The sequence below is a fragment of the Aphelocoma coerulescens genome, chromosome 1A, assembly GCF_041296385.1.
Source record: "Aphelocoma coerulescens isolate FSJ_1873_10779 chromosome 1A, UR_Acoe_1.0, whole genome shotgun sequence".
Lineage (NCBI taxonomy): Eukaryota > Metazoa > Chordata > Aves > Passeriformes > Corvidae > Aphelocoma > Aphelocoma coerulescens.
This window is the reverse complement of record NC_091014.1, coordinates 27418892-27490980: the sequence shown is the minus strand read 5'-3', so window position 1 is coordinate 27490980 and position 72089 is coordinate 27418892. Positions and strand designations below refer to the sequence as shown.

The window sequence follows — 72089 nt, the reverse complement described above, 5'->3', positions numbered from 1 at the left end:
ATGTTTAGTAGAAGGTGATGGGACAAAGCCAGGACCATGGCTTCTATCTAATCTTTCAAATTAAAACACTAAAATATTGCAAAACCCTACAGTCTCTGAGTTTTTCAAAGACTGAAAAATTACATTTCATTTTTCTCAGGCTTTTTTATTGCAATAAAGAACAGTTTTCACAGAAGAACATATCTATCCATTCCAATTATCTTTGCTAGCATATATATATAGAAACATGTCATGGTTATTTAAAAAAATTTTTTCTTTGATTCGGCATATTTTAACAATCTGGTGTGTAATGTGCAAGGTTGTTTTGTTTGTTTTGCTAAAGAAAATTCTCCAAATGCCTAGGGAAAAATAAGGAAATACTCCTTATGAATACTGCTTCTACTAAGAATATAAGAAGCTGGGTTACAGTTTAGAGAAATGGATCATCCTTCACAGTTTGAGGAAAGCAGCTTTAGTGCTCACTCAGCCTTGCTTCCCGAGTAGAAATAACGAGATGGTGGGAAATGACAAACTCTCAGTACACCCATCTTAGGTTAAATTGTCTCCGAGCTGGCTTGCAACACCTACCTTGTGTATCCTTACTAATTTTGAAGACAAACTTTTTACTTTCTATGACTCCATGAGAAAACTAATGATCCAGTTTGGAAATTCAGAGCTGGGTCAGTTAAACTGTACCATTTAATGAAATTTAAGCAATTATGCTATTCTGAATTCCAAAGTACCCAAAAACATTCTATGAAAGACTTTACTGAAATTCGCACCAAAAGACTAAAAATAGTTCTATGAGTAGAACTAACTTTGCATAATTTTTGTATTTCCACAAAATTTACTGCTAAAGGAAGTTTTCAGAAATTCTGTTTTAACACTTAAACCTAGATTATTTTGCACTAGGTTCCCAGCCTTACTTAAATTATTCTGTGTTTGTAGTATTACTGGCTAAATGTATGAGTAGTTCAAATTTATAAGTGTCAATTAATAGCAGTATTTTTTGCTACTAACATGCTGCAAGTGATTTCCTGGCATTGATATGCAGCACATATGCTTCTTCTAAGAATAACTAAGAAAAAGTCTGCCTAGAAATTATCTGCCACTGGCTCTATAAAGGACTGTTCATCTATATTACCAAAACTGACAGCTGGTTCTAGCCTATTTACAAAAAACCACAACCCCACTATTTTCATTACTGTTGCTGTTATCATGCAGACACTTAAAAGAATGCAAATTCTATCAAAGAACCAGCTTAGCATAACCATTCCTGTAATGAAATGTTATCCTCCTAAATAATTTTATGCAAACTACGTGATCAAACAGTATAACAAACCCAGTACTTATATCCATTGCTGACTTTATGAATAAGTAACTTGTACTCATCTCTCATATGCATGCTTTACAACAAAAAAGCCATCTGCCATCCATCACAAAAGACTGTTATATATTTTTGGACACATAGTGATACACAGGTGTCCACCCACCATTAAATTGGCTTCCACATTTTGGACCCACATTGTGGGCCTTGTTAAATATTTGCTACCTTATCTAAAGCACCCAATTTTCCACCAGATAACTTCTCTAATGAGTAAATGTCTGACTCTGGATCTGCATATGCACCAATAATATCATCATCATATCAGCCTGCTGTCTGCTAGTAAGTCATAAAAACTGTGGTTTGATAAGGGGGAAAGCAAAACAGCCTGTGGAGACCCAGGCAATTTTATTTCACTAGTTACAATACAAGACAATCCACCTGAATTCCAATTTTGCACTTTCAAAGGAATGAGGCTGAGAAATGTCTTTTCCTTTCTCCCACTTGTACCATAAATAAAACAGCATTTATTGGACCAGGGAGACAAATGGAAAACTTTTACATAACAGAATGCCCATGTCAGATGTAAGTGTCTTGGAAATGAGTCCTAACTCCAGGGATAACTAGTTATACAAAAGGAAACCCCTTCCAAACAGAAGAACAAACAGACATTTACTTTATATATACTCCACTGTTCAGGAGATCGTCTAAAGAGGCAAATTCTAATCTGTTCCCCAAAGCAGGCAAATGAAGATGTGAGCATATGTTTCTGCCACCCTACATAAACATTCAGAGAAGCAGACAAAAAAAGGCAAAAGAAAGGAGCAGGTCTGTGTTGGTCTGTGTTTGACATGAAATGGGACTGACATGGCTTAGCAGGGAGACTTGTTCCTCTTGGCTGTTTAGGGTCAAAGCATGGACTTGGCTATTCTAGATGGCAACTCAGAGCACTTTACAAAGGCACCTGATCTAAATCACGCTCCCTCCTCTTGCTATATAAACCCAAATTAAGCACGTAAGGTAATACTGCCCTTAGCTGGGCAATATTGGGCACACGACAACTTTGGTGAGCAAAGCAGAAAAAAAAGAGAGTGCTTTCACCCATAATATCTATTGTCTTTTTCTCTCACATTTTTTTATAAATCTAAAAATAGGTATTGTTGATAGATATTTAGCCCCTCTCCCCTTCAAATCAATCTCTCTGTGGTAAATCTCACATCACCTGAGGAAATTATTTTTGCATAGATTCTCTTAATAAAGATAATCTTCAAGCCAGCCATATAAAGCACAGAGAGGATCTATTTCTTTGTCTGTGTGAATTGCTTGCATTATTCACAGAAAAAAAAGTTAGTATAAAAGTTGGGACCCAATTTAAGTATCTAAAAGCTACAAACATTCATTTAAGTCATCGTCCTAAGCTCCCTTTCTAGCTCAAGCCCTTCAGAGTGACCACTACATTGGATGCTCAGGGGAAGACTCACTTGTCAGAATCCAGGTGTCTGCTGTCACTTTTAGCACTTCAGATTACCAGGATGCATATCACATGGGAATGGGTGTCCAACCTATCTTGCATCCCATCTGACAAGCACATGAAGGTCTTTGGATATCAAGAGGCTCAAGATAGCTATTTTGGGGAAACCGATCCTTCATTTTTGCTGACAGCAAGATGAATTACCTGATAAAGAGACCTGTTTCCATTGATTATGAAATAAATCTGTGATTATCTGTTTAGAGCCAGATGCCTAACTCTTAAATGTCTCAGTGAGAATAAAAGAATCTCAACTTCATGAAGCTTTGGTATTAAATAATGAGGTCACACGAACATAAAGAAACGCTGCACTGTAATTTTATATGCACTGATAGGACAAAGTATTATGATCAATAAAGGGGGAGAGGGGATAATATTTCATTGAAGATGTGTCTGCTGCATTTTGAGAGGTTGTAAACATCTCTTTTCCCAAGAGCTTCTACAATCATTTTTGAAATGCTAGTATGGTATTCTGTAATGTATTTGACATGACAGCAGTAGATGTAAATGATTTTTTTCCCCGTTATCCCTACTTAAAGTGTAGAAGACGAGGCTACTGTTATACTTTTTGCATTTAAAAGCTACAGAATACTAAAATAATTTATTCATTAACAATTGCAAGCAACAACTTCAGATTTATGGATCTTAAAATTTGTTTCAGGTGACAAAAAATGCTTTTTTGTGTTAGTTTTTTGTCAGTCTCAGGGTTACACATTTCTTAACCTTGGATTGTATCTCAGAAGTATCAACTGCCTTAGTGAATATTTCATTGCCACTTGCATAGATATTCTGTTCATTATGGCATGGTCTCACACTGTAGGTAGGTCAAATAAGTATATATTATATATGCACAGATATTGAGAAATAAAGTTGTCAGCATCATTCAGTATGTCACATAAATATTTCTCTTAGGAATTATCTTCGCTTGGTGGAGTTTTGTATTTGTATTCATGTCTCCTTTCTGATAAAATGCAAGATTATATAAATTCTGGTTTTCCTCCAGTGTCTGCCAAATATTCTAATTCTCTTGCGCTTTTTTACTTCCTCTACCATGTACTTCCTTTACTGTTTTCTGAATCTCATTAATGTTTATCCCCTGTTTTAAATTACTTTTTACCACTCTGATGCATCAACCTGGTCTTGCCGCACACTTTCTGTGGTCTGCTTCTCTTCTTTCAATCTCTGCAGAATTTCAACTTTAATTAAAATATTAGAAATAGCACCAATATTTACAAAAATTATCTGAGTTCTGGAAGTGTTGATTTCAGGATTTACACCACGTTCATTTTTTTAGAGGAAACTAAAAAAAATTTTTAGAAGAAATTAAAAAACTAAAAACTAACATTTTAGTTAATGTGCTGACTCCACATTCTTAAGTATGTAATTCACAGTAATTGCTATGAAAATATCTGATGTTTGCTCATACACAGCGTGGTTAGACTAGAGAGCAAGGATATCTCTCCAATTATGCAATCAATCCTTTAAAAACACCTTTAAAGTTTTCTGCTGTCTTAAATGGCCAGATGAGTTGGATATAATTCAGAGATTCCTTGCAGTTTTTTACCTGGAACATACAATGCTCCTGATGGCATTCTTTGGTCTCCTCTTTTATCTCAGAAGAAGGAGGACAATTTAGCTAAAGTTACCAGAATATTCCTGTATTTTTGTCCTTTTCAGAAAACTAAGTTAGGGTAAAAACATCTGCTCAAGCCCTTGTCCATATCTCAGAGAGAGAAAACCACCCCAAAAAAATACCAAACAAGTGTGTGTACTAGGTAGCAGCTGTCTTCTTATTGACCCACCATTCTTCTCAACCTATAGCACAGTTTCCCCCATTGTATTTTAAATTTGTAAATTAGCCTGACCAGTAAATGAACATGTCTCAATATACTTCAATTTGGTCAAGTTTTATGACATGTTGCTTAAATCAGGAAATGTAAATCTGTAACAAAAACTGTCTCTATTTCCCTGTGTGTTTTCTAGGGAGTAGAAGTTTCAGAAATAACTTTCTGGGCTGGATGAGTCACAAACTCCTTGTTTTTAAATGCTATGTCTTCTAGATACTGAGAGGGAATAACAAACTGGGTAACTGCCAGTGTAAATGCTTGCTTCTTTCTTCTAAATTTACTTGACAGTAAATTTTTAACCATTTCAGAAGTAGATATGTCTACTGGGAAAAATAAAGATTTTGCTGCCTTTTGTTTCTGTGTGATTCTTTTCTTTCATGTTTGCTTGCTTTCTTGCAGAAATTACTTCCCAGTATTTCAGGAACTTTGATAGATGAAGAAATAATGCCACGGAGACACCCTTTTAATGGAAGACTTCAATTTTTTGCTGGTTTTGCAGACTACCATTCCAGACAAGGCTAATGTCTACAGGTGGCTGTGTCACATAGTTTGTCCCTATCCTTTAGAAACAGAAAAAAAATGTGTGGCAATTCCTGCATCAGATATATTAATAGAGAACTGAAGCTAAAAGGTAAGTTGCATTGCTGCAGCAATAAGACTTGAACATTGGAAGGCTAAACTGTTCCCAAACTTTCCTGTGGCAGGATAGATAATGGTTCTTGAACGAGGATGCTTAAAAATTAAATACCCTATAGCTCAAGTAAAAGAAAGGAAAACAAAAAGGCAGATTGGGAAAAGATGGTAAACTGTCTCTGGGATGCTGTGTCTCATCAGTCATATTTACACCACTTCAAGACCCACTGTCACACAACGAGGTCATACTGACAACTTAACCAAAATGCACTCTTTTGTAAAATAATTTTATTATCTGTAAAACAGTGAGATTATGGTGTCCAGCCAACCTAATGCCCCCAAATACTCATGTCACTGGCTGTTCCCAACCACTCTCATCAGAAAAGACTGAATTTGTTGGAAAGTAGAAAGGGCACAGCTGAATATACCAGCTACTGGCTGAATATTAATTATATTAATAAACGAGTGCTAGGCAATCTAGGCAGCATAAAGGGCAGTGCTGGAACAATTCTGATATGGCAGATGGATAGACCTTCATGGAATCACAGAATAAGCTGAGCTGGAAGGGATCCACAAGGATCATTGAGTCCAGCTCTCAGCCCTGCAGAGCACCATCCACAAAAGCCACACCAAGTGCCTGAGAGCTTCTTGAACCCTGTCAGGTTTTGTGCTGTGACCACTTCCCTGGGGAGCTCAAGCACCAGTTCCAGTGCCCAACCACTCTGGGTGAAGAAGCTTTCTCTAATATTCAGCCTAAACTGCCCCTGACACAACTTCAGGCCATTCCCTTGGGTCCTGTCACTGGTCACCACAGAGCAGAGATCAGTGTCTGCCCCTCCTCTTCCCCTCATGAGGAAGTTGTAACTGCAATGAGGTTTCCCCTCAGTCTCCTCTTCTCCAGCCTGAACAGACCAAGTGACCTCAGTGTTCCTCATACGGCTTCCCCTCAAGGCCCCTCACCATCTCTGTTGGCCTCCTTTGGATGCTCTCTCATAGCTTTATATCTTTCTTATATTGTGGTGCCCAAAACTGTCCCCAGCACTCGAGGTGAGGCTGCCTCAGCACAGAGCAGAGCAGGACAATCCCCTCCCTTGCCCGGCTGGCGATGCTGTGCCTGATGCACCCAGGACATGGGTGGCCCTCCTGGCTGCCAGGGCACTGCTGACCCGTGTTCAACTTGCCATTGACTGGGATCCCAAGGTCCTTTTCACCAGCACTGCTTTCCAGTACCTCATTCCCCAGTCTGTCTGTACATTCAGGGTTGTCCCATCCCAGGTACAGAATCCGGCCCTTTCCCTTGTTTAGCTTCATACTGTTGGTGACTGCCCTGTTCTCTAATTTGTCGATGTCTCTCTGCAGGGCCTCCCCAACTTCAAGAGAGTCAACAGCTTCTCCCAGTTTTGTACTGTCTGTGAACTTGCCCTGTGTCCCTTCCAGTCCTGCATCCGAGTCATTTATGAATTGATGAAGACCACAGGGACAAGGATGGAGCCCTGTGGAGCCCCACTAGTGACAGGTCCCCAGTCTGATGTCACCACATTCACTATAACCCTTTGTGCCCCACCCATGAGGCAGTTGCTCACTCATCACATTATGTGTTTATCCAGCTGTAATAATAATCCAAAAGCATTACATCTACTGTCTTCCCATGGTCAGCTGGGTGGGTTACCTTGTTGTAAAAGGAAATCAGGTTTGATAAGCAGGACTTTCCTCTCATGGAGCTGTGCTGGCTGTGACCGATGACTGTGCTGTCTTTCAGGTGTTTTTCAATACCCCCCAGAATAATCTTCTCCATAACTTTGCCAGGCACTGAAGTGAGACTGACAGGCCTCTAGTCTGGGGTTCTCCTTTTTGTCCTTCTTGAAAACCGGGACAATGTTTATGTGTTTCCAGTCAGCTGGGACTTCTCTGGATTCCCTAGACTGCTTAAAAATCTTTGAAAGAGGTTTTACAATGACATCAGCAGCTCTTTGAGGGTTCTTGGATGAATCCTATCAGACCCCATAGATTAGTAGGGATCCAACTGGAGCAGCAGATCCTGCACAATTTCAGGGTTAACTGAGAGCTGATCATTCTCACAGTCATGGTCCTCCAGCTCAGGGCACTGAGACCCCCTTGGTCCATCACCCCTGGTGAAAACTGAGGTAAAGAATGTGTTAAACACCTCTGACTTGTCCATGTCCCTATTTGTGAGGTGACCATCCTCATCCTGTAATGGGCTGAGTTTCATTAGGTTACTCTTGGGTTTTCCTCTAACAGTTCTTGCTTAGACCATAGGTATATGCTACCTCTGAGAACAACAAGTTATGACTCTAATAGGTAAATCTGGCGGTATAATTTTAAGACCTTCAGACTGAAATACTCACTTGTGTTCTGAGGCACTTCGCTTTATTTACAAAATGGGAATCAGGCACCTTAGAAAAGCATAAGCAGCAGGGATTCCCTAAAGCATTGCATGGTACTTCTAGCAGTGTGCTTTGAAAACACATTTCTCTCTAGAGCCAAAGTTCTCTGGAGAAAAAAAAGTGCTGAAAGAAACTAGATTTGGGATTTAGAAGACAAAAATATATTGTTTTTCAATAGCCTATTTATAGCATTTTTCTTTCAAAAAGCCTAAGCAGGTGGTCTCTTTTGTTAAAGGGGGTGTCATCCACTACTTACAATAACCTTGTGTTTGGACCTAGGGAAGTTTGATTTCCTCCTCCGTTTTTCTGAAAAAAAACTTAGCCACAGTAGGTTCTTCTATATTCAGAGTAAAAGGTATGCAATTCTGGCATTTAAAAGATTAATGATTAAATGGCCCCACATGTACCTCTTGCGAATGTTAGAACATCACTGTGGTTGTAAGAGAGCAAAAGGGAAAGTGATGGCCCCAGATTGGCACAGAATCCTATTTTTTTGCCTAACAGTATCAAATTACAAGTCCAAGAGGCTTAATAAACTGGCACTGATATCTAATTTTTTTTTTCAAATTTGTTTCACTGGATACAGAAAGATATACATTTTATCAAAAAATATCCAGAAATAGCTGAAATACTTTTCGGTATGAGGAAACATTATTAGAACCCACATGTTAGAAAGAATCACAGAAGGAATAGACATTAAAACTGCTGATTATAAAAGGCTAGAAAAACCAGTCATAAGACTCCATGTTTCAGAACTGGTTTGAAACATTTGTGAAGCCATTGAGAAGATTTAGGTCCCTGAAATTTATTTTTCCCTTCCTCTTGAATACATGTAAGGCCTTTCTCAAACCATATGTTTATTTTTTAACGACAGTGTAATCCCTTAAAACCATGATCTCTGTGCAGTTTCTTGTTAATAGCAACACTGTGATGTCTAAAAGTCCAGATTGCAAGAGGTTGTACAAAGAATACGAGAAACATAAATAACACAGTGGGAAAAGGCTGAATATTCAAAAGCCAGAAAAGATGCTGGCCACCTCCTGGCTCCTTGGCCCCTAAAAATCACTGAAGTCAGAGTCCCCAGGGTGGAACATCTCCCTGAATCAATAGCACAGGCATAGAGGATATCCTGTAGTCCTTCTCTTGAGTCCTCACAGCACACCATACGTCACATTAATTCAATTTTAAGCATGATACCTGCCAAGACTAAAGGAACACATTCTCTGAAGTTCTAAGATTTAATTGATGAACTAGTTAACATTAATGAACTAAAAGCAGTGAACAACTTTTTGCAATCAAATTTTTATTATAAAAAAATCTATATCTACCCAGGATATCCCATTAATCTTTTGTTAGAGTAAATTAACAGTATAGAGCTGCAGGTATGTGACTGCATATTCCTTGACAACAGCATCTGTCTAAACATCTGCAAGTACAAACATAAGAAAATATAAAAATGAAAAGCAGAAGAGTGGTTGGTAGTCAATAAGAAAGTGAAAAAAAATAAAATCAATGTTCAAATCAATATTTTTTATTCTAATGTAATCTGCATTATTGAATAGCAATATGGACTTGCAGAAAGTAACCCAATGTCCTTATCAATTATAAATAAGGATTTACTTTTTTCCCTAAACCCCCATAGCATATTCTTAAGTAGCTTCTAAGAAAACTCTAAATAGTTTGAAAAATCATGGTAAGACACTCATTTTGTAACTGAAATCACTTGAAGCACACAATCATTTAAATCACAATACGAGACATCTTATCTACATGTAAATGTAGGTAAGCAAAGGAATCCTCAAATTTCTCAGGGTCAATGACACCTGTCCTGCAATATCTCCATCCTTGAAGCTGACAAAGAAAGCAGTCAGAGGAAAAGAGTATGGATCAGAAAATCTTCAGAAGAGCACAAGGGGTCAGACAGCTGGCTAAAGTTAGAGCAGCCCTCGAACAACTTTGTATAGTATTTTACTTTTGGTCCAGTGATAGAAACCTTCACTGATTACAAGATCTTTTGGCTTTTTACTCTTCTCTCTGCTGGAATCATGAACATTTGTGTAAGTCTAAGATTGATAATGAATATATTCCCTTCCATTATCAGAACTGGCTGAGAAAAGCATCTTTGATTAGCTTGCTGGGTTGGACAATGAACTCTCTATGAGAATCATTAGTGGCCAGGTAAGTGGAGGCTTTCCCTGAGCCGTCTGCCAAGCAAAGAGAGTAAGCATTTCAATTTTCCAAATTGGAACATTTTTAATTAAAAATTATAAAACTGAGAATCTGGTCTTTTTCTCAACCATAATCTCTAAAGCAGAATGTGCTTTTCAGTCATGCTTTTAATGTATGGCATAGTTCAGAGATGGATTTGAATCAAAGCAAAGACAAACTGCAGTTGGTTTTAGACAGATGAAAAAAGGGATGAGGCAGCCCCTGGGACTTGTCTGTCTTCATGTCATGAATAACACACTGTAATATGGCTTACAATTATGATTATCAAAATGATCACATCATTCAAATAGCCAGAACTTCCCTGAGACTTCCTATGGGACTCAGCCCTTTTTATATCATCCACATTCTTGCCTTCAGCACAGTTTTATGGTTTTAAAGGAAGTGCCAGCTTGCCCTTATAGTCTGTATGCATTTCTGTTGTCCCTGCATGGAGAGTGAAAGAAGTAAATAACAAACAAAAGAGAATGGCTGAATAATTTCAGTGCTACACCCTTCAAGCCATTTTGTTGTCTGAGAAACTCTTTCCAATCTAAATATTTTTACAACTCACAAAATCTGAAGAGGTTGTGCAGGTGCTGCTAGCTGATAACTGTTTATAGAAATCTAACTAAATGTGGTATTTCACACCAATGAAATCCAGTTTAGTTTAGCAGAGCCCAGATATAGAAAGAAAATGTTCCCAGAAGAAGAATATGTGGGCTGACTGAGAGATGATCTTTATTTATGGCTTCTCCATTTCTCATCTGAGTCACAGAGGGAGAGGCTATAGTATAATGACTGCACAACAATTTGGAGTAGCACCACCTTTGAATACATGTCTGTGTGTGATTGATACATGTAGTTCTTACTCACATCAAGCATGAGCACACTGATAATTAATAATGTTTAATCAAATGAGGATCACTGACTCATGAAGTTTGCGCTTTATAGTACACATTAGAATACATTTATCTTGTAGTGATAATTTTGAACCCATCACCATTTATCATTTCAATTAATTGAGGTAAAAATAATAATGTTTTTATTAATTTCTAACAGCCCAATTGTATCAGTAATTCAAATATTTGTTCAGTTAAAACATTACAAATTTTTTTAATTGAATTAACCATAAATCTGTTGAATTCAGAACGATAATTAATTTCAATATTTGTATTTTTTCATTTTGTCATCTTGGACACTCCTTTGCTTGTTTTTATATTTTTTAACATAGTCCACTGCATGCTTGCATTTTGGAATTATCCTTGAAAATTCAATACTGCAAAAATAATTCCTTTAGAGAGGCTTTACACAGAGTCAGACTGTCCCTGGCCAGAAAAAAAAAACCTGGGTTCCCTGGTGTGGTGCTGGAACCAGAGTGAAGCTAGGTCATGTTTTCATAGCTGAGCGAGTGAGTGTGTGCCTGGATGTGTGGGTGGGTATGCTATTCCCTGCCTACATTACTGAAGGTCATTTCTCACTGCATAAAAAAGGACAAATTTCCATATTAGGCACTGTATAGGACCCATTTTTCTTCTAGACAGTAAAACTTAAAGAATCAGGGATTTTCATTAGAAAAAAAAATCCTTTGATACTAAAATCATTTCACCTGGAAATTTCCATATGTCTATTTTTAAAAATTTTGATAGGATCATGCTAGAAATTAAAAATTAGAAATAAAATTTAAAAATAACTGGTTTTTAGTTGAACCTTCCAGAGCTGACTCTGGAATAAAGTAAGAAAAGGAGTATTTCCCAATATTACAGTTTGATTATTTAATTTTCTAGTCTATTCCTGTGAATTGTGTATACATATCAAGCACCAAAGTATTTTGTATCAATATTACTGATCTCAATAAATATGAACATTTACCTATTATGAAGACCTGAGAAGATGAAGCAGAAACTTAAATATATCTGCAAAACCATTTCTTTTCTTGTGGTAGAGGTGTTGTGGAGGTCTATTTTTGTATTCCATAGTAAAGTGGATTTCTGATTCTTTTGCTGCTTTTAGCCACAAACATCAAAAGATTTTTTTCAGCGTGTGCATGGAGCCAGATGTGAGTAAAGTGACAATATTGCAATGATGAGACTGAAGTTAGAGCAAAGAATTACACAATACTGCAAAATTACTGGCAGGAAGGAAAAAATTACTTCCTAAGAGCTGGAAGTCATGGTATCTTTACCCTGTTTTGACCAAACAGCCTCCCATTTGCCCAGGTGATGTAAAAACACGTGTTCTATTGGATTTAGGTCTCTGCATAGTTTCTCAACCAATAAGGTTAATTAAAGGCTTCTTGAAGAAGGCTTCTTTTACTATGTGATATCTAATATATTTTTACTAATATATTTACATTAGTACGTTTAATACTTGCATGTTAATGCCACTTGAAAGCAGAGATTCTATTCTGGTATTGCACCTTTTATTTCAGCTTTGACACAGGTTTATCATCTGACAACATCCACTGTGAAACATTTTCCTGATGTGATCTTCACATGCTCTTGCCCTCTCTTTCTCTTCAAGTATTGATTTTTGTTCCTGTCCTGGAAGCACAGATTGACAGGTAATTCTTCCAAATCCTGGTACTGCAGCACTGAGGATATGTTTTTGGCAGTGGCAAGGGAACACGAGATACAAATTCTGACAGGACAGAGAGATGTTAAAGAGCCTTTTGAAGCATGGTACTGAGGTCCTAAAATAGAGTACATCCAGTGCATTAATTTCTGAAAGAACACTTGAAGCAAATTAGTCACAAATTCCTTAGCCCATACAGTTTCCAGGTTAGCACCCTCACTCTGGGAGGGAGGTTTGGAAACCTAATATTTATTAGTATCTAATTAAAAATTTTCACTTGCAGGTCAAAGGCACCTGACACCAGCAGCTTACAGAAATTTCAGTGAGAAAGAAATAGTCCTAAATATCAGCATTTTGTCTTCATCCAAGTTGAAATACAATGAAGTGCCTATACAGTAGTCCTCAATAATCTCTTCAGATCCCAGCTATTGTTAGAATCTGCAGTTTATAATACATTAAATATCCTATTTTTTCATATAAATAAAATAGAGATATAATATAGAATAGATTATATATTTATATATAGGACCATGTCCCATTATAAAATCATATATATCATTGATTTCACTATATAATAGATAACATATAGTATATGTGATGTAATGTGATGTAATGTAATGTAATGTAATGTAATATAGAATCTGAGGTGACATGGGTTTATCTCCTCTGCCACTTTTGGAGAATGGTGAGTTCAAATTTTTAAATGAAAAGGATGTTGAAATCATCATCAGCCCTTCACATCCACCTGCTCTAGGTATTTCTTTTTCAGTTGTCCTTTAGTAATTTTATAAAAATAGAAATACTCCTCATCTATGTCTGAAGGAAGCCCTACCAGTAACAGTGATCAAGAAGCAAGACTAACATCTGCCACCTACTATGGTTTCAGTTCCCAGAGAAACAGCATTTAAAGTGTGAAGTGCTCTATCATGTACTGCTAAGCCAAGGCAGGGAAATAAGAACCTGCCATCTTCCAGTCCAGTCTGTTTTCCATCCTTTCCAGATGTCAGTTTACTATTTGCTGATTCTGCTTGCTTAATTGAAATTCAATTCAATGGCTTTCACAGGCTTATGCAGTTCCCAGCATTACATAGAAGGCTGAGGAATAATACACAAATGAAGGCTTAGAGGATAAGCTCCAGAGTACAGCAATGATAGGAGAATGCAGGGGTGTTACTTTTATTAATCTCAAACTTGCCAAGAACTTTAGCTGTACACAACAATAAATGATACAGTCTTGATAGGCAGTGTGATTTGTTGGATCACAAAGATCAAAGATTCAGAAAGAAATCAGTCTATTTTTGAGCCATCAAAACAATGACAACTGCAACTGCAAAATTTTAAGGGAGCTAAAGCTTGATTTACTTTACTGTTTTTACCTGAAATGGGATTGCTTGTATAGTCACATACAGTGACTGCCACAAGTGTACATATTTCACAATCAAAAATACACTCTTTGTTTTCTAAGCCTGATTGCATTAAAATGAGTGCTCCTTTGTGAGAAATTACTGGCTGATTTTCTGCCACTTCTTTCAATTCCAAACAAGGCAATTATTTTTCCTGAAGAAGAAATAAAAGTTTATTTATGGTCTTTAGATCCATGATATTCTCCCTAGTGGCATATTAAGTGACAGCCTAAAAGATTTTAGCGGAGTCTTTGTAAGACTCCATTCTTTCGCGTATTTGTGAAAAAGGCGCTCTTGAAACAGATCTCTGAATACATCTTTGAGTCTTTGAAAGTATTATATCTCCAAGGATGCATAAAAAAGCATTCAGAGTATTTAATATGAACAAATGCCTGGCAAGATCTTACATAACACAAGCACAATACGCAAATCCGTTAAAGGATGAAATGGAACTAGTTAGATACAAGTCAAAGCACTTGAATAAATCCCAGCAAATCAAATATAATAAAAATAGGTACTGAATTTTAAAACAAGATTGGGTTGATTAGAATGGGATCATTCCATATCATTCAGGAGCAGCAATTTTATGCAAGGTGAGCAAACATCAGTAGTTTCCATTATTCTTTGTTTTTTTAAAAGTTTACTTGTGTGGGGGTTCAAATTTTTCTTTCTTGTTATTATTGCTGCATTAAAGAGACAGAATATGACAAACTGAAAAACATTGATTGCACTAAAATGATTTTAAATATAGTTTTGAATATAGAAATGAAGACTTTTTATTAGATATGAGACTGGAAGCAGCCATTAATAAATGGAAAGGCAATGCAGAACAAAATTCAGTCACTATTTCCTTGTGATTGGGAAAAGTTTCCTCATCTTTCTTGCTAAACCTTCTATTTGACATCACGCCTTTAGTGGAAAACAAGGGCAAGAAGAATTTTCTCTATGGAAGTCAACCTGTGTTTCAGACATCTCTTCAGTTTCCTGGCTTTGAATGCTCTGCCTACAGAAAGAGCTCTCAGCACACTCTCTAGGATGTAGAAAGGTTCATTCCAAGCCTTTAAATTTTCTGCATATGACAGAAAAATTCAGTTTGAATAGAGGGTTAGCCTTCACATTTTTTGGAAGTAAAGCTATTTCTTACTGTGTTTGCCTAATCCAAAACACATTAAAAGCCAGTGATTTGCCTTGGTCAATGCACATGTGGATGGTGTAATTAGAATTTAATAAACCAAAATGCAACCCAGACAGAACAAAATTTTTGTTTCCAAAAGTGTATGTGCTCCAATTTGTCAGTAATTTGTAACTCTGGTTTTTAAATTAAAGCTGTCAGAAAATATGTGCCAAAAATGCCAGTGAGAGATGACAATTAATCCTAGATTGCAAAATCAGTTGGGAAAATGGCTCAGCAGGCCCTCCAAGACCTGCATTATCTTTTTTTTCTGTTATTTCCACAATTGATGCTACTGTTAGACTCCTGTTTGGACACATGTCCAGGGTTTTTTTCTCCACCCAAACTAAGGTGACAGGGGTTGTTGTCTTGTGAGTGCAAACGGGACACATTCTTGGACTTTGCTTCTCAGGGGTGATCCTGATGCTGTGTGTTGTACATGGTCTTTCAGACAAGGAAAACATAACACTTGTTAAGCTCTTAGCAATGTGGATCATCCCTCATTAGTCAAGATCTAAAAGACATACCTCAGTTGAAAGGGAAAAAGTTCTCTTCTTCAAAGAGGTGCATTTTGGGTAGCTGTTATTAACATCCTCAGCTGCCACCAGAACGGATGTTACACAGAGGCTTAGAACTATGCATTTTGAAGCATAGCAGTATGAGACAAAATACAGCCAGCCCTTCAAGCCCTATTTATAAAGCTTTGAGAAAGACTGAGTTTGGTCCTTTGGCCTGACGGACTGAATGGGTCATGAGGGACCAGTGCTGGCAGTGAACAAAAGACACCGAAGCTTCCCAGGATCCCTAAACATCTCAAACACCAATTTTAATGTAATTGTTAAATCTTTGCCATTATGGAAGTGTCGAATAAGATGACAAAAACATATTTGATAATGATTTTGTCACCTCTTTTTCTAATTGCACCTTACGAGCCTATTAAAAATTGCCTCTCATTCCAAGGGTACCTCGATGAGCTGGTACATTTTGTGTTCTGAATAGCTGATAAATATCTTGGGCATAAGAAGTGTTTGATCATCATGAATTCACATGCCATTCATTGTAATATACTGATGAAAGGAATTCATCTTATGTTCATGCAGCTGTCATGTGTACTGCCAGGGGTGTTATGTTCTAATTTAGTGCTAGTCAATGGGCACAGTAAAGGTGTTACTCATCAAATCTTGAGCATGCTATATTTTTGTATCCTGTACTGCAACCAAAGCATGGGGTAGATGTAAATAGCTTCACACTGATATTGATACACTATAATTTCTTGGCATCTCCAATGTCTATGCATCATGAAGATAAACTGGTAGATCAGCTAGAATAAGTAATTAAATTGCATTTTGTTTTTAACAGAAACTGAGGTTGGCTTACACTGTCACATAAGCTGAATTTGTCTGCTTATTGTTATAGAATTAAAGCCGCTATAAGATGAATTGGTTTCATATCTTTAGTTTCTTCGTGCTTCTAATATCTGCAAATTGTGTTGTACTGCTAGGATACTCTGCCATCTTTTCAAGTTGCAATACACACAAACAAAAATTGCTTAACTATTTTTAACAAAATAGCTAAGCAAGCAAGATAATAATAAATAAAAATATTTTCCATGATTCTCAAAATCCTGTATTTCAGGCCCACCAAAAAAGATGAGATTTCTGGCATGCCCATAATGCACTAAATTCAAACTGTTTAATATTCAGGGACAAAAAAAAAGAAATTAATTTCAGGAGTCTGGAAGTCCCTGAAGTGTGCTGCCTCTGTTCTAAACCTCTGGTTCTGCTATAGCACCATGTTGTGACTGATCATGAACAAAAGAGCCATTCAAGGGCTGACAGTCCATACGTGATTTGTAAAGTGAAGGTGTGATGGAGCTCAAGAAATTAAGATTAATTAAGAAAATTACTAAATTCATGGCTAATACCGACTCATCAGCTCCGAAGAGAATATCAGATAAATTTCAGCATGGCTTATGCCTATTATAGACATGTAAATTCTGTATAAACCTAATGGATGTACTATTAGTATTATCTGTGAAAAATAAATCATGTGTAGTTATGAACAGTAAATCTTGAACAGAAACCAGCTATATATCACTAGACTGAAATGTAAAAATGCTTCACTAAAAACATTTTTGACACTTCTGGCATAGGGAAAAAAGTATCCTGGAAAAATTAGTCTTATTTGTTAATTGTGATGGAATAAGCCTTTGAGGGAAAGATATTATCACATTTATGCTATTGTACAGCATTAAATATTTAAGTGCAGTTTGGTATACATGGATTTAGAGTTTATCCCCTGAATAGTTCAAAGGCAACAGGCCCTAGCATAGTCCAAAACAAAATACATTAGAAAATAATACAGAAGTTTGGAAATTAATTCTCGAGAGCCCTCAGCTCAAAAAGGAACAAACCCAAAATGTACAGTATTTTAAAGTTAGACAAGTGTTTTAAAAACTTGACCAAAACCTACCTCAGTGCATTGGTTAGAGTAAGGGCTGAGATGAAGATATAAATCGTGGAAACCCAACCAAAACTGGGGAGAATTTAAGTCTCTACATCCATGGGAGCAATCAAAGCAATCAAAAAAGCTTTTCTTTTTCTAACATGTTCCAACTGCTAAAGTACCTGTTGAAACTCATTGGGTACGTCCTTGCACAACATGAAAGCTTCTGCTAGGACCTGGTGTACAAGCTGCCTGCTCTGGACTGGGCACCAGCCACTGGTGATGCCTGCCTCCTCAGAGAGCCTTTTCCAGGTGTATCCACAGCTAACTCAGACCAGGAACAGCAAAACAGCAAAATGCACAGGAGGCAAAAAGCTAACTGAGGATAACGGTCTGGGCTCTACTTCTGATAGATCTTGCCAGAGCTATGAGCTGAAGAGCTGGGTTTTGTTTCCATGTTAGCCTGTAGCTGAAGTTAGAAAGAAATAACTTCCAAATCTGTTCACAGATTACTGCTTGAACAACTAGGCTGCTGGCTAACACCCACAGTGAGCACTCTCGAAAGCGTGCTACTATGCAGCTAAAAATGCAACTATCCTCAATCCAAATTCAAGAAACCAAATAGCAGTAGAAGTCCATAACTAAGAGTTATTACACTTTACTGTGTGAGATTGTGACCTTGTTGCTGTCATTGTTTGCCCATGCAGAACACAGTAACTCAAAATTAAATAAAAAGCAGCCCTTCCATATTCTCCCCCTCAACTTTATTTTTTAGTTGTGTTTTGGAGAGGGTACGGGGGCTGGTTGTTTAAAATAATAATGCTAAGGCACAGAGAGATTTACATGGGACTGCTGAGACCAGAATCCTTTGTAGATAGCAAGTTCTGAACACTCTCCAAATATAAATAATGGTATCTCACATCAGACACTTACAGACTCCTTTTCTGAAAGCATTTCTTTTCCTCCTGAGATAGCAGAGATAGTTTCAAATAGTGCAGTCTGAATGCAAAACAAAAATCTAGTACCCTCTGACCAGTGGAGATGGGAAAAAGCCATCCTAATTAATGGTGTTATTCATTTGCTTAAAAGCAGCTGGGAATTTAATTAGTTCTGTAACTTGTTAGTTTTGATGGATATCTGCCCTCTGCCACGGAGCAGCTGTTATCTCACCTCCAGCTGCTTCTTGCAGATCAGCAGCTCACAAGATTTTTGGAGCCAGTCTCTCTGCTGCCTGCCTTGCATTGCACCTCTGGCCAAGCACTGCTTCCTGAGCAGATTTCACCAGTGCTGGATGCTGCTCCCTCCATCCCTGTAGCCTTCTTGCTTGCTGCAGATGTGTGCTGGTGCTTTGGTCTCCCCAAAAACGGTTCATCCTCCCTCCTTTTTACCTGATATTTAATGTCATGATGTTAACAGAGAGAACTGTGCCAACAAGCCCAGCAGAACTTGAGACTGGGGTCAATCCTGTTTTTCACTCATCTCTGCTGTAACCCTTCCTCATGGGTCAACATGGGTCTTGCTGCTGCAAGAGTGGACTCTTTAGTAGATCTAGAGTTGTGTGTGATCAGTTCAGGCAAAGTGGTTTTCCTTGTGAAAAGAATGGGGTGGAAAATTATATTTAAATATATATGGAAAAATATATACAAACAGAAAAATAATTGGAGAAAGTGAATTTCTGGTCAATCTGAAACAGAAAATGTGTTTTATCTCACTGGCAGGAAATAAAAAACGTTTCAATTAAGTGCTTAATTCAGTCCAAAGCGAAGTTATAACTTTTTTGCCTGTGTAATCTTTTTAAATGTATTTGGCCAAACTAAAAACAAACTTTATTTAAATGGTTCTATTTTTATATTTTTAAAACTTTTTGATCTTTCTTTTTTGGACCTATCAAACCTTTTCATTTTCTAATAGTTTTGGTGCTCTTTAAAGCACTTCAAAGCACTCTTTAAAGTTTTCAGAAAATATATTGTTCACAAAAACAATTTTGCCCAAGTCCGTCATTAACCATTTTACCTCCTTCCTTTTCCCTTGTAAAATAGAAGCTCTTGCAAAACAAACCTAATTGTTTTCTAATTGAATGCCCTATTAAACTGAGCCATTGCTTTAAGTTTGCTTTAGCAATGTCTTTCTCTGTAAGAAAGGGGTGGAAATAAAGGGTTTTAATAAGTTTATATTTCTGTAAATTTAAAAAGTCTTCAAGATATCTAATCTACTATTAAAGAAGTCTGTGATTTTTGATCTAGCACTGGATATTGTAATTATTATATTGTTACATTATTTGTTATTATAAATAGCATTATTTGGGGCTAATTTGTCTACATGCTCAATATTTTCATACAATGCTCTTGGGCAAAGCAAAACTTGCTCAAGAAGAAAAGACAATCTTAGGACTATTTCCAATATGAACAGAGTTTTCTTTCTTGGATTTTTAAAATGATTTTAAACTTGCCCTTGTCATCCATAGAAGACAGAAAAAAAGCATTTTTAGATGTTTTACTGGATGGACTCCTTTGTGACTGTGCTCACAAAGTCATTTTTCACAGATTATACCAGACCACATACTAATAACATATGCATACTCACTACCAGCTTGTCTGGAACAAATGATAATTTTGACACTCTGTAATGCATCACTTTCACTGTGTTTAAGAATTTATTATCCTGGAAATGGGCACGGGCACTGTAGGGGGATCAGATCTCAGAGACTTTCAGTAATTTTCTGAAATCTCTTAATCAGCATTTCTGTTCTTCAGCAGTTAAAGTGATTCTCAAAGATAAATATACAGAAAAGCCAACCTGTTATATCTGGCCTTTTTGGTTCACATTTTTGCTGAATCTTGTTTTAGGGAATATCATTGTAGGCTTGAGTGCATTTCTACATCTAACCTTCAAAAAAGTAGAAATCCGTGCAAATCCAAAAGCTGATAGTATGGACATCTGTGACCCAAAAATAAAATTTTTGGGAGTAATGAAATACTGACTTCAAGTGGCAAAGATGTTGCTATTCATTCATTTAAACATTTCACATTTAGCCTCAGCAAATTTTTATGGTTCTTTAACTAAACTAATTGCTACTCAGTTTCTTCCAAGTCTTACTAAGTTTCATGTTGGTAAAGCCTTACAGTTGTTTTAAACTGCATCAGTAGAAACAACAAGTTAATTTTCCCCTGTTTTTTGGTGCTTTTTTAAAAAGGTACAGTTTATGAGGTAATACGTCAGGCTGGATCAAACCTCTCTGAAACAGGTAGGTTGGCATATTTTCACACAATACAAAGTTCCTCAGTGCTTTTGGACAAATGTCTCTGTGCAAGTGCTGTTTGAGCAGGAACACACACAGTGCAGTCAGAGGGGCCAACAGAAATGCAGGGCTGTGTCACGGAGCTCCACGGAACACCATGCAGAGGTACCACTCCTCTCTAGCTCCAGAAATGTACTCATATCAAACTTTTTGAGTATCTTGCTCTCCTCTTCTGTTAACTGTTTTCAGTTATTGAGCCCAGGATTATGCCAAGATGATCTACTAAAAAAGACCAGGAAAACTCGGTACCAAGTCTGACCAAGAATTTACATATGACTCACAGGGAAATAATCTAGAGGGAGGACTCTCAGCTTGAGTGATCATTGAAGATATTTATATGAAGACAGAAACTGTCTTTCTTTTTTTTTTTTTTTTTGTCTGATTATCTTGAAGCTCAAGAATGTAAAAAGATTTTTTTTCCACTCATAAATCCATAGAATTCTATTAGAGGTATCAGAATCATAATTTTTCTTCTTCCCTCCCTCTGCCCACAAATTTGCAAACACTGAAATAACCTTCAGAAGTGAAATTGTAACTTTTTAGCAGCATGAAATGGACTAACACTATTTCTTCTCATAACTTTCAAAATCAGGTTTCACCAAGTAAAGTGCTGGACACTGAAAATACAGGTCTTGGTCTAAAATTTCCTCTCAGATGAAATGTCAAACATACTCAAGAATTGGAAATCTGTCATTAAGTCTCACAGACTGCAAAAGCCTCTCAGTAGGCTTAATGTTTTTCACCGAAACAGTTACACAGCAGTCAAGTTTGCAAGCATGAGAATCTTATAAATGCATACTATGGCACAAGCAAGAGGTAAAAAAATTCCTGTGAGACCTGAGACTGTGAAAAAAATATTATTTAGTTACATATATGTGTAATGATTTCAAACCTAAAAACCTGAAATGCAGTAGTTTGATATCTTTCCAGAACTATTTCAAATCTTTGAGATTTCTTTCCCCGCTCTCAGTTCACCCTCTCTGTTCTGGTACTTGGCCCTGATCTCAAAAGCAAGCAGCAATAATAGGAAAGTAACTTTCTGCTTATACAGAGAATGGGAAAATTTAGGGTGGCATTTTCACTTGTTCCATTTTAGGAGAAACCCTTGGGACAACTTTCACACTATCCACATGTCAATGCAAAATGACAGCAAGGAATTGGCAAGCTATATAGGTGTAATTGAAAATTGAAGTACTTCCATATTTAGATTTCTTTAGGCCTTTCATGGCTACCTCCACTGCGTTAAACCAGCTCACAAATTTTATGCATCAGAATTTTATATTTTCCCTTCTGGACTTAAAATATCACAAATACAAAACCCTGATACTTTTATAGTTTGTAAAATGGAGATATTAATGGAATTTTTTGGAGTCAAATTCTTTACTCATCTCTCTTGTAAATTTTAAAAACTAGCCACATTACTAACAATCAGATAACAAAGTGAATACTCTGCTTAAAAGCTAAACCGTTCAAAAATCTGAAATATGAAAACAGACTTCAAAAAATACAAAGGAGAAGAAAACTTGATCACAAAACAGTGCCATTTTTCAGAATGAGTCTCTATGTGCACATGCATGCATATATATGTTTGTAATTTTTGTTCATGCATCCTATACTTCTAATTAGAGAAGCATTAGCAAACTCACAGAAATTGTTACTCTGTGTAAAACTACATTAAAATCGTTATCTTCTTTCATTTATCTTTTCTTGTCACTGCTGTTTCATGTGTATATCCATCATAAACTCACCTGCAATACTCGGTGCTACTGATTTCAAATTATTTTATAAGAATGATTTTATATTACTTTATAATAACAAATATGCATCTTAAAAAAAATCTTTACATATATCTATTCTGAGAATTCAAAAGTTAGGACAGAGAGATAGAACTAAAGGTGTCCTTCATACTTTGATGTCAATTCATTTCTTACACGAATAGATCGAGGTATGTGAGTAATCTTACAGCTTCCCGCACTGGCAAAGTTTCATTCACTGAAATGTCGAATGCTTTGGAGTGTCAAATACAAAGTCTCACCTCATTTCCAATTTAACATAATATTTATCTAAGCATATAGATTGTTGTTGGATGTGTGGTAATCTTGGGGTATATTTTTTTCAGGTGAACATCATGACAATGTAGTTCTTTTCCACTAGCAGCAGCAGATTTCACTCTAAAGGACTTCCTTTTGCATATATATATATCTTCCAGGTGTAAGAAAACACATGCTATATAACAGCCTAGTCTAACATAGTGCCTTATATGAATGAAGACCTCACATCCAATTGAAAAAGCATGGCATTCATTTAACTGTGTAAGCTGACACGTAATGTGTACTGATGCTGAAATTGTAATGAGAAGTGAATTTCTTATGTGACACAGGGGCAGTTTTGAAAGTGAAGAAATACAATGCTAAATAGTAAAAACAACCACCTTCTTAAGGAAACAACAGAGAACATGTTGTCCTAACTATGCAAAATTTTCAGTGTAATGACAGCAATTGCACTGTGGGTTTCCCTCACTTTTATTTGGAACACTAGTACATTGTGACTTTTTTTAATTTTCATCTTTGTCTACACACAGTTTCTACAAGAGCACAAAAATGTCTCTTCTAGAGAACATCTGCCTGCAAAAGGCTACAAACAATAATCAGCAACATTTCCCCTATGTAAGTGTGTTAGCCTCAAATAAATTAGACACAATTAGGAAACAGAAAGGGTATAAAAGCTCTTAGGAAAGGATCAATAAATTAATGTCTAAAATTTTGAATACTCAGCTTATAGTAAAGCCCTAAGAGCGTGTGAGAAGATCTCTAATTTTTTTCTTTATTTTCTCTGCTCTCAAATCCTAACACAGACTACTCCGTGTATGACTACAAATACACATGGCAGGATGATCTTTTTCGTTATACTGGGACAGGAAACTTCCTTTTAATAAATATGGTGGATCAAAGAGTGAATCTCTCTAGAAGTACGTATTTTCTAACTGATTATGTGATGTGTCCTGTTGGATATATACATACTGACTTTTTGTTTCACATTTAAGGTTACAAACGAAATGAAAGGTGAACATTGAGAGTGACCTCATCAAGTATCACCTTATGATTCTGTATCACTTTTAAATTTTTGTTTGTGGCAATCACATCTGAGCTTTAGAAAAGCACATGGATTTGACAGGATCATTTTTACTGTAAGACATAAGCCAGTTCTGTTTATGGAAATTTAAAAAAAACCACCTTACTTACTGCAGTCTGAGTTCTATTTTATTTAATATGTCAAAGGGCTAAAAGAAGAATGTCAAGCTTGACACTGAAATGTGTGCTTTGCCTAAGACAAAGAATGTATTTCCTGCAAAGATAGAAACTCATTCATAATCAAACTTCAGGAAATTAGCTAATGTGCTAAACTGGGCTTTCGTGGAGGTTTAGTTTCCAAAGCAACTAAATGGAGAAAATAAAAACTTTCACTGAAATAACTTGTGGAGGAAATAATGTATTTGTTAATTCCTTTATGTATCAGGTATTCTGATACTTGATATTAAGAGCACTACTGAGAATTATAAAACAGTTCTGAAAAGTTTAGATTTAGACATGGCATTTATATTCGTTACATGAGATATGTATTGAATTTAATGAAATGTTTGACAATCAGCATTCATCAGTATCTGACAGTAAAATTTGTAGTATATGAGACTTTAATGTAGCCTTAGTTCATACAGAATGAATACTGACTTCACTGTAATAGTTAGCTAGGAAAAGAAGATCATAACAGAATAGTGTCAAAAATAGTAATGCTAAAAACTTAAACACTCTAACTATTGCAATTATGAAAGCTACACTGGCAAAAGAAATGCTGTAATATACTCAGAGAGCATTAGATTGGCACATACACTAATATTTTTTTTTAATTTCTAAAAACATGTGTTCTTGTGGCAACACTGGCCTTAGCTTTTTCTCCTGGAAGAGGCTCTTCTCACTCCTTGTTTTCATTTGTGAGATATTTATACAAAGCAGTAATTTTCTCTCTTAGCTTTCATTCTGTATTTATTCGTCACTTAAAAAACAGAATGAAGGTATTATTTGGTAGATGGTAACAGCATCAGCTAAAAATGGACTTGTCACTGAAAGTATCATTTACTTTTCATTTGTGACTGGATAAATTTATCATACATATTCTATTTCTTGACCTAAGCAATAAACAACTGGAAGGAAGGAATCTTAAATTGGCCAGGCTCCGGAAAAAATAGATAGGCATTTTGCTGTAATTGACTGTGCTACTGAGATTAGAACTGTTGAAACCAGAATTTAAGCCTTCATTTATCAGACAAAAAGCTAGTGAGATGGAAAGGAACTAAGTAATTACCTCAGCAATTCATCTGTCAAACCTTTCACAATTCTTCAACGAGGGTTTACTGAACGAAGACTCCAACGCACAACAAAGAGTAATTGTAATATGAAGAAGTGATGCTCATTTTGGTGGACCTGCATTTAACAAGACTATGTTTTTTAAACTGTCATTCCATATTTAGTTTTCCCCTTTATCCTGTATTTTCCTCAAGCATCTAATCAAAATAGACTTAGATACCACATGAATTAGAAGTCACTGTAAAACCACTGAGATTATCACTAGCAATCAATGCTGCAGTATAATAACAGCTTAGCAAACTTCTGACCTGCATTTATTTTAAGCAATTTGAAGCTATAACTGGGAAGCAAAAATCAAAGGAAACAGGGGTAAAAGATACAGGAACATCTTAAAAATAATTCTTCAAAGGAGTCTCAAATTTAACTAAGGTATTTAAAAAAATATTTAATATTTAATTAGATGGAATCAGAATCCATGCTAATCACAAATTTACCTCTGAACTAGAAAGACTACTTGAGTAGAAGATGTTGAAAAGTTTGTTTTGCAGCTTACAAGCTAAAGATTTAGTGAGGAACTTGGTCCTTCAGATCAGATGTTAGATGGAATCAAAGCACCCAAGTCCCAATTTGTGACCCATAAATCCAATTATTTGAATATTACCATAAAACTGTAACAATTACAGCAAGTAAACTGATATACTGTATGCATCGGCCTTTTGAACCTATCCTCATCTTGTGAGCTGAATTGCTATAAAAAAATTATTCTTAGTGATACCGTAATTTATGGTAACATTTACATGTGAAATTACCATGTTCTCCTGAATTAATATCAGGCAGGTCAGAGCATTTGCTGGCAACTAGGTTAAAATATTAGTGGCTTTGAAATGAAAAGTTTTAAAATGACAGTGACTCAGTGATGTCTGATGCAATGCAGCAGAGACAGGATATAGATTTGGCCAGAACTGAGTTTTGCCAATCAGCTATTAAAATGTAAGTCACTGTCCCAAGTACTGGACACTCCCTATGTCTCATTAGTACAATGAGACAATCATACAATGCCTCAGCAGTTGGCCATTACTTACTATCAACTAGCCTTTCAAGTATGGAAAATAAAACTGATTTTTAGTATCCGTCTTTACAATGACACCGGGAAAATTCAGGGCTCTTTGAAATCTTTTTTTTTTAATATAAAGCAATGAAAGTGATAGATATAAGGCTCCCAGCAGATGGTCTGGACCATGACTATACAGCCTAAGATCAGAAGAGCATTTATGCTCCAGTACTTTCCAGAATTTTTATCTTAACATTTCACAGAGGTCAGACTCTGGGGAAACCAATTTTGTCTGTCTTGGAGGTCTCAGACACATTGCCTTTTGAAAATCAATTTTATCCTTTCCTTCTTTTGCTTATTCCCGAACCATATGTTGTCACACTTCTCTACACAACCATGCAAGCAAGGAGAGGGTATAACTTGAGTCTGTTTTTCTGGAGCCAAAAAGACAGACAGAGTGACCTACCTGCAGACCAAGTAGAGTACCAAAAAGTGAATTCTGGTCAGACTGAAGCAAATTAAAAATGTCTGTGGGTTTTCTTCCCTTTCTCTAATTTTGCAGGTGCATACTACAGAGAGCTTTCTCTGTGGTGTCAGAGGGTTAGCCTGGCTATTGGAACAGCAGAGAAACATTATTGCATGTTTACAGTTTTGGAGATAAAAGAGTTATACGTGAATTCAGAATAGCACACTTGTAGTACTTTGCTACTGTATTTCTGCTGGGCAGAGGACAGCTAAAACAGTTCTACATAAACATTTAAGTTGTGTATTTAAACAATTATGTATATTTAATCATAGGCATTGTTAGTCTTAAGGCATGAAATATATATATATATATAAGTTGTTCTGGACAAAGCACTGAACCATCATAAATGAGAGCCAAAGAAATTACTTTATTGGACTTTGAAAGACTTTGTAACAGTAACTCAAAATAAAATTTAAATTCAGTTCATATTTTTAATGGATATTTGTTAATTTTGTTTTAACCAAAAAACAGTCATGTTATAGTTATAAAGAGTATTCTTAAATTTTATGATAGAGAAGGTTATAAAATCTTCATCAAGACTCAAAGATTTATTATGTTACGGCAATCCATTTTTGTTTGCCCTCAAACTACATTGGCAAAGCTGGTATATGACTTTTAAGAATTTCCATATCTAATAACCAGTATAAATACATCTTCTTTTCCAGACTTGAATTCATGACTTCTTTAAATATAATATTCTTTTTTTGCAGTTCCATGTAACATGTCATGAGCCTATTCATATTTTGGTAAAAATATCTGGTAAAAACCAAATAATTCTGCGCATGGAAAATGTGTAAAAAAATACATCTCTCCATTCATTGTAGGTAATCACTGACCTATTATGTTAATGGCGTCTACAAGATAAATCTAATCCTTCACTGTTACCAGTTTCAACCAAAAAGTAAAATGTGCTGTGCTGAGGTAATTCCTGAAATATGCAGTGCTTATTAAGTGATTTGGAGTCAGACCTGTGTACACAAGAGACAGATCTTTCTTTAGCTGTAGGAATACGTAGCTCAGCCTGAGACCTCTCATGCTCCAGAACACACATCTCTCACAGAGGCTCCTCCTCAACATCTCTCTGGTCTGTCTGTGCCTGTCTTCACAACTCTTACTTCAGACTGACAGTACAGCAACTCATTTGTACTGCCCTTACTAGGTGTTTGATTTGTGTATGTGATGTAAGGGCATGCAGGTTTCTACAGCTGAGCTTTCATCACCTCCTACATTAGCAATAATTTAGTAACTTCAGCAGTTTCTCTTTTGAATAAAGGATTTTTTTCCAATAGCCTCATTATTCCTGGCTCTAGTGAGCTCATGTCTGAGAGCTCATCACATATTCCCCAAGGAAGCTCTTCTGCTTTAGGAAGAGATACTTGTTTCTTTTCTGTTGACTAATGAGATTTTTCTAATATTTTCCTACCAATATGGTTAAGATCTGATCAAGTCATCATAACAAGCAAAACTCTAATTTAAGAGCATTATTCTCAATGTACCTGGTCCAGAAATACGGAGGTTAAATCAATTGCACAGAGTAATTTTCTATCTGGGAAAATACAAGAGGATTCTGCTATGGTTAATGATTGACAATCCTTCTGTCAGGTCTTTTGGAAGGGAAAAAAAAGTCATTGAGAAAAGCATTTACATACTGTACTTTATATAAAGCACTTCTATCAAGAGGGTTTTCTTTGAAAGTGGAAAAGATTAATCCTCAAGGAAATTTTAATTCTATTACAAAGAAAACATTTTATTTAGTTCTTAATTTTGGAAATAATGATAGCAGTAATTAAGGTAATATCCATGCAATTTATTTCCAAGTAAAATTATGAGGTTTACTCTCCAAGCTAATTTTTCTTTTGAGACAAAAATGTTGTTGAGTGTTTCTTCCTACAGAACAACAACTTAATATGAGTTGGATATAATAGAAGACCTGGGCACATGGAGCTTCCCAGTTGTACAGGGCTGCAGATATAAATATTTTCTGTAAAGAATGCAACAAATCTTGATGCTGTTGAGTTCAGGGCCCCAACTCACACATACTCTGTGGTGGAGTTCACAGATAAAGTATTTCCTATCAGACTTACCCACATGGCTCACTACATGAGTTATTTTCCAAGAATTCACAGTGTGAATACAGTGGAAGGACAAGGCCTTAGGATCTTCTGCCCAGATATTATGAACATTACTGCAACAAGAACCCTGCAAGAAACATACATTCAAAACATTTCTCCAAATCCAACTGTTCTCCTCAAAATAATTTTATTCTGGTTCAGCTGAGTACCAACAGAGGCAATGAGGTCTTCCTTTTACTTTAAGGATTTTATTAGGTACTTAATTCCCTTACCTGACACTCCCTATCTGCTACTGGAACAGGCTCTATGCTCAGCACCACTTCATGAAACACCTTGTGGGGAACATCTCCCTCACTTCTCTTGCCACTTTTCCTCACTTGAAGGAAAAAGCCTTTGGTCTCTATGAGACTCATTTGTACACTCTCAAAAAGTCGGAATGGTTTTCTATTTTAAAAAATGTTTACCATTCTCATATAAAAATTATTTTTCTTTCAGAGTCGTGGGGGGCGAGCAAGAAGTTTGAGGAAATGTGAATTGTGATAAATTGCTCTTTTTGTTCCCAAGACTTAGAGTAAGCAGCATGTAGTTGAAACTGATTAAGGTACTGAAGTTTAACCATGGTGTAATTAAAAGCAAAACTTGGATCACCACATCTAAGAAAGCTCCACTTTTTAACCTGAAGTATCTGCAGAAAAACTGACATCAGTTCTCTGCAGTGAACTGAAATGTGATGAATTAAATATTATATCTTTGCCCATTTCATTATTTTCTTTCCTTGGGTTTGGTTTTCTCCACATTATGTGTTATTCCTTGAACATATCTGTAAGAAAAATGACATGGATGCCTTTATATATCACATAGTTACCATACAGTTAATTTCTCTTATGCATGGAAATACAGACAGTAATTTATACAATTTAATTAATATGCATTTAATTAATAGAAACTAGTGAAACTTAGGGCACATATGCAACATATACATTTACAAAAATAATTTGTATTTTAAAATAAGTACTACTGAGAGTTATTGCTGAAGAACAATTAGTTGGCCACAGATGGTTACTCTGTACAATTGTTACTCTTTACCCCTAGCTGCACCAAATAAACATATTTAGAAATAAAAGTAAATTTTTTTTTAGAGGTTAAAACCCTCATCATGTTACTTCCTTTGAAATTCAGCTCTTTTCCTACCAGCTTTGATTTTTAGACAGTTTAAGTATCTTTTATCTGCAGACGCTGAAGATTTTAATGGAGAACAGCATTTCTCCAACTGGACAAAATCTTTGGAGAAATACTAGGTGAAAAAAACTCTGCAGGCAATGACAGGAGAGGACAAACACAGCCTCGTATGGTAGCACTGTGTCTCCACCATCTCCTTCTGCATGGCCATGGTGTGTGACTGTCTGCTGTGGATATAGGACGGGGCTAGAACTGGGGGTGCTGGGAGGAGGGATGGGCTTCAGCTGTGAGGGCAACACCCAAGTAGGGGAAAAATGGCACTTCTCTCAGCCACCTTTTACTCTAAAGGAGACTTTTCAAGCAGAATATAGCCAATTTAAGAGTACAGTGCAATTATTTATTGGCTGATACAAATGATATATTTAGGATTAATGAGTTACTGAACTAGGTGCTAATAATCTCACAACCTTAATGAGACATTCAATGAATCTTCACTGGCCTGGCAGTCATCAGTCATGTCAGAGAGGGCTGGTCTCCATTGCTCCTTCAAATGGGCTGATCATCAGGGTTGCTGAGTTTTCAATAATTTTATACTCTGTTCCTGGGATTTTATATACTTCAAGGAAGTGTTTTCCCCATTCAATCCCTTCCTGCTAACTACTGCAGTAGCAAAAATTTAACTTCTATGTGGTTTTTTTTCTTTTCTTGCACACTTTTAGCACACACATTCAAGTCAATTTTCTCAGTGAAACCAAGTCAAAGTTACCGAGCTGCGCTGCACCAACCTATCCCTGGCAACACAGACAGCTGAACCCCTCCACTGTCCAATTAACCTACTTTTTTCCAGGTTGAAACCTACAACTTGCCCCTAAATTTTGACTTGTTAATGTTCCTACTGGGCTAGTTGACTTTTCTCATCCTATATTCAAACCCTGTTGACTCAAAGGCAAAATTTACTGGGGTTGAGAACTGGAGGAGGGTATCTTTAAAAGGTCACAGCTGGCAAGATTTCTCCTTATTTTGCATACAGCTTGTGAAGTCTGTAGCCGAGGGCCCAGGTAATGGATCTGATCCCCTAAAAATGACTGGTTTCAGCACACTCTGAAGCAGGCCAGGAAGAATAATCGGTTGATCAAGTGACCTGGCCAGCTCTGTCCTACTTCATCATGAGGAGAGCTGCTTCTATAAAATGTGTTTACGTTTTTGGTTTTTCCTGAGTGAAGGGGGTACTGTCTCCCACACATTGCAAGCACTTTCAGGAGTGAACTGGGGTGGTCATTCCCTGCCAGGGAACCCAGACACTCTCTCAGAGAAAGGAGAAAGCATCTTGAACAAAAAGTGGTGCAGAATAAAAGGGAGTAAAGAAAAAGGATAGGGCAGTCTTTTATATTCCATCACTCTTACACTCAACCATGCAATTTTATAAATTACTCCATCTCAGAACTAAGCCAACTTTGCCTGTTAACAAAAAGTTAATTTTCCTTAAAATGTTTCACTTAGGGTTACTTATTTCACTTATTCCGTAACTTCTTCAAGAAAATTCATCACTGAAGTTCTTATTTAAATCTTTGAAAAGGGACTTCATTGGTACCTAGCAGTGAATAGAATAAGAAACCAATCATACAACCACCACAATCATAAAATGGTACCACACACCATTGCTCCTTGAAATTAAACAGTCACTACTCTAGAAAAAAACTGTTCCACAAAAGTATATCTTTTGTCAATTTTATATCATTAATTTGCTTTCTTTCATACATAGTCAGGGTGGGTTTTGTTTTTGGTATAATCTCTGCTTTCTTTTTCAGGCTGACAAGTTTTCAATGACATAAAGGAGGAGCATGAAGTATTTTATAGGTCTCTATGGTACCTATTTCACTCTTTTCACTAAGAATAAACAATGCTGAAAACAGATCATGCCTCTAGTTTTTAACACTGATTGTTTCAAAGAAACAAAACTTGGCTTCCCAAAATCTCATATAGAATTTTTTATTTTGAGGGATCTGCAGCACTTATGACTTGTAAGTAATCTGTTTTCAATTAATGTATAGTTTTACTTGAGTTCTTTCTGCTTTTCATTATATATATATGAATGGAGAAAAAGAAAAAAAAATGTGGCAGGTTGAATGTTTAAAACATGTATTTTCTAATAAATTTTGCACAGGTTATTAAGGAAATTCAATCTTTACCAAAACATATTTTTCCAATGAATTCTGCTAGATAGCTTCTTCAATATAACGTGGGAACTATTTCAGTTATTATCTTCAAATACTATTCCTGAATATATATCTTCCCATAAGACAGAAATTGAATTATGTTTAAATAGATGTTATGATAATTCAGAATCTGTCACTGTGGCTTGTGAGTGCCAATTTGAGCTCTAGTGCTGTTCCCTTAAGTCATATAACTCTCTTTTCCTGTTTTCTACCTGTCAGTGATAGAATCATGGACCCAGACGGGCAGGGAATCTGAATTGTTTATTCAATGGAATGAGTTGGTTTTGCACTTTTCTAAGGCACATTATTTCCTTATATGGCGTGACCTATCCCATGTTCTACATCAGCAACGCACTTTCTAAATGTCCTTCTATGGGATGATCACTCATTGTTCACTCATCTATCAGCTCCTGGCAGGCTCCTCTCCGTTGGGGTCTGCCATGTGACACCTCCTGCCCCCAGGATCCGGTGGAGACAAGCCTCTCTGTGCCACCATATCCTCCTTTGTTCTGCCATGTGCTTCTTTGTGCTGCCATGTGCTTCTTTGTGCTGCCATGTGCCTCTGCAGGCAGGTTTTACAGCTCACAACCCAATTGTCTCTTATAATTCCCTATAAGAATTTATTTATTTATTATTCAAGAAAAGGAAGATTGAGGAAGAGAACAGATGCTTTAGAAAAAATGCAGGATCTGAAAAACAAAGTAGGTTTGGTTAACTTTAAACAGCAGCTCACACAGACTCGTGCAAGCTGGTGACTGATAGCAGGAGAGTGATCAGTATAAGCACAGCCCACCCTGGGTTAGCCACTCAACTTTACACAGTTTGCTGAGATCTGCTGCTATTACATCTGTATGACTAGTGGCATGCAAGGTAGCTAGCCCAAAATTGCGTCGTGTATTTCTGTGAGCTGAAGTCATAATGGGAAAATAGATCAGAAAAGAGAGGCCTACAGATTTGTGTAGCAAAAGGCCTTTCTAACTGAGGAACAATAGAAAGCTGGGTGTTTTCAAAGTATGTCTATTCCAAAATCCCCTACTCCAGCTGGACATGTTGCTTAGGGGAAGCATTGGAAGACAGCAGCCACTGATAGTGATGCTTTCCTAGAGTATTTTCTCAGATTGAACAAACTTTGGCTTGGGGACTTTCTGAGGAAATAAGCAAATTGATGGAAGTTTTAGGACAGGAACTGGAAAAAGAAATGGAGAAAGACATAGTAAAGACTGTATGTACATGAAGAAGGGCTTTTGTGAAAGGGACAGCTGTCTGGAGAAGGTTCAGGCAAGAAGAGTGGCATGTTGCGAGAGCAAGTTTAACCCTTTGCCATTCCTAAGCAAGGACACAGTTATGCAATCGCAGTGCATTTAGGCCAATGTTATGAGTTTGCATGGCAAAGGTTTTGTAGCAGAGGACAACTGCAGGGGTAGCTTCTGTGAGAAGAGATCAGCAGCTGCCTCCTTGTCAGACACAGTTTCAGCTGGTTCCAAGACAGACCCATTGCTGGCAAAAACTGAGCCAATTGATGGTAGCACCTCTGTGATAAGATATTTAAGAAAAGGTAAAAATTCTGGAGAGTAGCTACAGGAGAAACAGCCCTACAGACACTCAGGTCAGTGAAGAAGGAATGAGGGAGGTGCTCCAGTGCCAGAACACACGTTCCACCGCAGCCTGTGGAGAAGACCTTGTTGGTTGTCTCCTGCATCCTACAGAGGTGCAGATACCCATGCTGCAAGCCCTGGAGAACTGCATGCTGGAGCAGGTGGACATGCCCTGCAGCAAGCTGCAGCCTGTGGACAGGAGCTGGAGCATTGCCCTGGTGGGAGCTGCAGTTCATGGGTGACCTGCTGGAACAGGCTATTCCTGAAGCAGCCTGTGGAGAGGACCTATGCTAGATCAGTTCTTGAAGAAGTGCAGCCTTTGGGAAGGATCTATTCTGGAGACGTTTGTCAAGAACTCTGTGACACTTCACACTGAAGCAGGAGAACAGTGTGAGGAGTAAGGAGCAGCAGAGATGAAGCATTATGAACTGACTACAATGCTAATTTCTGAGCCACTCAGAGAGGAGAAAGAGAAGAACTGGAAATGAAGTTGAGCCCGGGAATAACACAGTAGGGGGAAATATTTTTAATCTTTTTTTTTCATTTTTCAATACCCTAGTCTATTATTAAGTGGCAATATATTAATGTTCCTCAAGTTGCGATGTTTTTGCTCATGATGGCAACTGATGAGTGATCTCCCTGCCTTTATCTTGATCCATGGGCTATTTTTCTGTCTCATTTTCTGCCCCATCTTGCTGAGGAGGAGGAGGAGGAGTGAGTACAGTGTGGATGTCTGGCAGCTGGCTAAGGTTAACACAGCAAAACAATTCACTTTCCAAACCAGATATTCACCACCACAGAAGCAATGTTAATCTTCAAACATTAGGTATTTTGTCCAGTCCTTAGAACATGGAATATAAGAGTTTCAAATGTCCTAAGTCACCATGCAAGAGAATTTTATTTTCTTTTTCTGACCTAATGAATCCTGAATCCTTTTCTGCCTGACAGCAAGAAGAGTGGATATTGTCTTCTCCCTCAACAAAACATACAAAAAGCTGGCAGCTGATACACACTCCAGAGCACTGGGAGTCAGATATCTTTGGCAAGGGTGGAAGTTGCACAAGACTTAGCTGATGGGAGCTGCTGCTGTTCTCAGAAAAGAAAGGATTCTTCCGAGTCTAACCATGTGACAAAAAAATCTGCTGCTGCTCTAATTCTCAGTTTGGTAAAGTTCTGGTGGGAACTGCACTTCCACAGGGACACAGAAAAATCCCTAAGTTCAGAGACAAGGGCCAGCCTGACACTGTAGTGCTGTATGCTGTAGAAACTAAGCTGAAGCCTCTTATCAGTCCTGGCTTGGATTGGTAGCAGATAAGAAAGACACCAGGAGCTGCAGTAGTATCCAGAATCACAAGGCAGTAGCACCTCAGGACCACAACAATCATATAATGGTACACATACCATTGCTCCTTGAAAATAAATAGTTACTACTCTAGAAAAAATTGTTACACAAATATTGTAAAGTAAGAAAATTCATTGGATGAATTCAGAGAAATCTGAAATTATTTTGAAAATTTTTGACCATATACTGATTTTTTTATCTTAAAATTATGTCTGCGCTGCTGACATCCTATATTTACCACATAGGCAAACACAGTATATGTTCCCATATGAGTTGCTATTCAAGTATTTGTTCTCAATTTCTTATTGATAGTATAGTATGAAATATATGATTACATGCATTGTGGAAATTTCCTCTCACATTCTGCCACTCACGAAATATATTTTGCAATTTCTGAAGTCACATAGAACACATCACAGCTTAAAACTATACAAATAAAGAATTTTCATTAAACTTGAGGGCTTCCCATCTTACTAAAACCAGACATTTTCTGTATCTTACTTTTTCACCACAAGAACAAACAACTAACTTTCCTGCAAATCACCATTACACCACACTTTTTAAGACATATCTATTTGAAAGCATAATGGCAGTTGCTGAGTGGTTTGAATTCCAAATGATAGTTGATATGGCAGCTTTGCACTCCTAAATGCAGTTACAATATCTGTGTAATAGAGCACAACAGCAGTAGAGCAAGATGATGGTTGAGAGAAGAATGAAGTTCTCTACCCACAGGAATGTCATCAATACATGTTTGCAGTATTTGATCCATGGCAGCCTAAACTACTGATATGATCTTTCAAACTGTTATTCTGAAAAACATAACGCCAAAAAAGGAAACTTAATAGTTACCATGCTACCTTGCAGTGACTAAGCTGACCATATTTCACACACAGGTTTGTGTTATTCTATAACATTTAAGTGGAGGAAAGTCCTATGTGGAGTAAAGAAAACTGATTTTTGGGAAAACTCATAGTAACTCCACTGGACAAAGAGAGGGAGGTCCTGAACTGCCAGGGTTACAACCTAGGAATCATCTTAGCTGCTTGTTTTCTGTAAATTTTTAATATTATACTTGCAATATAACTTGGATTGCTACTAATTTTGTAATTGTCTGGCAAATTATGAAATTATATGAGAGCTGCCAAATGCGATGCTCCAAAATCCTTATTGACCTATTAATAGTTGACCCCTACTCTTCAGTTGAGGGGCATCTGGATGATGAGAGATTTCACGAAGTCTCTACACATAGATAGTAGGATTGTGGCATGGTGGATAGAATTTTAATGCAACGATACAGCATCATTCAGCTGGTTGCCACTCCTTGGTGAGTGCTGTAAAAATCTCAGACTGAAAAAGGATACAAAGGAAAGCTAATTTTCCTGTGATGTCTTTTTCGCAAAATTATTTCCTTTAATGCTTATATTTTTGTCCCTGGAAGCCTTAGAATTCTATTGATGGTCAAAACCCTATGAGGTCAGGCATTTGAGCTCTGAAGATAATTTTCTGGGATGGCAAGCTTATGTTTCCTCCAGAGGTGATTTCATTAGTGATGTCATGACATAAAGCATTTAAGACTGCTGCAACTAATTAAATATATCATTGGTGGATGCTCTGAGACAAACATGGAGACAGACCCAAAGCAGCAGAGCTCACACATACATCTTCTACAGATATCTGTTAGATTTCTAGCATCCAGGCAGGGAGAGAAAATGTTATGTCACTTATTAAGTTAAAAGGATAATATAATTTTTACTAAATGTCAGGCATAGCTCAGGAAATAATCCTCTTATGGAGTCTATGCTTTTTGGGGGGATGTTTATTCACTTGTCCTGTTACTAATCTAATTTCATTAGATCTTCTCAATCTAATCTTGTTGATTGATATTAGAGCTGATTTAAGAAATTTAAAAGGGGGAGTAAATATAAGAAATTTAAAACAATCAATTGCATTACATTTCTTGATGTTAATTTAGGAACAATGCTTTGATTATATCAGATTTTACTGATCCAGAATTATTCTTTGTACCATAACAGAAAATGACGAACACATTTGATAAAACTCTCAATCACAGCATAAGCTTCCACATAGTAAAAAAAAAAAAAAGTCATTTATTTGTTGCTTGCTGTTACTACTGAGACCAAATTCTAATTTCAGGTAAGCTGAAACTAACCACTGTGGAGGGACTCTATTTTGCCAGTAGAAAAAATCACCATTCACATTTCTAGATAGGAAAATGGCATTTGGCCAATACTGGTTAAAATGCAATTACAGTGCCACAGGACAGCAAGAAGATAAAGGAAGGTGGATCCGTCTTGCATGGTACATTGCTCTTTCTATCCTCTTGAACCCCGAGTTCCCATCCATGTACATTTCCTATTTTCTCTGTCTCCAACTGAGAAAGGATTCAGCTGCTGGATAACTTAAGCAGCTGGTGCCTTTTCATACCAGTTGACAGCTCCTCAGCAACACTGAAAAGTAAGTAGCAACACTGAAAGCCCCAGAACTTGCCTTGACTTGAAATGCAGCTGACTTAGCTTCTTTATCTGGAAGTATTTTCTGAAAGCATCCTGAAACACTTAATTATGAGGTCATTAATTCATTAATGACCACGGTAATTTTTTTTAAAAATCCAGTTTAAATCAAATTATTTTGACAATTATTCCTTTCTTAAGCAAGAAAGCTAACAAAAAATTTTTGAAATAGAGCCAGGTGTTGTATTTCTGATCACGTCTAATTTTAAAATATTTTTTCCTAGCTGTCTTTATTTCCATGTTATGTTACCAATTTTTTGCTCTTACAAATGTCCTTGTAGAAAATGAATTGTCAGCTTGTCACAGTGAATCAGAAAGTTCCTTCCTGTATCCCTCACCTTGGACATAGCATCATGATATCAACATGCATACTTTGAATATTTTGTGGCCCTTTCTTAGAGGGGAAATCCACCACCATGAACCCAAGGTGAAGGTCTACATCATCTAAAAGAATTTACTCTTCACATGCTTTTTTTTTTGGGTGGGGGAAGGCGAGTGTCTTCAATGTGTTTGTTTCTCTTCATTTTCAGAAATACCCCTCTTCACCTAATGCCCAACCCCTTCCTAGATGCCTTTTCCTGTCTCAGGGGAAGCCCCATCCATATCTGATCGATGGCACTGGACAACTCTGGCTCCTCCTGTGGTCAGATTTCATGTCATCCACAGCTGTCAGTTCCCTCTTCTGGACGTGATCCCCGCTTTGCCTGGTCCCTGCTGTCATCCCCACTGCCCTCTGCTCCCGGCTGCTGGCTGCTGGCTGTGGTGGCCGCTGGCCCTGCGGGGGCACTGGCTGGGTGGGCAGAGCTGCCTTGAGCCTGTGACAGACAGAGGCCCTAGGACTGAGATCAAAGGTTAAGTGGCTTTTTGCTGCCATCTCTTGATAAACCAGAGGAAAAGGCAGCAGAAGCTGATAGCGTGCCTGGGCAGCACCCCCCGGGCGGGGGCAGGGTTCAGCGCTGGCTGATGAGGATGGATTTACCTTCTGGGTGGACAGAGCACTAAGGACTTGTCACGAGTGATGACGGATGAGCACCAGCGCTGCACGGGGAGAGAGGTTCATTATAAATACACTTCATCCTCACTCCCCCGACTCAGGGCTGCAGGAGGCTGGGAGGGAAAAGTGGTTTCTGCCTTTGAAGGAATGAGTATCTCCTAATGGCACAGTCTCTGTGTGCCGTACAGGTTTTTTTACAGTTGAAAGAGAGTTTTCAACTGTAAAAACAGGCTTGAAATGTAGGCTCCGTCATTGTAAGAGATGCTAGGTGTGGACCCTAGGGTGGCTGCAGAGCTCATAAGAACCCGAGTTCCTGTCAAATTTCAGTGATGGTGACATTCTGTGGCTAGAATTCAGATGGTTCCCCGACATTTCACATGTCCCACACCTTCCCACACAACTCCCATTTTGTTGGCTAGCTACATCTTCTGCGTTGGCACATTTGGAACATCCACCAATGCAGATCAAGCAAATCATAGGTCAGCAATAAATTCTAATGAAATCTAAGTAAGCACACTTTCCTTTTTGAAATTTATTGAGAGAAAAAAATAGGAATGAAGATTTTAAAAATAAAAACCCATTAATTCTCAGTTAAATTCTCAGTCTTTCAAGTAGGCTGTCTTGAAAACTTTGGCCCACAACTACTCTTTTTATGAGCTCTAACGCTGCCATCATTTCTGCTTAGCCAATATTAAGACTGTGCTTCCCTATGATACAGATAAATGAAAGCAGAATAAATTCAAATCAGCAAAGAATTTACAGAGTAATTCCTTTAGGCAGGCATTGCGTAAAATACAGCTGTGGTCCCTCAATAGAACCCAGAATCCCTGAAGAAAGCTCAGAGTCCTGAGAGACCAAGTCAGATCCCTCCTTGCCTCCTCTGCCTCCAAGTTAAGAGACTGCCTGATGCTTTGGTACTCTCCTGGGTGAAGTGGGATTGAGGAGGGAGCTAAATGAAACCTCATTAGCTGGGGGGTTCTGAAACATGTTAGTCACACAACTACTCCATAAAATAATTTTTTATGGAAAGTTTTCCAGTGAGACCTTGAGTGAATTAGGCCTCCATCATTAGGTGGCAGCTGAGCAAAGGGGGATTTCAGAAAGCAGTTTTTGTCTTAGATACCTTAATCTTATCTAAAATGAGGAGATGCAGGGGTTTTATTGGATCTGACCCTGACAGAAAAGAGTGACGTGGCAGGAAGAGATTAGAAATAAATTAGCAGAACAACAAGTGGATTAAGGTTGTGATAAACTTAAAACAGTAAACAAACAATAGAGGAAATTTTTTTTCTTTTTACAACAATTATTTGTCCTTAACTTTTCTCTGGAACTCATTTCCCATTATTAAAGATTGCTTCGAAAGTTTAAATTACTTTAAATATTTTTATTGACAACCATCAATGGAATTAAAACTAGATTATACCAACAAGAATCAATGCTTCCTTAATTTTTAAGATGTTAAATGGTATCACCAAAAACATGCACACAGCACATATATACTTTTCATTTAGTTAGACTAATCTTCCTATACAACATTTGCATTATCCAGCAAATGGAGAAGGAATGTAACACTATTGTGTCTGCTCTAAACCCATTAGTAAAAGAAACACAGTTATCTCTTTCATGGAGGCCTAGGTATATTCCTGACTGCTAACTGAACAACCTTTACAATTAAACATGGAATTTACCTTGTTAAGCCTATGAATGTCTAGGAGGATCTCTTTTTTAACAAGAACTCTGCACCCTATCCAGGCTAAAAATAATGTTTATTTTGATGGATAGGAGTAAGTTTCAGTCCCTTCTTTCAAAAAATGGCTAATCAAAATACAGTAAAGGGTAGTGCACACTTACTAAAAATAGGAGAGGACTGGAAGAGCCAAGAGGTTCCTCTCTCTTCCATTAGTCACACATTGTATATGAAGTAAGTCAGTTTTCATAGTGTTAGAAAATTATCTCTTTCCCAATTTTAAATTTTAAATGTCCTGTCCAAAATATTTCAAAGTTGTGGCCTCAACCATAATGACTTAGAATGGTTCTAGACCACCTACTAACACTGCTGGTTGCACAAGGGCTTTCTAGTATGAATTGCTTAATCCCTGCAGGATGCTTGGAGAAAAGAATCCTTTCAAAGAGGAACATGTTTCCTGTATAGGTATTTGAAGCCATACTCCAAAGCCCTGCTATTTCCTCTAGGAAATTCTAATTGTGTTTAGCTGTCATCTTAAGTTCTTATGTGATTTAATGATATAGGATAAGAAGATTATTCTGATAGGATATTAAGGGGAAATATAAAATTGATTTAATCCCATGTTTCTGCATCAGCATCCTCAAATGACCTGTGCTGCTGAGACACTGTAATTCCTAATGAGAACTAAGCTTTCTGTCATCATGGTTTCTGTAAAACTTCCAACTGGAAACACCAGTTCAAGAACTGTATTTCAACTTAATTGAGGCCTGAGACAGACAGGCAGATAAATGCACAAATACAAAAGCTTCCATTAAAGAAAACCCCACCAAAACAAAACCCAAAAGCACACTATGAGATTCAAGACAAAAATGGGTTTTGCTAGTGAGCTGTCCAACCTCATGACCCACAAGTAATCCTAACTGAATAATCATATTGATGATCAGACAGTACAAGTTTTCTAAGGTATGAATTATGTTGTCTCCATATGGTGGCATACATTGCAAAATGATGCTACATTACTGTTCAGCTGCTCCCCATTTTCTTCAACAGCCATCTAGAAAATGAGTCCTGTTGAATCTTGGGAAATTATACACAGCTAAAAAGAAGCCTAATAATGGAAGAACAAACTAGAACTCCTAGCTCCTGCTTCTAATTGTCTAGATGATCTCAGTCAAATTACTTTATTAAAGGCCAAAGTAATTTGTTTGTCAATACCAAAAACTCTCATTTGCTTTACTTTTGGTCACATCATGCTATTGATAACCCAGCATAATTTCATAGGCTTATAAATATATGCTTACTGGATATGATTAAAGCAAAGACCAGTGCTCTGATTCTGACGTAAGTTTGTCCTCCCCGTGCACATCTCCAAAGAACAGCTTTGGTTTAGGATAGACATAAAAAGAAGTGAAAATTTCCTTCAGACTACATCTAGTGTCCTACAAATCTACAGGTTACTTTTCCAACAATTAAAGAGGCAAATAGCTGTGAATATAAAAATACCTTATCAGGCTCCATTAATTAAGATCAATATGTGAAGTGGTAGTAGGTTTAGCTGTAAATTCGTATGTACTGTTAGCCATTATTAGCTTTTACACGCTAGATTATTTCGATGTCATCATGTTGCATGACAGCATGTCACAATGCAAAAGGGACATAAATCTCTGGCATGAACCCTGTAAAAAGGTGGACTTTTACTCCAGGCTGCATCTGGCACAGACTGGGTGTTCTGAAGCAGTTAATGCCAAAGCAGATGAAGCTATTTTGAGGACTTTTTACACTGCTATACTGATATTCTCATATTTAAAGACATGTTAGAGAAAGCTAATATAGCCATTACTTTGCTATAATAAAGGAGTTTAAAAGATAAGCTATTTTTAAAGAGGTTTTTCTCTGTTGAATCCGTTCATTTGCCAGCTTGAAACAGCATGATCAGAGTGGGAACTAGAAGTCACTGACACAACAAAGCCTCTGCTGAATGGGATTGTCCATCAGGAGCTTATGGAACTCACAAGATCACTCTTCCTGTATACAAAATATATAAAAATGAGAACTATCTAGCCTTGAAGACTTTGTGGATTAAAATAAGTATTCCTTTAAAAAAATCAAACTTTTCAGTATATACAACAAAATTATGTCCAATATCTCAGGAAATTTTAAATTTTTGGGACCAAAATACACTGAAAACCAGTCATTTTACTGCTACATATTTTGGAAGAAAGGACAATTACATAATTATGAATAATCTGGTAACACCTAAAAAATAATATCTATAAATGTAGGCCTGGCTGCAATTATTCTACTACCCTAAAAATCTCAACACAAAGAGTTCACCAATCAGCAGAACTATGAACAGTATAGAGGATTGTGGAATTCTTGAGTCACAAAGCTATTTTTCCTTTCTAATTTAGTTGATTTCAAGAACTTTTCACCCAATCTCTTTTTATTATGTGACAATCAATGTATCCTACTAAAGATTAGCCTGATGTACAAACTACCCTAACCTAAATATTGCCTATTGAACCTGCATGTTGAACTTCTTCAGTGTTCTAGTGTTTCTCTCGTTATTGTCTTCGGTGTATGTATAATCCCCTCAAAAACCTCTATTAACCACTGAGATATTTCTACTCCATCCCAAAACAGATCCTAGCATAACATGACAGCCAAAGCAAAGAAACCTGCTTATGGATTCACGTGACTAATTCAATAAAAATAACACAAGGCATGCAACTAATATTTGATTCATTGCAATGTTTAACTGGAATCCAAATGTGTTTCCACAGAAAATTCAGAACATCTAATCCTTTAAATTAAAAGAAAAGTTATTGGAAATTTGTAAAATAATGCCTACAGATGCAAGGTAACACACAATTAAGTGATGTAGTGTAGCATATGTCCTACATACTCAGGTACAGTGGGGGGCAGCCCTAGTATTAGAGCACCAATCTATGTATTTCAGCCATATGGCACATTTGTAGACCTCTTGGATGCTGCAGGAGGTGCAAAATGAAGTTCCTATTTGCTTAGCAGATCTGGCAGTAGGAGAATACCTTATGCTAGTGTTATTTTTACTATATGTTCCCACAGTACAACTTTACATTTGGTAAAGTGTGCTAAGTGTGCACAGGATGGCTAAACCTGTGTATGCTTTTGTTATTTGTTACCTGAGAAGCTCCTTTTTCTGCATGGTAAATGTATTTTGATTTACCATGAAGTAAATCGGTATTTACTCCAGTAAATACTGAAGTATTGTCTTTGGTTTTCTACATATCTTACCTCTCTTAATTTTAGCACAATTATGGTGCTAAAATCTTTCTTCACCTTGTTGCTATTCACTTTCATTCTTCATAGCAATTTTTCCAAATTCCTTTTCTCATCTCACCAAATATTTCATTAAAAAAACCCCATTACATTTTTCCAGGAAATGTTTCTCCAAGACCTGCCATCTAGAATGCCATTAATTACTAGAAGATTAGGAAATATTGATGATTTATGTTTCTCAGTTACTAAGAGCTAGGTCTGAAAATGTGTCACACCTTATTTAAACAAATTGCTCTATCCTACATCACTCTCTAAAGCCAAGAAAAAGAAATATCTTTTTTTAGATCTTGTTCCTCTCTATAGTATTTTTTTTTTCCCCTATGGAACTATTTTTTTCATTTTTCACTAGAAGATGTGTGACAAACTTCCCCAATACACCACCAAACGCATTACACCAAAACTTCCTAATATGCTCAGGTCAGTAATTAATTTCTTTTACCTGCCTCCATCACAGTATGCCCTGTGATCGATCAATCTTATTATGGTACAGTATCACAGCTTTACAGGCTTGATTAATTACCCAGTTTTTCAGGGGTATCATTTACTATTAGAGAAAAAGAAAGGTTTCCTCCCTCAGCAAATCCCTCTAGAATGCACCATTTAGTTTTTCCAGTTTTAGAGGAAGACTGATGAGCTGGGGTGATGACAACTGACAGTACTGGTCCATGTTCCTCAAGATACCAAGCTCCATCTTTAGCTTGTGTTAAGTCCACTGAATGTGTCTAACTGTTGACCTGCATCAAATGAATGTCTGGTTCATTCTCTAGTTCTCCTCCCCCGATTCTGATGCATGTCTTATAAAACAGAGGATTCTTTTTCTGTTTTCAGAAAAATGGGATGATTCTGAATACCTGTCAGAACTGCATCTAACAATTTTTCATAGAAAATTCATTTAAGAAAGCTGCCATTTTTCACCCTGCCTCTATTAGAACCAACCTACATAATCACATAATGATCAAGAATAACACTAAAACATATTAAAGACATGTTTTTTCCTTCTGAGATGAAGTGGGGAATCTCAGGTTCTCCTGGTATCCTTCTTTCTCATATTGAAAACTGTCCCACTAACATTTTGAATATTGGGAAGAAAACTTTCCTTTCACTTGTGGCATTATTGTCATACTTCCATAGTGAAACCTATGGGATGTGCAATTATGCAGGCATTCAGTGCTCCTATCAGATTGGCCTGTAAAATACTGAACTCAGTTGGTAACACTCCTCTCAGGATCACAACACTCTTGTCAAGATGGAGGTGCAAGGCCAGGGCTGGCATTTCTGTACCCTCCTGCTCCCAAATGCAGCAAACCCCTTACAGACGTATTTAGCTTTAAGCACCTGCCTAAGCTCCTCCTGTTTCTGGAAAACATTGAAGCTTTTCCTTTAACACTTTGCTGATTCAGACTGCTGGTTAGGTGCCAGCTTTTGGCTGAGATGTTAAATTAAAACCCTTTCTGGCTGGTTCCTTTGACCTGCAGCAGGCAAATAACAGGCCATGTAATAAAAAAAATAGAATAATAATATTTGAGAGGGATGTGCTTGCCATCGACGCCTTTTTTTTTTGGTGTTGGAGTTTTCCTGGCAATAGTTTCGACATAGAATTATATGAAGAGGTCTTCGTTGATTTGGTTACTGTTCTGTGTGTGCCTTTGCAGGAAGTTGTGAATGTTTGTTTTCAAAAGGTTAAAGCAAAAAAAAAAAAAAAATTAACATCACATGATGTTCTGTTACATCATTTTCAAGTGCCTCACTCTTTGTTTCCTCTAACATGTGGCTTTCAACTTCCACTCCCAGTGATTGACACCCCAGTCCCACGTCTGCCTTATCTCGAGAGAGATGCAGCTTTGTGCAGGACGATTTTCACCACCTATTTGACACATTCTTAACATTTTTTAAAGCGTAGAAAACAGCCAGCGAAGTCTCACATTAGTCTTTGCTGGAATTTCTCCCAAGGCGTTCACAGCTGCTGCTACCCCAAGCCCGACGGGTTGCACCAGTGTTCGGTGCCGCACGGTATCGTGTGAGCCGCAGGTCCAATCATCCCCAGCCCCCGGCGGCGGCGAGGCGGGAACACGAGCTGCCGAGGGGCGAAGGAGACAGGGGAGGAGCCGGGCGGAGGGACTGCCGGGGATGGGAGGGAGCTGCCAGTGGTGGGAGAGAACAGGCGGGAAGGGAAGGAGCCGCCTGTGGTGGGAGGGAGCAGCCGGGGATGGGAGGGAAGGAGCCGGGGATGGGAGGGGAGGAGCCGCCGGGGGTGGGAGGGGAGGAGCCGGGGATGGGAGGGAAGGAGCCGGGGGTGGGAGGGAAGGAGCCGGGGGCGGAGGGAAGGAGCCGGGGGCGGAGGGAAGGAGCCGGGGGTGGGAGGGGAGGAGCCGCGGGGGGTGGGAGGGAGCAGCCGGGGGCGGGAGGGGAGGAGCCGGGGGCGGGAGGGAGCAGTCGGGGGCGGAGGGAAGGAGCCGGGGGCGGAGGGAAGGAGCCGGGGGCGGGAGGGAAGGAGCCGGGGGCGGGAGGGAGTAGCCGGGGGTGGAGGGAAGGAGCCGGGGGCGGAGGGAAGGAGCCGGGGGCGGGAGGGAAGGAGCCGGGGGCGGAGGGAAGGAGCCGGGGGCGGGAGGGAAGGAGCCGGGGGCGGGAGGGAAGGAGCCGGGGGCGGAGGGAAGGAGCCGGGGGCGGAGGGAAGGAGCCGGGGGCGGGAGGGAAGGAGCCGGGGGCGGGAGGGAAGGAGCCGGGGGCGGGAGGGAAGGAGCAGCCGGGGCCGGAGCGGCGCGCAGGGGCTGCCGCGCTGAGCTGTGTTGCGGCGCCCTCCGGTGGGGGCGGCGCGCAGTCGCACCCCGCGCTCCGAAGGCGGCCGGGGGCTGCCGTGTGAGCGCCCCCAGCATCCGCCGCCCCGGAGCAGCTCCGAGCTCTTTCCCATCTAACGCCAGATGCTCGTTATTGGAAAGGCTCTACCTCTCTGCTCTCTTAGAAATACTCAAGCTCGACTCTTAAATAAAGCACAACAATTGAAAGGAACAGATCCCATTCAGATCGTATGTTTCTATGTATGCGGATGTTACTTAGCTTATGGCTCTGTATTGCAAAGCTGTTGTTTTGCTTTGTACTAATGACATGCCTATGCCATTATTATGATATTGCTGCAGCTCTAAGGAAGAGTGACACTGACAGTATTGAAATTAAAGGTACCAGTAACACCACCATATCTGCAATGATGTGGGCTGCTTTGGCCCTCTTCACCTAACCCTTTCACGCTTGTATATTTTTTACTCCCTAATCCTTCTCTTAGAACGACACGGTGATATTTAGAGGGTATCTCTAATAATGGGAATAGAGTAGAGAGGAAGGAAGATAAGGTTTTATCTCTGGTGAAAATTTTCTTTAATAAATGCTGGATCAGATACGGAGTAAAGGAGCATCATTGAGTTCCAAAGGGAAAAGAATGAGGCAGCGAGGAATGAAGATGCAGATCTTCCATGGGGAGATTATCAAGGACAGATTCTGACATACTACATGGTGGAGGAGTTAGTAAAGGGAGGGATCCTCACGTTAGGCCCCTTGAAATCCCTTTGGCCCATGGTTAGAGCCAGGAGTAATCAAGGTAATGTCAGTGAAGCTTTTTCCTCTGACTTCTCCATCAGTACATCTACTTAAATGCTTTATCTGATTATTGATAGCCTGCAATCACAACTATCACTCCTCTCAAGTTAGAATAAAGAAACATATTAACCAAGAGCATGGTACATAATACAGACCAGTTTATTACACATTAAAGGCTGAATTCAGACACTTCTGCTCCTGTGACCACTAAGAACTGTTTCCCAATAGACAGCAAGCTGCTACTTGCTTAGAACATGCATCAAATAGATGTACAAAACGAACCCATGGTAGGTTGTGAACCTTTACCTTAGAGAAGTATTAGATTGTTGAACATCCACCATTTTTTAGGCCAGTTGTGTTTATTGAATGCATTTGAACTGCTCTGGCACATCGACTGTGTGGAGCTTGAACAGACAGGAGAGGAGGCTGTGGGGGAGAGAGGGAGAAACTAAAGACAGCAAGGTAGCAAGCTGACCTCCCTGTATGCTTGTTTCTTCTGCTTTCCTGGGCTCCACTGACAGCCAGTCCCACATGATGCATGGTGATTGCTGAAACCTGCTACCTGCTGTGTGAGTCTGATACTTTCCAAAGGCTGATTGTAGCTGAGAAATGGATGACCCTTGCTCTCACACATGCACACACAATACGAATAATATTTCTTGGGCAGGAACAAGATGAGGGCTTTTTTCCCCTCTTCACCACTCCACATGGGAAAGGCACTGCCTATTATTGACTAACCTCAGTTATGGACTCAGGACTAGTTTTATAAAACATATAGCATTTTGTGGTCTGTCACATCTATTTTTATGGTCCTTGTTTTTCCCTTGATGTTGTTGCCTGACACAGTAATGCCTGCAAACACAATTAATGAGAGCAGTTTTACTCATAGTAGCATCTCAAGTGGTACTTTCATTGGCTTCGCTTTTACCTCCTGTAATATGATTTGTTTTGTTGGCAGTCAGAATAGTTCCTGCTGGGAAGCTCATGTGCTCTTTCTCTGGGGCTCATCTTCCCTTTCTGTTATATGCCTTCAACAGATGTGAGAAAGAGTAAAGAGACATGTGATGCAAAATATCTTACAGAGGGCATGAATTCAACATGCGTCAGAAGCTGCTCAGGTAAAATATGAGCTGTCATTAGGTGTTAAAAATCATGCTGTGAGGCAAGATATTTAATAACTTATGAAAGTCGGACATTTATGAACTGCAAACACACTAGGACAAGTAAACAAGAGTTCACTTTCAGCAGCAGGTGTGATTTAAGAGTTGAGTCTCCCCCTCACCTTGGAGGTGCTAATTTCTCATTTGTTGCAAGAGATCACTATTCTTTAGTTGTGCTCTTTGATGGCATGACTGCACCATCTACCAGATCTTTGCATGGCTCTTTCCCACGAGGCTGTATTTTTTGAAAAACATAGTTTCTCAGATCAGAAAAACTGTGCAATTGGCACAAAGAAGGGGTGTGTGTGATAGCCTCTTGGAGCAGAACCAGAAATAATTGCCAGTGAGTGGGAAATCAGTTAAGACATCTTAAATCAGATATGCTGCTAGTAGAATAATAATATTGAAACATATTCTTATACTGCAGTAATGCCCAAAACACATTCTGTGCTAAGAAAGCATAAGCCTGTAAGAGACATGCAAAATCCCACCCAGAATACACAATCTAAGGAGAACAAGAGATGATGAAAAAAGATATTCTGTTTACAATTAATCAAGCCATTGATAATATCTTATGTTTTATGAGATGCAAAATGATTTTAATGCTATCTTAAATATGTTTAAAGGATGCACTAGAAATCATCTCCTCACCTACCCCTCTTTTCTTCAGCACCATTCACAGAAATTCTAAAACAATATTCCATAAGTTGCTAAGATTCACAGTTTTTCTTTAAACATATCTAAGGCTAAGGGAATTTTGTAAAATTATCTACACAGACTTGGGAAATTAAAGAAATTATATAATTGCTCCATGTTCCACATTTTCTAATAAGATTTGATTACATGGTTGAGTGGAGAAGAAATCTATCAAAAAGTTATACAAGTTTAAAATCTGGTGGTTTTAATTACCATTCTGAGGCAAGCCAAATTTTGGGTTTATAAAATGATGAACATTTCAACAAGAAAGTATATATTTGCATAAAGGAAATTATATATAAATTAAAAGTTCATAGAATATTACTTGTAACACTTCCAAACACACAAGGAGCAAACCACAGCTCTCTGATCTTGGCATTAGCCCTGCTGTTTTCACAGATCATAGCTCAAGAGTTATTTATAACTTGCTGTGAGAGAAGGAGCCATCTAAATCAGGCCACAGGAGGCCCCCACAGAGCAGGCAAAACAGCAAACTTCCACAGCCTCCCTGGGTTTTATATGAATAGATGTGCAGAATGTCTGCTCTATGGTCTTAGCATGCAGAGGAGACTCACGGCTGGCCAGATGAACAGAGCATTAGCAGTTCTGTTACCAAGCAGACACAGAGTCTATACTTTCGATCCTGATGAACAACAAAGCTCAGTGAAATAATCACTTTAGATTAGTTATTAGAACACCAAGCACAGTACCTTTCACACTTCAAAATAATTTCTATAGTAATAAAGGTCTGTGACACTGTAGTGCTATTGTGGCAAATTCATCTATTCCCCTCTTGTTTATAAGCTCCTCTGTAATAATACTTTACCCATAAGAATTCATCGAAATGCATTTCATTATCCCAATCAGTCCCCTGAGTCACAGCTTTATTGTATTGCATTTCCTTTCTACTGTATATGAACTTTCTTTTAATACTAAAGCTGATTCCAAGCCCATTACAACCAGTTGCAAATTAGCTTTTATTCTGCTCTGACTGCTGAAGTGTGTTTTAATAAATTCATGCCAAAAATTTTATAACATAATATTAGTACACTTTATCTTTTAATTATTTTTTCCCAAATTAATGGAGTTATTTCTGATTTATTTAATGCTTTTTCTTGGTCCCAGGATGATCTAGCATCTTGCCCACTCTCATGAGCATGGGTAGTTGCAGTACTGTGCTCCTCCTGATTTTAGGATTAAAAATTAGCATAATGTACCAACATTTTATAAAGGGAAAGGAATACACCCTATTTTATGTGCATGTTTTCTTTGGAACACACTTCTGGAATAACCTGAAAAACCTCTGCAAGCATTAGATAGATATAGATATAGATATAGATGATATAGATATAGATATAGATATAGATATAGATATAGATAGATATATATACTTGTATATATATACACAAGTAGAAAACATGACCAATTTGTTGGGAGCAAGAAGGAAGGTCTTGCTCTCTGACTGGAACCAACTACATGCACTTGGGGAAGTTAAGTCTCTAGTTCTCTAATTCCCCTTCATCATCATTCAGCTCTTCCAGTGAATACCAGCATAGATACACTCACTGAATCTCCACAGCTCAGGATTAGCTTTTCAGCATCTGTACACATTTCACAGATTTGAAGTATGCTCATAAAAAAAGATATGCCTTTAAAGCAGTGAGGGGCAGGGCCAGAGAATATATAGGACTGCTTTAGCAATGTAATTAGAGTGATTTAAATTCTACACTTTCCAGTAGTGTTTTTTCTTTCAGAAAAATTCATTCATGTTACAATATTCTTTGTTGGTGCATCCCTGTCTTGGATCAGAAGGCAATGAAATTAAGTGCTAGGTTCTTCTACAAGTGTCTGATTGATGTTAGTGTATGAAGACATACAGATATGACTTCATCTAGTCAGAGATCCATTAAGAGAGAAACAAGAGGACGGGAGTCAGCAACTCCTGTCTTTCAGCTGACTGACACTTTCCGCTGTGAAATATTTTGGGGAATATTTTCTTTGAAAAGTTCCCACACCTCTAAGCCTGTCAGAAATGATGAGACTTACTTGACAGGGTTGGGCTGTTAGATCAAGGAGTACCCTTTTGCTCACAAAATTGTCAATATGTTTGCTGAGATTAAAGCTGCTGACATAACTTTTGTTGTGTCTTTGCCTGCATTTTTTAGGTCAACTTCTGTAGCATGTTAAAAAGTAATGAAATTGACCTTGCTGCTGAAGTTGCAGCAGCCACACATATAATGAAAACACATGGATGTTTAAAGTGGGAACAGTTAGGGCCCACTTTTGTTTTATTAGCCTTTTTTTTTTGGCCTTTTTTTTTCTCTGAGTCATTGAAAAAGATTGAGATTTTTCAACAGGAGGAGGTAAATATATGTATTGTTTATGGGGCTATTTCTCCTAGCCAATGTCTTGTATCTAAGACTCAAGCACACAAAGGCATAGGGAATGTGAACTTTGACACACTGGTATCTTGCCCAAAATTTCATTTGCGGGGATCTTAGTTCACTCTGCTTTAATCAGCAACAAGTTTTTGCCTGTCTGGTCTCAGAACAAAAGTTTAGCTGCAGGTAAACTTTCCTCCAAGCACATGACACTAAGAGCATTGCTGCCACATCCAGCTCCATGAAGGGGACATCCCTGGACTTACTCATATTCCATGTGTCTCTAGTACAGTAAGAACTGCTGCTATGACTTAAGTGTTGAGAAAAAGTGGGTTCAGAAAAGCATCTGTGAAGACGAATACTGTAGGAATTATTTGGTAGGTGATACAGTTAAACCAGTTCTGCAGTCACAAACATACTATAAACTACAGGAAAATTAAACTAAGATAGGGAGAGTCAATCTGCAAAAACAGCTGTAAGCAGCTCCTGAAGAGAGGAAAGACTGAAGAAAGACAGAAGTTGCAGTAGATATATTCTACAGCAAGAGAAAAAAGAGAGAGAGAGAGAATAGATCTCTAGAGCAGACTAGTTGGACAGAGACAAAAAAATGAAAGGAGAAAAACTCCATGAAGCCTGTTGGTTTTTTTTTAATCATGAAATAATTCTTAGTATAATTTACTATAGTTACATTACACTGATTTCTTTTGCTTTTGCATTTCAGACAGCAGGAAATTTGATATCAATTCTAAGAATTGCTTTTACTACTTCCTTCAAATTCTGAGTTCCACATGTACTTTTCTATTTTTATCTTTTATCTTTCTTGTCCTTCTCCATATTTCCTTTATGAAATCAAGACTGATCAGTAGACTAAGAAAAATAAGTCCCTTTGTCCCTCGGATATTGATTTCTATGCAGTTAAAGATTCAAAAGTGTTTATTTATACTGGAAATTTAATACTAATTCCAAACTGTCAAATATTATCTCTCTCTACCTACTTGTAAAACACATGCACTTGACAGTATGTTGCTCTTCAGAATAAGACTTCCTTAGTATTTCTTTTTCATTTCATTTTCCTTTGTAAACCCTCCTAGCTCAGGTTGACAGTATCTTTTAAGGTTGACCTTTTCCACTAGATGGCACATGGGGCCATATGAGTGTCAGGAGAGACACAGGTTGCTGGACTGTGTTGTAAGAATGCATGTAATGCTTAAAAAACAAATATTCAATTTAAGACCAATACATTTCTTAGCTACTGTTAACTGGAATAACTCCATTGGCTTCACTGGGATATGCTGATCTATAATAGCCAAAACTTAATGTGTATTGGATATAAAATTGTTCTCTAAGCTGTTGTATTACACGTCTTGGAAAAGGAGAATTTCTATGTTTAATATGAAAACTGTATTATATTATAAGAAACTGTATTATATTATATCTATTATATTATATCCTAATATCTCGTTCTTCACAGGTCCTTAGAGACCACCGGTATCACGATATGAGCGTCAGATGGCATTTATCTGGTTACCATATCAAAATGCTATGAGGAGTGTACAGGCACAGTACAATGAATAAAAATATGCAGAAGATTTCAGTGAAAAGGTGTAAAAATAAAATACATTGTTAATTCTTCAAAGATCTGATACCTCTTTAAGATTTGCCAGAATTATGATCCTTGCTTTTTGTTCCTACAACCTTTTCAGTGATAATTACTGATGTTTATACTTTATCTAAGAATTTCTGACTCAGAATATGTATATCCCGCTTTGCTGCCAGAGGACTGCTTGCCCAAGAGCCTTTGACTGCCCATCTGCTGTTGGAAGAGGCAGTTATTCAATGCTATTTGTCAGGTCATATTAAAAAATCTTGGCAGACGTGGAAAGTGGAGGTGGAATATTGGAAGTGAAACTTGTAGGTGAATCTCAAGCTTTTTATTTGCCTAGGAGCTATGGAAGCACCCCTTTAAAGACCCCCTTGTTGCTCTAATGGCTCAGACAACATTTGGCTTATACCAAATATAGCAACTTGTATCTTTTGTTTTTTGTCTCAGGCCACTCTGGAATTTCTCATAGCTGGGAAGCCATCCAGCTCACCAAATGAAGTCCATGACTACATTCCACAGGGTCCAGGACACTTACCCAAGTCTCCCAAATGACATTTTCCTCATATAGAAAGCCTTTAAAGAGATTTACACTTGAAAGCTTTTATGCAACTGGTGCAATCACATAACACTTGTTGCTGTAGAGTGATCTCCAGCTCTTTTTTGTCCCGAAGTGAACTTCAGACTGTCTCTAAAAATAGGCTTTCAGTTTTGTTTTTTTAGTTTTACACTGACTATTGCACTGTTTACTACTTCTGCCGTTATCAAGACTCTGTGATAATCACTATCAAAAATTGGCACAAACCAAACCAGTCTGGTGCTTGCTTTCTTCTATGGCTATATGCCCAGGCTAGCTCTAAGGAAGACCAAGAGTAAGTAAATGTGACTTTTATGTAAGCTACAAATCTGAGCTACAGAGGAGGTGACAATTCCCATGGCAAGGACTTTCCATGAGAAATGTTCAGTTATTTCATCCCCAAAAGAAAAGACCTGACAGAAGTGGTCAATAAGCTATTTGATTTCAAATACTATGCAGAAACAAAGATACATGGCACAGAGACAGTGATCATGCCAGCTATTCCCACATAAAAAGAAGAGCTGCTTTAGGTAAATTTGATGTTTTAAGTGGTCTCTAAAATACATCTGGAGAACAGACCATTGCAACTGGCTACCTTTGTGATACGAAGGCAAATCACCTGTTCTGTCCTATAGATATGAATCTGCCCAACGATATGAATCTGCCCTATAATATGAAATGCATGAACATGGTGTGGTCATCTCCTGATGGCAATACACACAGAACCTCTCCAGTATTCTTCATTATGTCACTCTGTGTCTCATCTGACCCTCAGTCTTACATCCCTAAAGTTGGCCACACCAACTGTATCCTAGCTTCTCTTGCCCAAGCACTCCAGATTGGCCTCCAGGACTGAACAGGAAGGGATGAAGAAAATCAACATCTGCAATGGTCTTATTTATCATGAAGAAAAGGTCAACCAGGAAGTTTCTGGAACAAGAGTGAGAATATCTGCTGGGTAGTGTAGGAACCCAGAGTGCCAAGAATATTTCTCTGCCTGTTTTTAAGGGCTCTTACCCCCCTGAACAGCACTGTTTTAACCTCCAACCTTGGAAAAAATTACCAACAATCAGCCAAGAACTAGAAAATACAGTGGTGTGACTTAGGTGATAGACTACTATGTAAGATTGTCACAGGGTGAAAAATTTAGAGGTTTTAGGCTTCTATTCATAGTAAATAGATAAGAGCAAAAAATATCAAAATGGAGGATTGTTGTTGTTCTCCAAACCTTCTTCTTCTTCTTCTACTACTCCATATTCTGCAGTAAAAGTACTTTGGGATGACTGGACAAAAAATTCCGCAGTTCCTGGCTGTGTTACTGGATAATTGGTAGGAAAGTGAAAATAATATACGTTTCTAGTAACCATTGGTTAAATTATCTTTAAAAGGCTGTGTAAATCTTGATAATGGGACACTTTTCTCCTTCATTCTCTGCTCTGTGTTATGCCTGGGTCACACTAGTGACTCTGTTTCTCTGATAAGACTTAATAAACAACTATCTGGCAGCAGTAAAACTCCAGGAAAGTCTGTTTGTTTCTCGAACTCCTTGCAAGGACTTTTAAAACACCCTCTCCTATCAGGAGAGATTTGATTTATGGCACGGTTCAGTGTCAGGTAGAGGAGGTAAAACACCCTGTGCTGTACATGTCTGTGAACCACCATCCATTTTTGTATTAACAATGTGTGATGTTGGTTTAGCTGTTCTTTAAAAATTTTTGAACTATGAGATAATATATAAGTTGAAGCTGTGAAATTCATGAAAGATGAAAAAAACAGTGATAGAAATGAAATTGTTGACATGCTAGAAGTTAGCAAATAAAAGACTCAAGAGAAAAATATTATCATTATTTAAACTGTGATCCAAGCCAGAAAGCAGTAGAAATCTTGGAGACATCAGAAAGATCAAAGAACAGATTATTACAGCTTCTCTTGTCTGACTGGTGGCCACCTGTCCATGAAGAAGTCTGTCTTTCTGGGTGTCTGCATTGGAGTGGTAAGCATGAAGAAGTCTGTCTTTCTGGGTGTCTGCATTGGAGTGGTAAGCATGTTAATGCTTAAGCTAGCAGCATGTGAATCCCATCTAGCTACACCTCCTCTGGGTATTGCTCAGGAGAAAAACTGCAAACTACTCTAGAATCTATTTGTCATGAACACTTTACAGTTCCAACTCAGCTAAGCCTTCAGTCCATGCTGTTCCTGAGTGTTATGGACACAACCTGAGCCTTCTCTGTTCAGAGGTATCTGTCTGAAAAGGCAGATTCGAGAAGATGGTTTGAAAAGAGAGATTAGGAGTAATCAAACTCAGAGGCTCTGTGTTTTCTAGCACACATCATGCTAGGGGCACTTCCATAGCTCTGGGTGTTAATTCCTGCTCCACTGGCTTAGTCAGAGCTAGAAGTTAAAATAACCATTGGCCTAAAGAGAAACATACCTCTTCATCATTGCTAACATGGATATGTAAGAGCTAGTCTGATAACATGGCTCCATGTAGTTATCACAAATTCACAATGTTCCTGAATTTTCCCTGCAGACCAAACATGTCAAGGAGACAATAGCAAAAAGTCACCCTAAAGGACTGTTAGGACATCCTTGAACTGCATGAGCCGTGGTGTACCACTGTGTTTTCCGTCCCTCCAGCAGGTGTAAAATAAGCCCCTAAAAATCAATTCCTACCACTGCTGCTGGACCCTGAAAATGAATTAGCTGCAGCTTGTAATCATCTGCATAAACAACTGCCAAAAAAGCTAATGAAACTGGCATGAACACCTGATCATAGTCCAACAGCAAAGTACATCAACAACGTAAACATTTAGTCCTTGCACAAGGTATGGTAGAAGAACTGTTAAAAATGATCCTGGGAATCATATAAAGTTAAATATTATTGGAACTAGAACAGTTCTTCCTGTTCCCTAGAGGTTAAAAGGAACAAAAAACTTGACAGGCACAAAGGACATATAACCTAGGAATATTAGCCTAGACCTAAACCACTGCAACTTTTGACACTCATTTAATAGTCATAGTATTTATCAGTGGAGTAGTTAATAAAAAATAACACAAATGAGCCACTTTAATTGGTCAAACACTGCTTAGTCAGCATGTCCTGAATCTTTCTCTTTGAGCATGAATGACATGTGAACCAGCGTTTATTTTAATCCCTAACTGCTCTGTCACTCTTTCAGTGGAGCCCAACTAACTGCAGTGTCGTAGGTCTGAAGAGAGATAGTTCGCACCTTGGGAATTTTCTTCCTGGAAAGTTACTTTTAAATAAGATTAGCTATATAGGGGCATGTATATTTGGTAAACCTCTTTTGAAATAAAGGCAATGTTTCAATCTAAAGCTACCTTGTTTTCTAGAAGTTTGTTTTGGAGCTTGCTAAGGACCAGGAAAAGCTAGTGAGCCCTTAGCCTAAGGAGATCAAGGGTTGCAAGGGCTACACAGACAGTAATAGCATTCCTACCTGTCTAGGGAGCCTTATTTACCATCTCTACAACTGGAGCCCAGCGCTTCTGAAGTCCATACTGTGCAGCAAAAGCCCAAAAACCCAGGGAGACAGAACAAGCAGTTCAAATTCTCAGAAATTGCAGGCATTCCTTTTGACACCATGTTCTTTGTTTTGTTCCCAGTTTACATAACCTGACAGATTTGTAACTGTCATGGCAGACAGCTGCTGTATTTTCTTCAAGTGAGGGAAAAATCAGTGTCACTGAAGACACATGCTTTACTATTTTTGTGGGGGTAGAGTTCCTGTAGGTCAGGCGTTACATGAAAACTTAGAAAATTTCAAAATTTCCCTCAAAACAGACATGCAAAATTGCATCCAAAGGAATCTAAAATTCTGACAGACTTTTTAGATTTCTTTTAAAGTGGATGGAAAATATGCTAAAAATTGTCATGTATTACTTTTTTAATGGGTTTAAAATATATCTCATTGGAATTATAACCTTGTTAAAGCTATAACAGCATTGTTCTACAGCTTAAAGTTCCTTGGTTATGCAATAGGTATATTATAAATATCAAAAGTGTGTTATGATATGTCATAAAGGTACTTTACATAACCATGAAATCCTAAATATTCCTGGGCTAAGGAAGTTCTCATTTATAAAGCTTTTTGTTGCTATTCAACTGTCAGTGAATTTTTGCCTGTAAATTTCTCTCTGTTTGAAGAGTAGTGATGAGTCCTGAGAGATTCCTCTGGAAACACTGTCCTCAGATGCTTGGAGTGAGAACTCTCCCTTTAGTTGCACAGCAGTTGTTGCCTGCCACAGATGGGGATGTAAATTTGTGTTGCTTATTTGCTCCAATAATCTCTTATTATTAAGAACCACAAACTAAAACTACAGGAAATGTGAACAGCAGTAGGGCAAATGCAAAACCATATTCTTCTACCTGGCTTCTCATAAATGTGAGGTCATTTTTACTTGCTGAGTTGTTAGGTTTCATGCACACTTTTTCATGTTGTTGACCTTGAAAGTTTCCAAGGATTTCACTTGACACATTTCCTCAGATTTCTGTTTACCTTTCTCCATCCCCATATGCCTTTTATTCAGTGAAAGGAGAATGGATCTTAAAAATAGAACTACAATGGTGAATTTTATGCATTTTGGTAGAAATTTCATCTCAAATTATGGAGCAACTAAGCAGGATTTTTATAATTATTTATTATCATTATTATCAGTGTATCAGAGAGGACCAATTAAGCTATCTCCCTGAGTTCCCAGCAGAGTCACTGCAGAGAGAATGAAAGTAGGAGCCTAGTTCAGCTGCTCTCTATGTCCCCTGAAGGAAGCTATTTCTCTCCACTGCACAGGGGTTAAAGATTGATTCTGTGAATGCCTCTTCCTTATCCTATTTGCAGCAGTTTCAGAGTGCTGGAACTGGTCCAGCCCAGTGGGCAGCCCCTGGGCACCTCCAAACATCGCCCACTTCCAAGCAGAAGAGCAAAGAACTGAGCAACCCTTCCACCTGTTAAAACATATGGACAGTGTGGCAGGGATTCCCAGCTGACCAAATCTGACCCCTTCCAATCTTCCTTGAACAGGCAGACCAATCTGGTGAACTCAGAGCATATCAGAAATGTGGAGTCATTAGCTTACTCTTTCTTGCATTTTCCATGGTTCCTGGAATTCTACAACCTAGGACCTATGATTCCTAATGATGGTTTTCAATATAACTTCAAAGAAAATTAAGTCTTCTGAGATTAAGTAATGTTATGATAAATAGGGTTTGTGATGCTATGAATTGTACACATATTTTCACATATATTTTCTTATGCTATAAAACATATTGCTACATCATAAAAGACTTCAGTGGCCCTGAAGAGCAGAGGATCATATGGGTTTCAAAACCTAACTTGAAAATAGTATATTTTAAGGTCTGTTTTCAGGTTTTTTAGTAAGAAATTGCTTATGGTATTAGAAAACTTCCACCACAGTAGCAGATGATGCCAAACAAAGAGTTGGATGGCTTGATCAGAAGGAGCTGTATGTAGTAGCTGTATGGCAATGACAATACATATGGCCATAGCACTATGCCATAAAACCACACTATGGACATTCTGCTGCTTATCTGCAATGCTGCTGTCAGTAAACCTACAGCACCCAAGAGCACAGACTCTGGTGATATGCAGGTAAAGCTGTTTTTCTCACATGGTCTATAACAAAGTTCCTCAAGACAAAACCCCCACCAAGAGAAGATATGCCACTGCCAAAACTGTAGATCTGATAACTGAGATGTGGCAAATTATGTTCTTATCCTCAGTAAGAAGACCATATATGTGTCTACTCCCTAATCATTTATTTAAATACCTACAAATTCCAAGTGAACAACTGAACTTGCAAGTAACTTCACAATCTTTTGTATATTTATAATAGCATCCTATCCATAACTTTTTTGTTATATATATATATATGTATAATCATCTAGAATTAAGATTCTACTCAGAAATAAGGAGAAGGACCTAATGAATCACCATTTTGAGTCACGTCTTCTATGACATGATGTTGTCCCACAGAAAAGTCAGGGCAGCTCTCAAATATGGGGCAAAATTCTTGACAGAAACCAATTTTATCTTTTGAACAGGGCAATTACCTTAGTCCCCACAGGAGCCCTCTGGGTTTAGTCACTGGCTTATAGGGATGGATTACACTCTGTATCTGCTGTGTCACTGTGGAGGACAGGTCTGAACCACTAATTTCAACCTACAACTTCCAGAAGGATAACACTTTAGACTCCTTGCTTAGCTTTGTCAAAGAGATCCTGTCACTTCCTTTGTCATATAAATCTAACTGAGGTCTCCAGTGTTTACATACTGCTAAGCAAGCAAAGAAATCTGAACATACATCTTCAAACAATCTGATAATATGAAATCTGATGGATTATGGAAAATAGTACTTGTGAAAGACACAAGAACATAAGGAAGATTTCTCTGGAAAAAAAAAAAAAAGACAAGAACAGAGAGTAATATCTTTGTCAATAGCTACTGGGCACATAACAAATCAAGTGAGCCTGCTTGCAGTTTTAAGATCAACCCTGAGAATTTAAATGAGCTTTGCTCAGGAAATGTGAACATGCCTAAAAAGGTTTTAAGTTTTTAAATTTGCACTGTACAAAGTGCTGGCCTACTCTGGAGTTATAGGTATCTGGGAATGTAAATCTGTTACATGCTATGGCTTCTAGGGTCTGGGTAGTTATGACTACCTTAGAAAAGTACAAAGGGCAGAGGGTTTATGATGCTCCATTGTGTGTCTTTTCAAATGTACATTCTGTATATTCAGTTGTAATCCAGTCAGCCCTCTCTTGAAACCTGAAAATGGAGGATTCAACAAATTCAAGGGGAATTCAAGGGGAGAGGAGACCAGAAGCTGAACTAAAGGTGATGTCTAACACTCCAAAAGTTTTGCCTTCAGCTGCATACTTGGGGGTGGTAGTGACAGAGGTACCGTCTCCTCATTACCTCGGTGGGGTCCCACTGCCCTCCACTGCACCCTTGCTCTCCCAGCACGCATACTGTGGACTTAAGCCCAGCTGTAGCCTGCCACCAGACCAAGACAATGTTCAGTGGATGGCTGAAGAGGCCAATTTAATTCATTAAAGCTGCAGAAAAAAAAAATCTAGCAAAAGCATCTCAAAAATATTAAGTTTTTTTTGCAAGATTAGCATAGTGATCCAGTTTATTGTGTGATCAGATGAGTGTCAGAGTGGTGCCAAGGAAGAAAACATCAAGCATCTGGGAGCAGACACAGAAGAGGAAGGAACAAAGTAGGTGGGAAAGGGACTGACACCTTCTCCTTTTACTGGAAGCAAGTTGAGTTTAACTGTGATGTGAAACTGTACCCTGGGTGTGTATTTACCCCGACTAAGTGCTCTGCTATGTAAGGAAGGTGCTATGGGCACTTCTTGCAGAGAATGAACAATCTGCTCCTCATAAGACCAATTTTTCAGGCCCTCTGCTGATTCAAATAGGCATCACTGCACCAAATTCTGTTTATAGGTGATTTATAAAGCCATGTTTTTAAAGTCATGTCCAGCAGAGCAAGAATTGAAAAGGACTATCGGAAAGGAGCGTACTGAAGGAGATCACTGTCATTCTCTGCACACATAGACAGGAGTCATGGCCCTGTGTCTGAAAAACACCACTCTAGGAAAAAAAAGTATTTGGGAATAATTTTTGCTGACATACTATGAGAGACCCTTATGTTCTACTGGAGTCCAATAGAAATTGGCAAAATTTGAACTCCATGCCTAAGGATAATGATGTCAGATGATGATGATCGTTTCTGTTATTTTCTTTCAGATCAATAGACAAAAAAAAGTTGGGGATGGTGAAGTCAACATGAGGCCTGTCCCTGACAGGTTTCCAGGATCAGCCCATATGTTTCACAGGTTGGGAAATGGTAACATTATGACAATGACACAGGTGAGAAATCTGAAGTGTAAATCTTGTGGCATAGGCTGCATTTGACACAACCCACAGGATTACAGGAGTTGGTAATGCTAAATGTATTTCCCCTTCATAATCTGAAAACTTCATATTCTTTCAGAAGCAAAAGAAAGTGTACAGCTGGATGAAGGAAGGTCAAGTTATATGACTGTAATATGCATGTTGAAAATGAAGGGGTTTGTATGTTTTAATATAGTTCTGTGATCAAGAAAAATAAATGGTTATACCAGTGAGTTCTACTTTCACAAAATATTTATTAACAGCTGCACACATACCAAATATTTCTGAATGTAAAAATCCATGGCATTGGTTTCAGGTCCAGACTTCACTCCAAGCCTTGGACCGAACACTAACAGCCTATGCTGATTTAAATTATGGGCATATGTAGTAATTAAATAAACCTCTGATTTTTCCTCATCTTTATATAATGCACAGGTGTTGAGGATTAGATCTGCAAGAGAACAAAGGAGCCCCAGCACCAGGTATCGCAATGCTCAGCCTGTATAAGCCCCTCACCGTAGTGGTCGATTAGGCTCCAGGCTTCTGTGGCATGTGGGAGAGGTAAGCTGGGAAAAATGAAATAACCCACTGCCAATAAGCAGGGTAGGAACGTGTAAACTGCCCAGCAGAAAATGCGGGTTTTAATCAATATTCATTGACCCACATGAAATGACAGTAACTTGGTAATGCAGTGTCTGGGAACTCAGCTGAGGCCTTTGTGCTAATTAATAGCTATTTTACATGGACACTTATAACACTGGTAGATATTGGAGGTCTCTGCTCCAGGGTACCCAACCGCCTGGGAGTTCTCAGAAGCAGAAGTGCGGCAGAGTGAAGAAGGAACTTCTGTCACTGACCTTCAAGTAAATTACTTCATATCTTGTATTATTTACTTTGAAAACATTGGGTGGTTTTGTTGTTTTAATGTATGTTAGTCTGGTTTTCTATATTGCAGATCAATCACAACTTGTTAGTGTGACCTGGAGGAACTCAAAAGCAGAATTTTCCTGACTCGTCTTTCATGACTGTGTTAACAATGACCCAAGATCATCCCAGCCATTTCCTTGTCTTTCCACCATCTCGGGCCTGGAAAAGCAAGTCCTATAGAGACATGGCACCCCTGAGAGAATCGAGTTGGACAATGGGACCCATTACAAGAATGGCCTTGTAAGCACTTGGGGCAGAGAACATGGAATCGAATGGATCCATCATATCCCTTATTGTGCACCAGCTGCTGGGAAAGTTGAACGCTGCAACGGACTACTTAAGATGACCTTGAAAGCACTTTCCAAAGCACCTTCCAAAATTGGGAACTGAATTTAGCAAAGGCGACCTGAATGGTCAACACAAGAGGCTCCATCAATTGAGCTGGTCCCGCCCAGTCCAAACCATTGCACACAGCGGATAAAGTCTCTCTGGTACATATGACAGGTATTTTGGGAGAGACTATTTGGATTAGTCCCACTTCAGGCAAAAGCAAACCCATCTGTGGGATTGTTTTTGCTCAAGGACCTGGTTACACTTGGTGGGTAAAGCAGGAAGATGGGGAAACCCGTTGTGTACCACAGAGACCTAATCTTAAGTGAGAACTGTGTGTAGGGTTTTCATTGTGTAGAGATTAAGGAGGGTATTGATTAGGCTGTGATGTAGATGGAAATAGAATAAGGGGTGGATAATGTCCTGGGTTACAATGTAAGATGTAACCAAAAGCATGTATTCTATTATCATCTTCATAAGCTGTTGAAGCAAGTGGGGCAGTGCTCGTTATCTCCTACCATGACTCATCCTTGATAATCCCCCCCCCCCGGGGGCTATCTCTGTTAATGGGTAATCAAGGACCCACCACATGACTCATAGAATTACATCAACCCATTGTGAGATGCTGGGTGCAGAGGGGAGGAGCCAAGCATTCCCAGCTGGATATAGTCTGGGGTTTGGAACAGCCCAAGTAGTCTTTACCTATTGGATTTCTAGAGGACAAGAGGTTCCACTGGACGTTCAGGTGAAGCCCAGACCCTTTCCTATAGGACCACTGCTTCAACAGGACCACTTCATCTGGACTGCTATCACCACCCTGACTAAAAGGGTCTAAGGTTGTATCCTGACTCTGTCAGTGTTCTTGTACTATTGCTTTTTTAAAAAATTTTACTATTAAATTATAATTCTGACTTGTGATCTCCCACTGGTTTGTCTTTAAACTAGTACAAAGTAAAATACCAGGCATTTTCTAGTAAAATACTACAGTGATGATCCTGGAAAACCCATATTGCATCATTTTACATTTTCTGTTTACTTACAAGTCTTTAATTATCACCATCTATCTATTTATTGTAGTACTGCTGTGTAATCTTAAGATCAGGCTACAATTTCTTCAGGTATTCAATTTTTTTTTTTTTTTCCTGAAATCATAGCATTATAGAATGGTTGGGGTTTTAAGGGACTATTATGTTCATTTAGTTCCATCCCCTCTGCCTTGGCCAGGGATGCCACCCACCAGATCAGGTTGCACAGGGCTCCATCCAACCTGGCCTTGAACGCTTCCAGGGGTGGACCATCCCATCTGTACTGTTCATTCTGCTCTCCAAGCAGGCAGTACCCACACAGGTTTATTTAGAATATCTGCTTTCATTTATCAGCTCTTCAGAACTATAACATAGAAATTACTGTATGCCTTCACCTACAGGGTGTTGAGTAAATACTGTCATCATGTTTTGGGCAATCTGCTATCCAAATCCTCATCCTCATTACCAGTTTTCTCTTTACCCTCACGTGCTATACTGTCATCATTATTGAAGTGTGCTAGGTGGCATAATAGAACATAACTAAGAAGTGCCTTTGCTAGCAGGATTTTTTCTCCATTCTGACTAGGAATTTCAGAGTGCCCCATAGTGACATGAGGCTTCTCATGGGAATTCTGGTAGCATTTTTCTCTAATAATATTCTTAATATTTCTGCCCAGATTCAAACTCAACCATGGGTATTTATAGCAGATGCTGGTTACCACTGCTATGCAGGAAAAGGTTTTTTCATCTTACCTTTTTCCTCACTTTCCCCTAAAAATATTTAGACCCAGGAAAATTCTGTATTATACTTTATCTATCTATGTTTTTTTTTACCAACTTTTACCTAGTAAGTTTAACCAAAAATTGGTTTTTTATTAAAAAATAAAAATCAAACTATCACTACACAATGCATTTACTGAACCTTAAATGAAGTAGTTGCATAAATTGTGTGCCAGCTTCTCTGATGACTCCATGAGTTTGTCAGTGAAAGCCAAGGAGATCTGTGGGTGCTCTACTCTTAAATCTGGGCTTCAAATTTACTTTTTTCTCCACTGCTGAATCATTGATTTGTTAATACCCAATCTTGAGCCAAAATCTAGTCAATACTATCATGGACTCATTTTGATTGACAAGTTAACTGGTAAATTGGGTTCTTTCTGGGAACACTTTTGCATGGTCTTCCCTTTGTTTCTGAAGTGCAAAAACAATTGTTCATCTCTTTATCACACAAGGTGAACAGAAATGGAGAAACCTGGTAGAACCGTTCAGCTTTGAAATGTATTCACTGTTTCTGTGGGGAAAATCAGCAACAAATCTAGATTGGTCATTCTCAATCATTCATTCAGAATTGAACCCATACTCCTATCCAAGCCTAAATGTCAGAGACAGAAAATAATGAACATGAGAATAAATTTCAAAAACTCCCACTTTATTTTATGCTTTCCTACAGCACCATTTTGAATTAGAAACAGACTTTAAACCATTAACCTATTTCATGTTGTAAAGATAGTTCTATAATACACTAAAAACATTAAGGAAATATTTCTTAAATTTTTAAAACTAATTTCCAAGCTAATATGAAAGTTATTACTTGAAGCTTAATATTATCATATGCACCTGTAAAGGTTGGTCAATTACAAGTTACCCATAAACCCTTTTTTGTTATTTTAACATCATAAATAGTAATCTGGCATTAAATATTTGTGATCTGGGCCAGTAACCTTTTCAGTCTCACAGGACTTTTTTTAATTAAACTATATCTTTGTCCCATGTCTATAATCCTCTCTTTGACATTTTATATACAAGACACCTTGCTGCAAAAAGGTCAAGCAGTACAGTTATAAATGGAAAAGAGATTAAAAGTATTCTCAAGCCACAGTGATCTAAAAGAGAGTTAAATATGGAGTGTTCTTCACAGGCTTCCTTAGATGAGTTAAGAGGAAACCCTGTTGGCAGATTTTTATTATAAAGAACACCAAAGCAAATGAAAATTATTTGACAAAAATGAATAATGCACAATTTTAATTTGCATGTTGGAATAATTATCTCCAAAAGAACCCTATAGGGTTTTGTCTCCATAAAACTTTTATGTATACCATTTCCAAATGCAGCTTATGTGTTTATATAATTTTTCCTTTTAACATAGTTTTGTTGTAAAAATAAAACCCCAAAACAACTACAGTAACATCTTGCTACAGTTAATAACATCCCTTTTTTTCCCTTCTTTTTTTCCTGCAAAAGAAACATGATGGACATAAACTGCTCCTTCCTGGACAGTATGTGAGAAATTCAAGAATGGGAAATGGTAAGAGATATTGCAGGAGCCAGCATAAGTCAGAGAAGAGTAGTCGTAATGTAGTGTAAGTAAACATATCCACAGTACCAGTGAGTGGCTTCTTTATTTTTATCAGAACATTAAGCAGGAATTGAAGGAACATTTTTCCCTAATATTCTCCAGCTGGCATATTTTGGCCTCAACTTGCTCACTCTATGCCACACTGGAATAGCTTTAATGGTGTACATGGGTACAACTAAACAATGCATTACTTGTAATGTCTTAAGTAACCTAGCAAAGCATGGTACCCAATTGCTGAAATGCTGTTCTGTATCTTTCAGAATCTACTTTGTTACCCCCAAGAGGCCAAACCCTGATCTGAAAACTCTTTACTGCTAATTTCTTTCCATCAGTTTTATGTAGTCCAGTGAAATAAGTGTATTTCTTCTGTGTCATCAGAGTGCCTGTTGTTTAGATGCAAATGCTGGAAACAGCATGGTTTTGCAATGACCCCAAGTTCTCTCTTGCGGTTCTGTAGAGTCTGTTAGGGTGTGTGTTTTCAAATGGTCCACTGGCTGACTTACATAGAAAAGGGGGGTTTTACACCATCTGCTTAAAAGCGTCTGAGGCACCTAACTGAGGTGTGATGCAGAGGATCTAAGTTTAGGGGCTGTTTCCTTTAGTCTCTCTTCATGGACAGCTGATCAATGTGTCTAAAGCAGCAGAATTAGTGGGGATACCTAAAAGATCTCAGTGCAGCCATAGCATATGCTGGGACAGCAAAGCCAGGGTTGGTATATTTTCATTACAGAACTAAATTTACATCAGAGAGATACCATTAAAAATCTTAGGTGTAATATGAGCTTCAGTCCTTTTGCTTCTTTCCTCCCTTCTGCCACTTTAATCTTTGTTTGCCCTAATTGAAAGGCTACGTACTGTTTCCAATTTCTTTCAGCTGTTAGGAGATTGAATAAAGTAACCCAACTGTTGGTATCCAACAAATCCAGCTCCTGTCCAAAGAAACTAGACACCCTGTTTGTAGAACATCATATCTGACAGGACTAGATTAGCAGCTCCAAGCCTGTTTATTCAGTCTTACTAGGTACGCATGCTAATGAAATAAACATGTGAAAGAGAATCCATAGCAATTTCTAAGGGAAAAACTTGCCAGTAGTGCAAATTGTAACAAATGTAAAGCTAAACTACGCATTAGTGTGAAGATGCAGTGTGATGAACAGGATACCCTCCCCACATGCACACAGCCTCATTACACATGTGAAATCCTATCTGCTTTGGGTTTGCTGTTTTCAGCTGTTCAAAATAAAAGCAAGCTTGTTACGGTCACACTCCACATACCTCTGAGGCAGGATGAGGGAGCTCCATTACAAAGGGCGCACTGCAGAGCTTGGGCTTTGGGCTTGGCAGACTGTGAGACTCCCCATCTCATCTATCACTTATCTGATAGTCTGAGTCTGGCACTACAACTCAGAATTTCATCAGTTTTCATAAAGCACCATACATTAGAAATCTGTAAGATGAAAACAAATAGCATTAATTTTTTTATTACTCAAAGCATTTTTCCACTGGAAAAGATAACTCAATGTATTTTAGGCATATTTTAAATGTTGCAAGGGTCCAGAATTGTTTTAAAAACAACAGGTGCATCCACCTGAGACTATATGTGACACTTTAGTCCCCCTAAAAGCAAGCTGCTGTGAAAAGTGTCTCATTTTTGCCATTCTTCCAGTCTTCTCCATTTGTACTGGCTTTGGCACATGCCCACCTTTGGAGTGAACTGGTTCAAATCAATAAACTGGCAGAAAAATGTCTGATTATCTCTTTGCAAATGTTTTCTGCCAATTTAACCCCCTAAATCTAGTTTCCATGAGATTGGGTTAGTCCCAGAGACAGTGCCAGGAAGTAGCAGGAGCATATGGCTGGGACCAGGGACAAAGGGGACACAGGCTGCTACTGTACTGGCTCAACAGTGGCACAAAACTTTTTGCTTGATCTTTTATGCCCATGGGAATTCTCATGAGACGTGGTTTGCCTTGACACTTCTAGGTTTTACTCTTTCTTGTTGCACTTGCAGAAGGTTGTCCTGGGTTGAGGTGTATTCTATTACCATCCTCATGAGCTGTTGAAATCAGGTGGGGCAGTGTCTCCTTGCCTCCTCCCCCCAGACTATCTTTCTGTTAATGGCCCATCATTGTCCTGCCGCATGACTCAGAGATAACTCCCTCCGGACTATCTTCTGTTAACGAGCCTAATCAACACCTGGCCTCATGACTCATTACCCCATTGTGAGATGCTCCACCCAGAGGGAGGAACCAAGCATCCCATCATGGATATAACTGGGACTCTGAGCATCAAAGGGACTCCACTGGATTTCCAGAGGACAGGAGCTACACAGCCACCGCTGGATTTTCTGAGGAAGAGCAGACCCCTTCTACTACAGGATCACCACTTCAGAGGATTGCAGCCACCATTCCACCAGACTGCTACCACTACCCTGCCTAATAGGGACTCAGGTTGTATCTTGACTCTGTCAGTGTTTTCTTTTACTTTCTTTTCCTTTTCTTTAATTTCCATTAAATTGTTATTCTGACTTGGTGCCTCTCACTGGTTTGTTTTCAAACTAGTACAAAGGTATGGTTAAAGAACAAAGAACATGATCATATTTTGATCGCTTTCTTGGAGTTCGTGGAATCAGTGGGCCTGAAATTTGCCCAAACAACCTATGGCACTGCACTTACATTTCAATCTCTGTAAACATGCCAAGTATGTCTTGGGTTTTTTTTGACCATATCTTTGGCATTAACAACACTACATTTATGAGAAGTGAGAAAACATAAAACATCAAAATGATATAATGTGTAATTTGCTAGTTTCTGTGAAAACACTGAAATTATGTTTTAGGAAAACATAATTTCTGCATTATTAATGGCAACATTATTTCTGCGTTCACTGAATACCAAGTAGCAATCACTATTTATCTGATGAAACAAACTCTGGTGTTGGCATTTCCAATGCATAAGGAGACCCACCTGGCCTCCATCTTCCACTCCCAAAGGTCTGAGGACTGCGTCACTTCTTCTAACCTCACATGGATGCCTCAGATAAGCCCAGGAGCATCTCAAATTGCACTATGTTTTGGCAACTTATTTTATGACCTTTTACTGGGATTTAGGTACTCAGGTCATGTGCCAACAGCTACATGTAGATGTTTACATCCAGGTGTCCTAATCTCAAACCAAATCCCATCCTGAAAGCTCAGCTCATTTCTCAAATATAGGTGTCTAGTGCCATTTTAGAGGTTCCAGAGTATCTCAGATATCTATATGGGGTTGCCAGATGTAACACAGGATATATGAAAGATATCTGTGTCCTTTTGCAATGACGGCTGGAATCAAAGGACCTCTGAGATGTCAATTGCTCTTATGTTTTTCAAGTGAATTGAGTCCTGAGCTGTCCAGAGTCAAAAGTAGTCTCTCTGAAAGGAATTGTCTCAAAATGTAACAGCCTAAACAGTGTTCACAAGTTGGGGGTGTTGGTTGGGGTATTTTTTGTCCAGGCCCCTTTTTAGTCATCTCTTCCTCCTCACTCCATGCACACAAATGGGTGAATACCCACACTTTTCCCATCAGCTTCAAATTCATGCAGCCCCAGCCCATGGTCCCTCATATTCCTTTGTGGGAAAAGGCTGCTCAAGGCATATCTATCTCTTGGTGGGCTGTGGTCAAAGAGCTGGCAGGAAAATGCCCTCACACCTCCAGAAAATCTGTTACTAAGCTTGCTTTCTTATGGTTCCTTAAAGAAACTATTCTGTTTTCACATGGCTTCAAAAGAAGACATGGAGGAAAAGGAAAGACATAGGTCAAGCTGACCTATTCAGAGATGCTTCAAGGACATACTGCACACACCCCTGAGGTTGTTCACCTTGACAGTTGAGAATCTGCCATCTGGAACTAGAAATATAGAAACACTGCAGGAAGCAGAATAGAGGAAACAAAGAGTATATTACTTCCTTAATCACCGCTGTCTCTTATTTGAAATTAAGGCATGTATGAAACTGCGTATATGTTTTTCCCTCCACGGAATTCAAACTATATTGTGTATGTGATAAAAATTACTTTCCTATAATAATTTACTTTCCCATTCACATCAATATTCATACCCTAGTGTACAGCTTAAACAGATTTTTCCTCTGCATCTGTCCACAGAGCAAACAAATCTTTATGCATGTTCTTCAATTAACTTTACTGGAGCAGACTCCATTAACATGTAAATGAAAGAGTCACTCTGGCCTGGTCTACAATGCCCTAGAAAGTTTCACTGGTCTATTTGGTTACAACATGAAGAAATCATACATTTAATAAACACAATTAAACTGACAAAAGCCTTAGCATGGTGTGGTTATATTAAGAACTAATTTAATTTACTATTGTCTCTTTTCTTTGAAAGTAGGGACATTGCAGTTATACAAGTACAAGAAAACATTAAAGCTTAGTTACTTATACTTTGATAGCTTAGCAACAATAGGCCATAAATGTAATAAAGCCACAATTCTTCTTTCTAAAGATTAGCAAAAGCTATAAAAGTTCACTTTAAGCTAGCATTGAGGTTGTTAAGTTTTGACATCATATGTTGTTCTAACCCCACTGTTGTCAATAATCAGTGGGAACTATAGTTACTGTTTTACTAAACACTATTATAGTTTTAACTGTGATGACAATAAGCAAGTTACCACCTGCCAAACTTTATCCTTCTGCTAATGAAAAGAAAATCACAGAAAATGCTGGATTCAGCCACAAATCACTTTTCAGGATCAATCTACTTCTTTCCCAGGTGACCATACCTTATGAGAGAACTTGGAATGTAAAATTATTTTTTAAATATTTTCCATCTAGTAATTCACTGTGTATAGTTTTGCATATTATTCCTAATGATTTAATGTGCTACACAGTAAGTCTGTCTCCATTATTCATCATTATTTCCACAATCTTTCTTTCTGCAATGTTCTCCAACAATACAATATCACTAGAAAAATAAATATCCTCCCCCAAAGGGGTATTTCTTTCACAAAAAACGGCCAGAGTCAGAGTCTTTAGCTAACTGCAATAATCAGGTAAAGCATAAGAACATCCTGAATGTTTGGCTTTAAGATGTTTGCTGGTATTTTTGCCTTCTTTTTTGGGACAAACCTATCTCCACTCAAAATTTTCAGAAACCTGGTCTATGCCCTCCTTCAGTAGTGTTCTTGCAGGTTGCAGTTTATTTTTCAAAGCTGAGCCCACAGCTCTGTTGCCCTTCAGTCCAGTACATCCTTCTGGATGTGATGAGGAGTGAGTATTCATCTTGTGTTCTCCAGACGTGCATGCACTCCACAGCTCAAGGGTTCACCTGGGAAGTGCTGGGCTCTCCCAAAGATTGCTGCAGGTGTTGCTGATGGTTTGGGTTTTTTTTTTAAGTGATAGAGCTCTCCTGGCAAAACAAGAATTTGCCTGGAAATAATTACTTCCTTCAGACCATTTGTGAATTTAAAGCATGTTAAATCTTGAGTAACTCAGATAGGCTGGCTGATGACTACTCGCAAATTTTATCCCATCCACCAACCTGGTTTTGGTACAAGACAGAATTTTTTGTTCTCAATGTGCTGTCATTAATATTTACCAACAGTCCTTGGTGAGGGACATTGTTAGAAGAATTTGCAAGTCAAGATAAATTATACCTACTTGGATTCCTTGCCAAATGTCTGTGGTTTCCTTCCTGAATTTTTGTGAGGTTGGAAAAATAAAAACTACACCCAGAGAAAATGTAAAGATCAATTAAAAATGTACCATACATTTAAAGCACTAATACCTAGGTAGTTTTAAAAAGGTTCTTTAATGGCTGGTTAT

General features: G+C 38.2%; 1 protein-coding gene across 1 annotated transcript; it reads right to left on the bottom strand.

The window, feature by feature from the left end:
- Nucleotides 1-45579: 45579 nt before the first annotated feature.
- LOC138104464 (uncharacterized) lies at nucleotides 45580-46563 on the bottom strand. The gene has a single exon (XM_069003765.1). The coding sequence runs from the start codon at nucleotides 46561-46563 to the stop codon at nucleotides 45580-45582; it is 984 nt and encodes a 327-aa protein (XP_068859866.1).
- Nucleotides 46564-72089: the final 25526 nt, after the last annotated feature.

Bases quoted from the DNA above. Each gene is read 5' to 3' on its own strand.
- LOC138104464 (XM_069003765.1), bottom strand. From the start codon at position 46,563: ATGCTGGGGGCGCTCACACGGCAGCCCCCGGCCGCCTTCGGAGCGCGG.